The 72089-nt window shown below is 39.8% G+C and overlaps 2 protein-coding genes across 3 annotated transcripts; both read right to left on the bottom strand.

The window, feature by feature from the left end:
• Positions 1 to 26087: 26087 nt before the first annotated feature.
• On the bottom strand, positions 26088 to 35223 carry bsdc1 (BSD domain containing 1). Of its 2 annotated transcripts, none has more exons than XM_041972148.1 (11): positions 35041 to 35223; positions 34466 to 34520; positions 33654 to 33770; positions 33380 to 33547; positions 32194 to 32248; positions 31838 to 31953; positions 31663 to 31731; positions 29586 to 29670; positions 29025 to 29513; positions 28792 to 28895; positions 26088 to 26724 (listed from the first exon to the last, which is right to left on the bottom strand). In XM_041972148.1, the coding sequence occupies exons 1-11, from the start codon at positions 35049 to 35051 to the stop codon at positions 26695 to 26697; spliced, it is 1299 nt and encodes a 432-aa protein (XP_041828082.1). In that variant the 5' UTR covers positions 35052 to 35223; the 3' UTR covers positions 26088 to 26694. The 2 variants fall into 2 exon arrangements, with proteins under 2 accessions (XP_041828082.1, XP_041828081.1); XM_041972147.1 differs by lacking the exon at positions 35041 to 35223 and adding an exon at positions 34616 to 34977.
• A 6241-nt stretch (positions 35224 to 41464) lies between these two features.
• Positions 41465 to 42238, bottom strand: olig4 (oligodendrocyte transcription factor 4). Its single transcript, XM_041972676.1, has one exon. It carries the CDS (start codon positions 42236 to 42238, stop codon positions 41465 to 41467), a length of 774 nt encoding a protein of 257 aa, XP_041828610.1.
• Positions 42239 to 72089: the final 29851 nt, after the last annotated feature.

Here is a 72089-nt window from a genome sequence, read left to right as displayed (position 1 = left end):
GATGATTCTGTTGCTAATAGCAACCACAGGAGAATGGTGCGATAGTTATGTTGTAGTGAAGCTCTGACGTGTTCTGCCTTCCCTGAAAGAAACGTGTCTATATTTATAATACTCTGGCAGGAGGACTCCTCAGTGCATTAGAGAGTGATGTTAGAATCAACAACCACTTAGCCAGTCGTCATAGTAACAACACTTTTTTAGACCCTTTTTTGATGCTAAGTAAAATCCAGAAGTGCCAGTCTAAAGGCTTTGACAGACATATTTTCTGCATAAGGACTACAGTTTACTGCTCACAGTGGAGCAGCGAAGACATCACAGTGTCACTGCCATTTCCCTCCAGCCCAGGGGGTCATGTGTCAAATGTCTGTTGACTACGTGAGAGTCATAGTGTATTAGACAGATGTAGAAATAGTCATAACAAGGCATCCCGGCAAAAGAACTTTTGTAATTCTGTGATGTATGAACAGTGACAAGTACAACAGATCAGACACGATGGACGTGGCAGCATTGATAAGTGTCAATCAGAGATGTCTCAGTGTGGCAGGAAAGCTGGCTGAGATATTCCTCAGAGACGTGCAGATTGTCACTCCAGCTTTTCAAGTTAATATTTTTTCAGTCATTCAGTGCTGCAGGGTTTTTAAACCAAGATGATCCAGAGTGTTGACTGGAGTCTTTGTGCTTTGCTTTACCTCTGGCTCCAAGCTGTGTCTTCCAGTGGCAAACTGTGACCAGCCGTGCCATATGGCTGTGCACTCCGGGCCAGGGAGTCAAGGAACACCAAATTAATTCCACGCACTGAAGGATTAAATTGCCCATCCTCTGTCAGTGTAAAGCCAGCACAAAGTCTGTCACTTTCTTACAGTTCCCAGGCTGAATCTCTGCACTATATTTACATGAACACTTCAAATGCACAAAAATATGTACTCATGACAAGGTTTTTTATAATAAATAATTCTTATTATTATGACCCATAATCCACTTTTTGTTCTTCTGTGTGGTATTAAAACAACATTATAATCTCACAAACTTACAGTCATGGTGCCTGCATATTTGACAGTTTTTGGTTAAAGGTCCTGAAGGAGATGAGACAAAAAACCTGTTTGTGCACTCAGGAGAGGACGTGACCCAACCAAGCCTTCAGTTTTATCCTGAGGCAGTGCACACACTGAGAGTAAAACCGAAGGTGTCAGTAAACAAAAAAGAGGGCTGCATGGACAAGAGGGACCAATAAGCTCCCCGACTGGAGACTCATCAATCACCTGTCTGAAGGCCTCAGAGGACACAATGTAGTGACTGGCTCCTGTCAGTCTCCAGGCAGTTTCTTTAAAAGATACAAATAAGTATTTTGTGTTTACTGTCAGTATGTTTTACAAATTTACAGGTAGAACATAAGCACACATAAAAGATATGTGATAATTCTGAATAATGTGTGTAGGAAGAGAGGAAACCCACGCAGGGTATTTAGCGTCATGGCAAGACTGATAAAAATAGATACAGTTAGTCAAGTTGCAGATGTGCAGTGGGATGTGAACTCTCTCAAATAGCAGAATAGACGTAATTTCATTATGACACCTTTATAAAATGATTACACACTCTTTAGGTTGTTTAGTATTTTGCCATATGTAGTGAAATGAATCGAGTGTACAGTTTGGAACATGACTGTATTTATGATCATTTGTCAAATCAAAAGCAAAATTAGTCCAAATTTACTTCTACCTGCCTAGGTTCAGACAAAGAAAATATGTCAAATCTGTGGTTGGGAAATAAAATCAACAACTTGGTAATGTTTTAGGAAAGCTCAAGAGCAAGATCAGGGTTTGGGTTAAAATAAAGCACTGTTGCCATGGTTGTACTTAAGCACTTAGTTTATGTTAATGCTCATTTTACAAAGGAAATTAATGCTGTGTGGATTCATCCATCCCTGAACTTCTCACTAGTACTATTAGTGGACACTGTCACAATGAAACCTACAGTGACTGGTCATGATTAGCATTAAATTTTTTAACAATAGATTTTTTTGTAGCTATGACAAGCTGTATTTATAATGTTTTCATTATACTGTTTTAAAAGCAGATTAATTTCTATTTTATTTGGGATTAATCAAAATTAATTTGCAACAGAAATAAGTCAGACCTTTGTACTGCTTGGTTTCCTCTCCCTTATAAATCATGTTACAGAAACAAATCAAAGATGCTAAAATAAATACCTCATATGGATTTATGTGTTTACCCTTTTACAAGGAGTAATTCCAATAATGCTTAGCAGAAACTTTAAATAGTTTATAGAAACGCAGCAGTGCTTGTTAAAGCTGTTGAAATTTTGCCATACTTACCTTTCATGTTACACCTTATGCCTTCTGTTGCAATAAAGAAAAATCTTTTTTGTAGGCTGGTGTCATGGTTGCTGCTCTGCTGGGCCTCCAGCTCCTCATCACGCTCATCTGCTCCACCTGTGGCAGTCCTGATTACTCACTCTTTTCACCTGCTCCCCTCCCTACTTAAGCTCACTTCAGTCCTTGCTTCTCTGCCAGATGGTCAGCATTGTTTTCCCTTGTTGATGTCCAGCGTTTACTCTTGTTTCCAGATTCCTGTGTTTGACCCAGTTACGGCCCTTGGACTTCTCTTGCCTCATTCCCTGTCGGACTGCTCCTGCCTTGTGCTCTCCTGGATTTTGACCTGTTTTGGAACGACCACGGATATTCGCCTGCCCCAGCTAAGTAGTCTGCCTCTTACCCCTGTTTATGACTCTTTGCTTCTTAATTCTCTGCTCATTTGGATTGTGGATCCTCCTGATTGTTTCTGGAGTCCTTTCAGGCTATTGTACCCTGCATTACCTGAGGAAGTCACCACCACTTCCTACTGGACCAAACCCTGCTCATCTCCTCCATTACCCGGTCTCAATAAATTACATTTTTGGAATCTATCACTGTGTGTGGCTGAATTTCCGGGTCCTCAGGGAGACATCATTACAGGCTGGTCCATCCCTGAAAGTCATCTATAGATATGTTGACATGTTGTATAAACTGCGCCCAGGAGACTGGTGGTTATAAACTTTTCCCGTCTTTATGTGACCAAGGAGCAGAAATCAATACTAAGAAAAAGTGACACCACCCTGGGTTGAACTGCGAAGCACTCTGACATGATTGTTGTCATGATTGCTATGTGCAAATGTTGAAGAAGAAGAAGCATAAAAATGTCATCACTGGACTTCAGGATTTATTTGGAACCTCGTAATAAAGGCCGCTCTGCTTCATGTATTCTGAACATTGGTGCTGGGTGTAAATCCAAAGAGATCATCCAGTATGGTTGCTCTCCCCTGGTGATGCGACACTACTTCATTTCTATTTTCAGCCTTCCACTAATGATACAAAGAACACCACATTTCAACAATCCAATCAGGTCCAAACAGCTGATTTTAATTAGTTTTCAACAAAATGATCAGTTTTTTTTTTTTTTTTTTTTTTTTTTTTTTTTTTTTTTTTTTTTTTTCTTTCTTTCTTAAACCTGTCTTGTCCAGCATCGTTGCAAACAGAATGATTGTCTGGCTGCCGTCTGGTGCTGGGCAATTTTACTCTATCAAGCAGGGATTTATACTACATGTATAAAGTCCCTCTTGATGACATGAAAAACTTTATTAAATCAGACTCTTAATGCTGGACTCGACCGGAGGGGACAGAGAGAGAGAGAGAAAAGAAAGTAGAAAGAAGAGGGAGGGGAGAGAGAGGGACAGAAAGGGTGTGGGGAGTGCGGGTGGGGACTTGAAACATCATACAGAAGACCATGTAATCCATACTACTTACAACATATATAGCTAAGATCATCCTAGCCAGTAGGTCATTACACAACTAGTTGATAATAGTAACAATAATAAGAGTAAGAGTAATAATAATAACAGAAATAATAAAAAGAAAAAAAAAAAAAATATGATAATAGATATAAGTGAAACTGCTGTATTCAAGAACACGCGCAGAGAAACCTGTGTGGATGTGTTGGAGAACTCGGCCACACGGCGACGCAAAGACTGTGTGGAGACGTTCAGGAAGGAGTGACCATGCAGAGTGATCATGCAGATGCCACCTCACTTGAACAGAGGCCAGAGTCAGGTCAGCGGTCCCGAGACCCAGGCCACCAGCCCCCCCGCAGGCAACAGATCCCGACCGGTCCACAGAGACGACCACTCGCCCGCCCAGGAAGGCAGCAGCAGGAGACCCCAGCAGGAGCCGCCCCGCGGACACAGGGCACCGGCCCCGGCGGGCCGAGGCCAGCAGTCCCCGACCCCCCCGGGCACCGGCCGCCCGGGACAGACGGGGCAGAGGGCCCGGGCCCAGGAGCGCAGGGACCCCCCCCCCCCCTCCCCACAGGCCGAGGGCCAGCACGCCACCCGGGGGGACCCGGCCCGCCCAGACGGCCACCACCAGAGGCCAGCCCCACACCCCAGCGCCCAGCCGCACACCCCGAGAACCAGTCCTGCCCCCCCCCAGACCAACACACACACACACAAACACACACACTCTCCTTCCACTCCTCCATTCATCCTCCCACGCATACACCATTCAACCCTCACATACTCTGTACTCCCACACACACACACCATCCTTCCACACACACACCATCCTTCCTCCCACACACTCACCATCCTTCCACCATACACTCTCCCACACCTACCCCATCCTCCCACACACACATCATCCCTCCACCACTCATCCTCCCACACATACACCATCCTCCCTCTCATACACCATTCATCCACCTTCACACCTCCCACACACACACACACACACCATCCTTCCACTACCCATCCTCCCACACATACATCATTCTCCTACACATACACCGTCCTCCCTCTCCTACACCAAACATCCACCTTCACGTACCCCATCCTCCCACACACACACACCACCCCTCCATCACCCACTCTCCCAAACATACACCACTCCCCCACACACACACCATCCTCCCTCCCATACACCATCCATCCTCCCGCACACACACCATCCTTCCACCATCCATCCTCCCACACACTCCCCCATCCCTGCACCATACATTCTCCCACACATACCCCATCCTCCCACACATACATCATCCCTCCACCATTCATCCTTCCACACCCACACCACCCCCCCTCCCACACACCACGCATCCACCTCCTCACACCCCACCCTCCCACACACCATCCCTCCACCACCCATCCCCCCACACCCACACCACCCTCCCACCCACACACCACCCCCCCAACACACACACACACAAACACCATCCCCCCACCACCATCCTCCCGCCACCCCACGCCGCGGGGGGACAGCCCCAGCCAGGAGGCGAGGAGACACAAGCCAGGCCCCCACCCCCCCACCCCGCCCCCCACTCCCCACCCCCAAAACAGCACATTCCCCCCAGGGCCAGCAGCCAAAACCCCCCGGGACAGCCCGCCTACGCCCCGGGCCAACGCGACATGCCACCCGGCCCGCCCCGCCCCCAGGCCATCCATGGAGACAGGGGCGCTTGAAGACCCCATCCCCCCTCCCTCCCCCACTAGTGATGGAATATATTATGTGCTGTTTGCAATTAAAAAAAAGAGGGTTAAAATTGGGGGGCAGTAACTGCATTGAGGAGGGGGCGGGGCCACCTGAGCAGTCCCACCCACCTGACCTCGCATGTTCCACCCCCCAAAACGTGTTTGTATGTTGCAAATGTTATTTGTGCTCAGTGACTAAGTGGAATTAAAAGCTGGGAGGCATGCTGCCGCTCAGCGAAGCAACGGGGCCATTATGATGACCCCCCTGCCCCGCCCAGCGCAACAAGCACACCTCCCACAGCCCTACCTGTGTATGTAGTGAAGAGTGGGGGAGGGGAGGGGTCAGGAGATGTAGGTCCAGAGGGGAGTAAGCCTCCCCCCTGGAAGACGACCCGCCAGTGGCTTAGGGCGCCCCCGTCCCCCGCCGGCCCCGAAGGGCGTCACAGGCCCGGAGCAGGCACCCCAACCCAGGCACGCCACGAACCCCCCCAGGGGCCAGCCACCAGCCCAAGGGGCCACTTTCCTCTTTCTGAGTGGGAGGGGGGCGAGGCAAAGGAAGGGAACCCCAGGCCCACGCCCCCAACACCCGGCCAGGGCGCCCCCCAGAGGACACGTCCTAACCCCCTGCAAACGCACACACACAAAATGACATGACTCTGACATGATTGTTGTCATGATTGCTATGTGCAAATGTTGAAGAAGAAGCATAAAAATGTCATCACTGGACTTCAGGATTTATTTGGAACCTCGTAATAAAGGCCGCTCTGCTTCATGTATTCTGAACATTGGTGCTGGGTGTAAATCCAAAGAGATCATCCAGTATGGTTGCTCTCCCCTGGTGATGCGACACTACTTCATTTCTATTTTCAGCCTTCCACTAATGATACAAAGAACACCACATTTCAACAATCCAATCAGGTCCAAACAGCTGATTTTAATTAGTTTTCAACAAAATGATCAGTTTTGATTATCTCTTGCAGCTGCTTGGGGTTTTAAAAATTTAGCAAATCCTCCATGAATCCATCATTTCATGCTTGGAATTAGATTTAAAGTTTTTGCCCAACATCACAGCTCGTAAGGGGGACTCTGCAAAAGGTGCAGATGGTATTTTCTCTCCACAGATCAGACCAAAACTATCATAATAAATCCTCAAAGTTGTTACTGCAGTACAGGATGTACCAATAAATATAAGCCAATCTAGTGGATGGTTATAACCAACTTTCATTTGTTTTTATTGCGTCACATTACACACGACACTTGCGACACTTACTCCCCTCCTCTCGAAAACAGTAGCTTTAGTAGGTAAGTGAGACATCTGTTTATACAGCATAAGATCTAACATTTGATGGCATTTGTCAGAGGCAAGTTTGAGTCAAGGCAAAGATATGAGGAAGAATGTTAGAAGGTTTGATTATAAGGTTCTCAAATTCACAGCAGTTTCCATTTTCTGAAATGGAAAACCAATAAGTTAATTCCTGTATCTGAAGGTGGTGGAGGGTCTTGTTGCTTCCCACAGTTTCAAAGAGTATGAGGGGGGAAACCAGGTAATGAGCATCCCCAAATAATACCATCTCTGTAGTCAGACATGGTGATGGTAGTGTCATTATGTGGGGATGCTCAGGAGGTGATACATTAGATACATTAGATATTAGAGACAAACTGACCAATATAAAAATTTAATTATTAAATCATTTAAAGAACACAGAATGGGTTTAGGTAAAACATGTAGAAAATTTGTGGACAGACTCAGTTAGTTTGGAACCCGAACCCAGTGTTTCAGCTTCCTGAAAATGGCCATGTGCTGCCATTTTCCATCCAAACTAGTTGGGCTTCAGTGTTTTTGTTAAGGAGGGGGGAAATTTGACCAAAGGTAAAAACTGTGCCAACCAAGGACCAACCAAGTGCTAAAAATAAGGCCCAAACAGAAACTACAAATTTTAACCTTTTAGGTTTTTGAAAATATATATTTTAGAAAAACTTCAGTACTGAGTGCAGACTGCTTGTTAAAGAAATTAATTGATTCCTTTAAGATGAAATTTAAAATGCGCCAACTTAAAAAGGGTCTCAAAACTTTCCATATGTAGTGTGGATGGGTGTGACAGCTGCTCCAGATGTGTGTCTCACTGCTGATATCAAATCTTCTGTCAGTGTTTAGAGACGGGGGCTGAGGGAGCTGTGTGGAAGGATGAACGATGGAGGAATTGGAGGTGGTGTTGATCTGCCGCAAGGGAGTCTTCCTGTGTACAGACATGAGGATTCATTACATTAGGTTTAAAAAGCCATCCAAGTCACCTTCTGCAATCCCTATGGTCCATCCCACCCACTCATCTCAGCCACTATCAACATCCCACAAGTCAAGGAAGGGCCAGGGTGTGGAGAGCCTTTTCAGAATGTAATAACAATATGAGACAGTTTGGCTCGAGTTTCCATGACATATTATTTTTCTTTCTGTCTCATTAAAACGGCCTCCAGTAAAATCCTGTTAAACAAATGTACTTTGTCTAATATGAGAGGACGAAAGAGGTCAATGTAGAGTGAATTTGCATATTGTTAGTCTTGTAGTATGATTGACTAAGTCATATTTTCTCAGGTTTTATAGGCAATTATGCACAGTCAGTCAGTAATATTAGCTTACAGTTAGACAGATATCATAATTTATCCAAAATATGACTTAGGCAATTATCCTATCAGAAAAACGATATCCAGAGTGGCTCAGAGCCTTGACTATAAGTGGAGGATTTCATGAACTCTATCCAGCACTGCAAACTAGCACTGATAAACAAGCTAAAGGTCATCAAAACTAAGCAGCTGCATCATTACAGTCATCCCCGTTCACTAGGAGATCATGGAGATTCCCAGGATAAAAAGTTTATGCACAGTAATAGCTGAAATGGGGAGGTTTACATGTTTTCTCTGCAGGAGAGATAGCACAGGTCCAACAAGAAACATGTGGACAGCTGGCTAGTGTAACACACTTGATGTTGACAGGAAGCCTGGACTCTTCGCTTCAACCAGCTTGAGGATTTCATTCTTGCTCGAGGGAATCCAGATAGCTGAGATAATTCCAGGGTTGCTCCACACACATCACATAAAACTGAGTGGAGACAACTCATTTGATTCAGATACAAGGAACAGGACAGGAGATAAGCACCCTTTGTTTAATCTGTTATTTCTGCTAAATGGTGTGGGGGTGAATGATAGACAGATAAATAATGAGGAGGAATAGAAAGGGGTTATTGCAGAAATTACACAAACAAGACTAAATGCTGGAATATTTTTCAAGTTTGTCATTGCTGGTCATGCATTAGTACATACCAGGTGACAAGCAATGTATGTGGAAACAGGGGAGGACAGAAATTAAGTAGGGGTTGTAATGCAGAACACATGCAAGTCAGAGATGTGTTCATAGGAGACTTTTGCCTTCATGCCATCATTTTTGGTGTGGGTGTGAAAAAAGCTTTGCTTCTTTTTTTTTCACAAACCCACATTCGATCATATGGCCTCAAGTGGCTTCAACCCCTAAACAGCTTTTGTTTCATCCAATGTAAACCCTTCCATATGTGAGCAAAGCATGTTAGCGTGTGCTTCATAAAACAACCACAATTCTCTACTGCGTGGACATCCAACAAAACATCTGTGATGATTCATTGTCCAAGTCTTCATTATGCATGCAGCACTGTACACAGGGGGATGGATAGTTTGCAAGTGAGGAGATAGAGAAAGAGAGGGGTGTAGTAAGGGAGGGGGGGTGCTGGAATGAAAAGTGTCTTGTCGACAAAAGTGAAATATCTGAGGCTTGGCCAGGGACCAGAGTTTGGGGTGGGGAGGTTTATTTTGATGTTCTGCTTTGGAGCTGCAGGCTTCCCTCTTTATTCTGGAGCGTCAAGTGTTTTGGATGTGAGGGGCTGCAGGGTCGAAGCTTTCTCAGAGAGGACTGATTTTACTTTGAGTGCTTTGGTTGCAGTGTAAAACCTGGAATGTGCTGTGATAGTAAGCACTGCTGCTTTGGTGTTTTGTGCTGCATAATTTGACTGTGGATTGAGACAATTCTGAGAACATGAAGCTGCGGGTTGCAGATTGATGTGGTGAGGGATGTTCAGGAAGAAACTGGCTGTCAAATGCTTAAAATCCTGGGCACCCCCATAGCATCTCACTCAGATTGTGTCCATATAGTTTAAATCATTTGAGCTCAGAAAGAAAAATGACCAAATATGAGCAAAGTTTTACTCCCAACATATTACACCATGAGCAACCTTCATTTTTTAAACTGGAGGGTTCTTATCTCTTGGGATGGTTTGCAATAGGATTTACTTTTAGAAAAAGACAGCTTGACATATTTACATAAAATATGCCTCTTGCAAACTGCCTCTGTTTAATGAACTCATAAAGCTGGTCACATGACATTAAAAATCATTCTGAGGGTTTAAGGGTAGCAGTTGTGCCTCAGCAGGGGTAGAAGGCACTATCTATGATCTGTTAATGACCCGGTCCAAGTAGTTTTGGTGCTTAATCAAACAATTATACAAAACTAAAGAAAATGAGAAAATCTGTGATCTTGGTCTTGAGTCAAAGTTCAGCCCTGAGCACTAAAATCTAACTTACACCTTCGACAGCCTCTACAAATTCCTTATGTGGACATATCTTGCCTTTCAAACAGAAAATGCTCCTGCATGTTGCCAGAGTTTGCTCTGGGGCTCTGGATATTTTCCCAGACTTTGTGACAGAGGTGGCAAAGGATGTCTTGTGTGTACATTAAATGCTCCAGGAATGTAGATGGTGGAAATATATTTTAGTATAACTCATGATTACTTAACAGAATATATTCATTTTTTTTCTCTCACAGTGTAGCTCAGTAGTATAAAACTTTATCAAACAATATCACTACTATAAATTATCTTTAAGTTAGTTGATTGGTGGTTTTGTCAGATGATGGTATGACTATAAAAATCAGGGTTTCATTAGATCAAAACTACAAGCTTTCAATGACAATGAGTTGACACATTTTATTACTGTGCTGCTTTCTAGTCATAGTCTGATGTGTTCAGTCATCTCACAAAAGAAAGCGAAAGACAGGAGTTGTTCAAACCTCGAACTACATTCGAACTTCAGTTTTGCAGATTTCATTCAGACTAACATTTTAAACACATTGTGAATGCCTATTTTTTGTTAAATCATAAACACATACTGTGTTTTTTGCACATTAACACTGTATGTTTGACTTTTTCTATTATGTATAAAGTTTTAATGTCTGATTTAGAAAAAAAAAACATTGATCACAGCTCAATTTTTGTTGCAACCATTTCAGAAATGAACTGCAGGAATCTTGCAATTGACATGACAATGTGAGGTAACAAGTGACTTAAAAGATCCTTCCCCATTGCAGTGTTTCTGCATCTGATTAGGCTTCAACAATATAGATCCACAGCTCAAACAAACCTTGCTGAATTGTATTTCTTTGCCTCATAAGAAAACACCAATACAGCGGCTTGAATTAGCTGTTGAATTTGAAAACATTTTGAATTAATTAAAACATGTTGTACAGTCCACAAGATCTTCACAAACAAATCATAAATGATGGAAAGGGCCCAGAATGTATTTATTTATAATCTAAGCTTTTATAATTTCATGATGCTTTGTGGAGCTTCAATCATTTACAAATAAATAAAAGAAAAGTTTTAGATGTGTGCTTGTCACTTGCTGCCATATTTGTAAGTTATTAGAGCCAGACAATAATCAGAGGGGGAGTCAGCAGTCATTAGATGATTTGCTTCTTTAAGCACTTTCAGCTGGCTCTTATATTATGTTTTGGTTTTCACACGTTTACCAATGATTGAACTCACTTGTGAGTCCACGATGCAAACTGAAAGAGCATTTTAGGGTTAAAGATTGATGGCTTGGCTTTTTTCTTCTCCCCTGTTTTTGTGAACATGTGTTTGTGTTTGAATGTCTTTTGTTGAAGGACTGTGTGTGTCATGGTTTGGTATGTGGGGGATTTTTTTTTATGTAGGGTGGAGAATTTGCACACCCCCGTCTTCCTTCAGTCTTCGTTTTGCTACCTAGTTTTATATGACCTCTGTGTAATTTCACTGCTTTGAGGAGAACATGGAGAGGTTCAGCTTTGTTGGCACAAGAAACAATATGAGTTGATAATGGAGTACAAGAGTAGAATCTAACATACAGCATTGTAGTCAGTCATTTTGAACAGCTGGTGATTCATTGTAAGATTTATGCATGTGAGAGTGGCTTCAAGGGATGGTCAAGGGATGGGTGATGGAGGCAGATATGCAGGCAGGATAAAATCTTAAGGGGTGTTTAGTAACTAAATCTCATAGCAAAATGTAGGAATGTCTTTTAACTAACGTAAAATAAGTCTTTAACCAATATGTGACACATTTTTCTATAACAGTCTTCAAGTGATGCTTAAAAACTACTCTGTGCATCCTTTCTCTGATTTCCTTAACTTCAGGATGTCTCAGTAATTCCTTAAGAATTTTCCAGCTGATCAAAACTGGTGCAGCAAGAGTTCGGACATGAACTAGAAAATAAGGTTGTGTTTTTATCATTTTAGCTTCTCTCATAGTCTGCCTGTGAAATCCCTCTCCAAACATGTAAAACCTATAATTAACCAGCTTTATTGATTCATAAAGACTACACAATGCCATATTATCCAAACGGAAATCTTCCTTCTGAATGCAAAGCTAAGTCTTCAGTTATCAGACTGCTCTCTTGTGGAGCCAAATCCCACTGTTCTCTATTTAATACATTAAGATCCTGACCTTACTTTGTCTCTCTTTGTTGTGTTTTTTTAGTAAAAAGGGGAAAGATGCAAAATCTTTAATGAGCTTATAATGGCAATAAGTGGCTAGTTTATAAAATTTTGAAGACTTTTCAAACTGTAAATAATCTAAATCTGTTACCTCCTCTAACCCGTGACCTAGAACGCTGATGATTATGAAAATATCATCAGGAGAAAGTAATTAAAAAAATGATAGCATAATAGATGGGGAGTTTTACTGGCAGCAAAGAGTAAAAGTATTTTTTTGAGAACAAAAGGACAAAAAGGATTAACTCTTAATCATGGCTGTTAAAAGTCATGCCATGTTCTAACATTTCTTGACCTGTACATCTAACATTTGGTGGTCCTATACATTGCTTTTTCCATTGTATCTGAGCGGGATAACCAATAGGCTGGCCAGCTGATGCTATTTAAATGGTATGCAGACTCCACTGACTCAATGCTTGCACAGAGACCCCTCTTGAGTTTGAGGCTGATGCTGACAGAAATATTGCAGTTTTTGTGAAGGATCTGAAGCAAAACCTGAGAAAAGAAAACACAGAAAGAAGCCAGTAACACAATTTATAATAAGGGCCATACTACTTGAATAGTTTTTTTTTGTTTGTTTTGTTTTTTTTTGTGTGTGTGTTTTCTTTTTTTTTTTTTTGCTAATTGCTACAACTACAAATTAAATTAAACTATACTGACATTTCAAATCCTTTCCTTCAGTTGTGCCCATATCAGGTAAATATTTAGAGTATATTCACAACGGATCTTAGTGAATCTTTTTCACTTCTTGGTCAACCACGTCCACAAAGTGAAACCAAATCAGACATGCAGGGGGACTGGAAGAGGGGGGGAAGAAGAGAGTGACAGAAAAATACAAAAAGAAAGGTCACATTTCACGCCATCATTCATCATTTTTACAGTTGAGGTAGCAGACTTTGGGTTTTGTACATTTCAGCAGTGTGGAACTGGTGGTAAAAGGGTGGGAGATGTGCCAGGCACATATATTTGTGTGTGTATGTGTGTGACAGTACACCAGGGGAGGGAATGTGCACATTTAAGATAAACTTGTCTGATGAAAGAGGAGCCCACAGCCTTGAAGTGGCCCCCATCATCCATCTGGTGATGTCAACTGAATAGAAATTCAGTCTACTGAGTGACCCCCAGAGAAAGGCCTTTTGGGAATAAGGAGGGGGCATACGGGTTGTCAGGTGGAAGGATGAAGCCTCTCAGCTTTTCCTCAGCTCCAGAAGCATTCGTGTGAGTGTGTGTAGGCTATGTAAGTATAGCACAAAGCACTTATCCAAGAGAGGCTCCACCCATGTTCAGCGGGAATTTGAAACCTCTCAGAACATGGCAGCAGGGGAGGCAAGGAAAAGAAGAAAAATAGTGAAGGAGACATTCAGGGGCCCAAAGTGCCAGAGGTATCATTACCTTTCCATTTCACTTGATGAAACCCATTTGGCTGAATTAGTTTCACACTCTCAATAGACCCCGAGGTGAAGGGAGCTTCCAATCAGGATTAGTGGGCTGCAGTAAGCTGAAGACAGCTGGATGATGAAGAGAAAGAAAAACCTCTGTGTACTGGCTCCGCCTCTCCTCACAAAGGGACACTGCTTGCTTCTGCACACTAAGAGAGGCGTGGCGAGGTGAGGCGTGGAGTTGGCAAGTAACAGATGTGTGTTTGTAATGTGAGAAAGTATATCTGCACTGAGAGTTTGCCAAGTTGCCAGTCTGAATGAGAAGGAAGGACAATAGTAGGACTTGCCAAATTTGGGGGGGATATTAAATCTAGGAAGCAAAACCACATGGTAATGAGTTTTTGTAGCAGTGTGTTTGTATGAATGAGTGTATGCATGCGTGTTTGTGTTTACACCTTTGGGTTCTGTCATCTTTGCTCCTAATTATCTGTAGCATAAATCAACAGAGGGTGTGTTGCCAAGGCAGCCCACAGCAGACCGGCTGCTGGTGGTGGTGGGAGAGAGCTCGAGCTGTTTCATTAACCTTTAAAGGACTTGGTATTTATTTCAATAGCAGTGCTATGAATATAAATTTGCCATGCTGAAAAGGGAAATGACCAGGTAATACCTAGCTGATGTATCCCCCCCCCCCCCCCCCCCCCCCCCCCCCCCCCCCCCCCCCACACACACACACACAAATCATCTCTCTTTCCTTTTCATTTGCATTGCCTATTTAATTTTCTTCCAGCTCTTGGCTGCGTGGAAAAATGATTTTTTGACCGTTTTCCGTCCACCACTTTGTTCCAGACTAAACTAAATTCGATCAGCTGTTATGTGGAAAAATGTGGAAATTCTGTTTAAACATTCAGAGCAGCCAAAGTTTGAACTGTCTAAACTTTTTGTTGTGGGATTAGATTTTTTTACCTGGTTTTGTAGAATCTTTAATACCTTCCATACAGATTTGCTCTTTTTGCATATATTATTTGTTACCATGACATGAGACTAGGCACAAAAGTTCATGTTCCCTTATGAATTAATATGTACTGGCACATTTTTTCTTTAAATAGATGATTTACTTAAAAGAGCAAAGCTGGAAATTCTTTATGGAAGTCACTGACGCTGCATCATCTTGGATTCATTCAAACTTGTTAAAAGCTCACAGTTCAAAAGCTTTGCTTTCATGATGGCATAAATAATTTGCTCATCTTTAAAGATGTCATTAATGCTAAATACTGTATTTCCTCAAATATAGGATAAGGTTTTTTATTAGCTTCAGTTGCTAAATAGTAGTAGTTTTTTTTAACAATGTCATATTTAATGCCTCTAAATGACATATGGAAAGGTGACCACAAGAACTTTTGAACTAGAAATCCATTCATTCCTGAAGGAGTTCCCATCATTGCCAAAATATCATTAAAACTATTGTTTGTTTTCTATTCAAATTTATCTAAAATATGCTGAAATGTTTCATTTTTGTAGTGGGTTGGTAAGAGAGAAACTGCATTGTGCATCTGGACGTTGAATAATGTAGCAAACAGGCTTTTTTTGTTGTTGATCCATAGTATTAAAAATCTTTTTAAATTCTCTAATTTTTTTTCATTTCAGCCTCCTTGTCTCACTTTGCCTTCATCCTGTGGTTTGTGAGCTGAAAAAATAATTCATCCCAAAATATTTTAGATGACTTCTCAAGTCCTAAAAGGCTTGTCAAAAGAGCTTCAAGTGACGTATCTTTTGCAGAAGTCTTGTGTGAAAGGGGTGAGCCATGTTACTCTTTAAATTTCATTAAAAGTAAATTTATACTTTACACTGGAACTGAGCTGCAGTTTTGTCACGTCTATTTGATGTTAAAATATTAAGTGCTCTTAAAGATAACATTGGTCCACATCATTACCAAACACTTGTAAGAGCACTCTTTCTAGACTTTTAATCAGGTTTCAATACAAAGTGGCATTTTATTATACACAATTATTTAGATGTGACTACCCATCATCTTGAACAGGGTCCAAAGAGTTATGATTAACAAAGGTTTGTCATCTGCTGTCATAACATGACTGCAACAACTTGGACTGAATGGACTTGTTAAATGATGCGACAAAACTTCTCTAAGCAGACCAGACGGCAGATGTAGCATAGCATATTTCTCATTACAACTAAAAGTAACTTGCAACTCGAGTTATAAGACTTGAAACTTAACTTGGACTTGCAAAAAAAAAAAAAAAAAATCTGAACATCTCTGGCCTCTGACCCAGGTTTTTTTTTTATAGTAAATAAGAACTGGATCTCAATTAACTTAACTGGTTAAATAATGGTTAAATACCACATGGTACAAAGGTTTGTCCATAGCAGACAAACCTAAACTGCACCAACAAATAAAAAAGACTAAGACAACCATACACATACTCTATGAGACACATACTTATAAAAATATGCCCAAGACTAGTCAGGAATTATGTATTGAACAAAGAATACGAGCTCTTACCATCTGGCTGGAAATACAGGGTTCCAAAGTTCAATTCAGTTCTTAAACTGAACATGATGATGATGATTTTCGACCTATGTTTTAGTGTAATTATAATAAATATGTTTTTAAATGACTTGTTGTTGTTTTATTGTTTAGCACTTTGGTCAACATTTTTGTAAATGCTCTATTATTAAATTGGATTGGCTCGGATTGGATGGGAATTTAAGAAACTTTTATCATCTGCTTGTCTAATATTGTGTGTGTATTGTAGGTCATATGTTTGCATACTGTGTTTACGCCTACTATATTGTGTTGTCTGCAGCAATGTGTGAGGTTTTTGGTGGCAATACTATAAATGTGTGCAACTTTCTTGTGTGTATTGTTTGTGCAAACATTACTGACATGATGTAAAACAAATTTCAGACATATTTGTGACAATAAAGTTGCATTTTATCGAGAAACATAGAGGAAAGGATAAAGTTAACTTGACCTTCTTTGGAGGGCAGGGGTTGCCATTGGGGGAGCAAGTGCCCCCCTAATATAATGATACGGGAAACACTGGTTTCACATCATGTTATATTGCATCGTATCACATCGTATTGTATCCTTAAAAACTTTCTGTCTGAGATGTAAGTAATAGCTATAATCTTCTGAATAATAATAACACATCATTTATTCCCTGAGGATGATGCAGATACTCTTTTAAATGTGTATAACAATGTTATATACAGGACTCAGAGGTGCATATAAAATCTTTAAGGTGGATTACTTTACGGAAGAAACATGTGTAGCTGTGGATGCAGGCCAGCCAGAAATCACTACACCTTGTACTGCTAAGAGGGGAAGTTAGAGGGGGGAACAGCATCTTCTTAAAACGCACCTGGGATTCATAACTGAGTGAGGAAAAGTTAGAATACATTAAAACATTATAGCAGATTTGGCATATTTTCTGGGCTGTCTTTGTATGCATTAAAATCTCCTGTGTGTGAAGAATGTTTTATGGACAAAAAGCCAGTATTTGCAGAAATGCCTCAGGAGTAACAAGGGCAATGGAGAAGGGTCTCTTTGTGTGCTGGGATCTTGGATGTTTTAGCTGCAATTGGTTGGTTAAAAAGAACATTCTCCAGATGCCTCAGCAATAAGTGAAGTCTCTGTAACCCTTGGTAATTTAATTGTGCCACATGATCTTATAGTGAGTAATCTGCAAATGGGCACTCAGTGAAAACAGCTTGGCATCCAAGCTAGATGAGCCTGAGGTGATGGGGTTGGGGAGGGAGAATGTGGAGCAAAGAGGGAGTGAAACAAGACCAACAGGAAAAATAGACAAAGTACACTAAGTACACAATGTTGTAAAAAAAAAAAAACAAAAAGAGAAAAAAACAGCAAATGATCCATATAACTGTAGAAGGAATCATGCCAGAAATCATCTCACAAAACTAATAGAGTGCTTGCATGATAAGTTTTGTGAGTGTAATGCAATAAACTGGTTCTGGAAATCAGAGCAAAAGAGACACACTCAGTCTCCAGGCTAAGACATTAACTGATGAAAAGTCACTTACACACAATCGTTGCTTTAACCACAGACATGTGCAGAGTTGTGGAGCCCTCACTGTGAGGGTTATGGTTATGTGGATCTGGAGTGTTTCAAGCAAAGAAAGCCCTTTCTGAGGCAGCCAAGGGATGCCACCGCCCCGTCCTTTCAGAGCCTGACGAGTACTTTCATTCATTTAACAAGCAAGAGAAACACAAAACTGGGTGGTAGGGAAAAAAATTGGGTTGCTGTTCTTTGGTATTCTTCAAATTGACCTCAGTGCCACAGCACCAATGCATAAACAAGATTTTTCTCCCATCAGTATAAAAAGAAATGTGCTAAAAGAAAGATAAACCAGCAGGTTTGCAGACTCCAAGAGAGGTGTGCGCTGCTAATTTGATCTCATTGTTAGACAAAAATGTGGAACTCCAAATCGACCAGAGGAAAGAAAAGCACAGTTTCTATAGTAACCACTTTCAGACTAAGTGATTGTTTTTGCTCATTCTCAGTTTTCTATAATTCACTTTCTTTTTCTCAGTTTCTCTTCCAGCTTCCAATTTTTTGGTTAAATAACCACCAACGAGTGAAGTAGAAAAAGATGAAATGCATTAATTACAGCTGAAAACCAGAGGAGGTTCAAGTACGCCACACTTGAGGATTCAAACAAATAATTACAAGACATGGCAGACTGAAATATGCTAAATAACTAATGAATGTCAGACAAACAAAGGCTATTTCAGACATCTACAACAAACAAACAAAAAAAAAGTTTAGATGAACAAACATGGAAGAGACAACTGCATGGTAACATTCCTGCCCTATATTTCATATTTAATCTGGTGTGCTGGAGGATTTCTTGGCCCAGTGTACTATGTAATCTTGTCGAGGGGCAGATGGCACTGCCACAGTGTCAATCAGATCCCCTGGATTGGGATGGCAGAGGAAGAGAATTTTCTGGAGGCTGCTGGCCTCAGCGCCTGGATCAGCAGGTTTGGCGGGCCAGCAGCAGCATCAGCAGCACTAAAGCAAACAGTCCTGTCACACACCCCCCCCCCCCCCCCCCCCCCCCCCCCCCCCCTCCATAGCAAAGCCCAGACGTAGAAGACTTTCAGGGCTTTGGGCACAGCAGCCGACCAGGATTAGAATTAGTCTGTCTTGTTTCTTCGTACTTATACAAAAACACACGCACTCCTTAGATTTTTGTCTTCCATTTACACATTTTTATGGAAGGATGAGGTATTACATCACCCTTTGCTCTTTGAGGTGTTTAGGAGGAAATTTGTGCCTATAGGACACATCAATCACGTATGTATATGTATACGAACACACATTTGCTCTGTTTTTATCTTTATCTGCATACCCACCTGTAGAGCTTCTGCATGTCGATCTAATTTCTTATCTTTTTGAAAAGGATTCTGGTTTTACTTTTAGCTTGCAGCCATTGCATTGCCTCAGGTTTGTCTATTCATGAAGGTCAGACTATTTTCCTCAAACAGTGAGGAATAGCAAGTGGATCTCCAACTTTGTGCTTGTTTATTAGCAAGCTATGGCCAGTATCGCACTTCACGAAAAATTCACCTGGTTACATCTCCATTCCCTGCTTTGACATATAAACCCTGCAGGTTAGCAGGGTTGGAAGGAAATGCAAACAGTAGAGGATGACATTAAAAACCAAACAAAAGATGAAAGTTTGGCTGGAAAAGAATCACATCACTTGTTTTGTCCATATTAAGGCTTGGTTTGTATTAGACTTTTGAACTAGTAGCCAAACAAACATCCTCATTAGACTGTGCTTGTCTCTTTGGGACATTTGGCAGCAATTTCTCTTGAATGCTGCAGTGTCTAAGGCAGGTTAGCTTATATTGGCTTTGTTCGTAGAATTATGGAAACTATAGTGAGGTTTTATCATCTGTATTGGTGCAAATGCAGCTTGGCTTCCACTCTAGTTCACCACCAAAACAATCTCACATTCAGTTATTAGACATCAGATGAGATGAGGGAGTGTGTGGCCGTCTCATTGGAAAGGGGAGAGGGAGAAATGAATGAGGCTGTGGGTGTCCCAAAGCAGTGAAGAATACTGAGAATAAATGAATGAATAAATGGATGAATGGGACAGTAATGAAAAGAGGAGGTGGAGTGGAGGATGGAAAGGAACAGAACATTCGGACTAGCTGGTCTGGTTGTTGAAAGAAGTGGAAGATAAAATGAGCACAGCAGAGGATGGGGCCTGGGTGCTATTGTGTCTGCCGGGATCATCAGGGGAACAGAAGGGGTTTAAAGACTTTTTAAAACTTCCTAAAAAAAGTTTTAAGTAAACCCCTGACATGTCATACAATAACCAGGAATCTGCTGTGCAAGTAGAAATGTAATTGTAACCCCAATGAGTTTAAGGAAATACATGTGAAAGCTGCAAAACATACTTTTATGAGTTGAGCAGATGTATGAACTGTAGATGAAAAACCAGTTTAAATTCAAACCATTATAGTCACATGCTGAATAAAAGGTCACACCAACAATTTTATGGATCAGTTTACTTGGTGTAGGGAGTTTTAATGTGACAAAAACTACAAATTTCTAGTGGCAAATTTTATTAAAAGTATGAAACACACACAAAAAAATGTGGTTATGAATAAAATGGAGCAGTAGAGTTTACTATCACGATGTCTAACTGTCTAACTGGGACTACAAGTCAGGGTGTTTGAACGTGCTTTTCTATTTTTACCTTTTGTCTGATTAAAATCAGAAAGTGTTCTTGCTTGGATTAATGTCATGCATATCCTGTAAATATGTGAGATATTAAGTTTAAGAGCTAGTTCCTATAGCTCATTAGAAAACCAAGATTCTGTGAAGAGCAACAGACCTTCCAACACCGCCAAAGAAATCACTCATCATGCCATGTTGCATTCATATTAGACTCTACAGCCATTGGTTATTTCCTAACGACTGTGTCTCATCAAACAATAGTTAATACATTATTTTTATCAAACTAATTTCCTCCAACTGCTTCTGGTTCCACTACATTTCAGCTTCTGCCTTTAAAAAGCTCCATTTACAGATTCTGCTTTGATTTGTTAACTTATTGAGCAGAAAGGCATCTCAAAGAAGTCAATTTTTATGTTAATGTCTTATACACTTATGCAGGAAAGTAAATGACTTTAGATTTTTTTGTTCAGCAGATCTTTTGTGCATACATAACACAGTGTAAGAAAAGGAAAAGGGGCCAGAAAGCTTAATATGGCTTCTCTGAATAGAGGACCGTTTCTTCAGTCACATTTTAAATGGTCACTTCCTCATAATGTCAGACATCAGACAACCATGCTGATAATATTCAGTTGCAGAAATGCACATGGAAAACTTTCACCCCCTGAGAGAAACCTACTTGCTTCTGCATAAAGCATGTTTTCCACTAGATGGGCATCTACAGAGAGAGGTATGCATTGAATCAATGAATTGCTGTCCTCAGAAAGCCATGCATATTTACATCACATACACGTACCAGAGTCTTGTGAACTTGTGGATGTACAAAGTATAACCTCACATTTTTTTCTTTTTGTGTATGTGTGTGTGGAGCAAACTATTGTGTGTTTATTTGAATTTAGAAAAGTTATAAATGGATTCCAGGTCTCTTCAAAGGCTGACATATGCTTCTGTTTTTTTTAGTGTTTTTTTGTTTTTTTTTCTATTGCGATATATTCAGACATTAAATGAATCCAGTGACTGAAGTGGCATCAACTTCTTAATAGGACTACTTTCTTAGTGACAGCTAAAGAAATAAGTAACAGGCTTTTACATTTGGGTGGGATGAATATTCTAGAGAGATCTCCAAGGAGACAAAGCTGATGTTGGGACTCTGCAGCTCAGGATGCTGGAGAGTGTCTCAGTAACAGTGATCCATAGTGAGTGAACTGGTCGTGTTCAGTGTACAGATATCTGAATCACCCAGTCCCATTTTAAACATTTCGCTTTGAGTGATCTGAGTTCAGCTGTGAGCTGGTGCTGGTGGTCATGGAGAAGATGTTTTACAGATTTGTTCCCAAAGATTGGGGTTGGGAGAAAGATCCAAGTGGTTTTTCCATTTGGTTGTGGGGAGTGTTATTTTAGCTAGAGATGAGAAGATATAATTTGGAAATTATTTTTTCATAGTCATTGATTTAAATAATTCTTTCAGTTAATGGAGATGATTCTAATGCATTCGAGGGATTTTTTTCTTTTATTATTAATTTCAGTTCTTGATTTTGAAGAAATTGGTTTCTGCCAACATCGTATTTCTGTACTAGTGTGTGAAATGATATAAATTGTCTGAAAATAAGCAGCAGAAGTGTGCAATTCCTTTCTGTTCCCAGGTGGAGAAGTAAATGGGTTTATTTTGTGACATGAAGGTGAGATTGTGCCATAGTGGGGTGTACTTATGTGGACCTAGTGATGATTTAGTGATTTGGTTAGCTTTCCACCAGGCTGTCAGAGCTGGTGAGATAGTGATGAGGTTACAGATGTTTAATTTTTAGGATGATTGTGGAAGGAATGGCAGGTCTGTTACTGAGATATTTTGGCATTGATTTTGTTCCAGTTCCAACCAGGAATGATTATGCTGATTTGATTGAATACTGTAACTGGTTAGCAAAGAAATAATGAAGAATGTTTGGTGCCTCAAGTCCAAGTTGTGATTTCTTATTTTGTAATGTTGAAAATTAAATTCTAGGTTTTTATTTTTCCAATAAAATTGTATTGTTAATGAGTTTAGTGTTTTGAACCAGTAAAGGGAGAAAAGATAGTGAAGAGTGTGTTAAGAGTGTGAGTTTGGTCCAGCGTTTATAATCGCCTTCTACTGTCTCCCAGTTTTTGAAATAAGACAATCACCTACCGCTTCAAATTCAACACACAGACATGAACATATTGTATTTTTGCATCATCAGCTTTCTACAGGAATCCTAAAGAGCATTTTTCCCAGATGTCAAACTACAATGGAGGTTTTACAAAAAGGGAAATTAGCTCTTTAAAAGGCAAAACTTTTAAAACCTGAACTCTCACATTACAAGATTCATAAACCTCAGTTTCATCATGACTGACTCTTCTAATGAACTTTTAAACTGGTCACCGCATACCACAATAACTCCTGTTCACACAAAGTGCAGATTAAAATATGAACTGAGAGTGTGTGTTAAAAGCTTTACGGGAGGACCGCTGCTAACTTTCCCATACGGTGGAAGACAGGGACACACAGAAGAGAAAGAAGGAGCAGGATGTAAAGAATAGCCAGGGGTTGTTCGACTAAACATTTGCTTTGGCTGGCCCGGAATAGAGGGGCGGCGCTCTGCTAGTCCCCTGACATGCATCCAGAGGAGCCCCCTCTGTCTTCACCATAAATCTGAATGGAGTGGGAGTTATCATCCCTCCCCCCCCACACCATTCCCTCCCTGGGTTAAACCCCACATTCCTCCCAGACACCGCTTCATCCAAACAAAGTGGCCAGTTCCCACCACTCAGCATTGGGAAAAGCGGTAGTTTGTCATGGAAAAATCCTGAGGCATCTCAAGAGTCCTTTGGAAGGGTTTTTTTTTTTTTTTTTATTCTCCCCACAAAGCTCAGCAATGCATCAACACTTAGCCTAGTGGCAGCATTTTCTTTCTTTGTGGCAGGAATGAAACTATGTTGAACTTGTAGTTCACACACAGATGCCAGTTGTATAATTTGGGCCTCAAACCGCACACACATTAATGCACACAGATGCAAGGATACACTCGCATACACACAAATGAGTGTGAATTCGGAGGGCAGTCGGCATAGAAAACCCTGGTAACACATTCCATAGCGCCCTCCTCCCTCAAAGGGAGTCTTTTGTGCTAAGTGAAAGGCAGAGGGGTTACAGGGTTTCTCCCTTTAGGGTGTCGAGAATAATACTCGCTCTCAAGACAATGACCTCATCCCGATCCTTTCTGTGTGCATGCATTTTTGTGCGTTTTTGTTCGAGGGAGGCTAAAGGTGTGCGTGTGTGACTCAGTTTGCATCTATGTGGACCAGGACAGACAAAGTCAAAGAGGCAGAAAGCAGGAAGATATCCGTCAAGGATGGATTATGAGGGGGAAGCGGGAGGCGCTGCAGAGACCCTCAGGAGAGAGGTATTGCTCTCCACAGTCTGATTGGCCTCCCCCCTTCTCTTTATTGTCTGTTCATGTTGAAATGTTCTATACATGACATTGGTGAGAGCCGATCCTAATGTAAAGCACACGCACAAGCAACAGCAGGCACAGGGAGCGGTGGGCTACAACAGGAAATTCCTTTACAGCCTTTCTGCTGACTAAGGCCTCAGAGTGGGAACAGGGTAAGAAAGAATGTAATGTATACGGTGTCGGTGTTATTTGGGGTCCAGTTAGGGCAGCATGTGTGCAATCCATCACCACTGGGGTGTGAGGATGTATGAGTATTATTTTTGAACAAATTACCAGGTTTCTGTGAAAAACATCAACCATTAGACAGAAACATCTCAAGAGACAACATACTGATGGCCTTAACGGTTAAAACTATTAAATTTATTTGGATAACAAAAATGTTAAAAGATCTGTTTATTGAAAGGAGATTTGCACCCTTATTTTATATAAATCTCAATGTTGGTGCAAGAAGACAGTGATAATGCATCTCCTTCATCAGCAGCCCCCTCCACTCAAAAACCACGCCCACCATACACGTCCTATTGTGTGAGTAAGAGAAAACCAGGCCAGACACACTCAGACAGTAGCCATCTTTACGAGCAGCATCCATGTTGCAGTGGCAGCACGCTGCACAGGTGTCCTACCACCATGACCTACATTTGCCCATCTGATGCCACCACATACACCTCCTTACACTCTGTGCCAACTCCTCCCTCAAGACAACCAGTAAGGGTGGAAATTTAAGTGAGATTATTTGTATGGGGGAAATGGCAGAAACTCAAATTGCAATGCAATTACAACGCAACGTGTGAAAGAAACGTGGCTAATCCATGTCTGCGAGATGGATGCTGCAGTTGAAAGAAAAGGAGTGGCAGGTGGGGACTGGGGATGTCTGAATGGAGCAACAGTGCTATCTGGTGGTGAGATTGGTCATTACAAAAGAAGGTTTGGAGTATTTCAGTTATTGGACAAAACAATCTGCAATAAGAAGCTGATGCAAATACTTTATATCCTTAAGGATTCTTCTAAACATCAGCACTGTTTCTATAATCTGTAAGCACATGCATTACCACAAAACTACACAAACATATATGCTCATCTCCAACAGATAGCAATAAACTTTCAACAAATAACTCAAGGGTTAAAGCTTTATTTTCTTCTCCATGACTCAGATCTTTCATCTAACACTGTTTATTTTATAATGTATAATCTGTTAATTGTGTTTAGTGGTGTAGTCATGTCTAAACAGACCTGTGCATTTTGTGTCTTTGGTGGGTAAACAGCATCATGCTATAATGCAAGACACAAACCCATTTATCATTTAATCTTTTAATGACCATTATCATTTGAAAAATATAGTAAAATACTCAACTTGAAAGAAAAAGAACCCAACAGCTCTGAAAACAAATGTGTGTAGAACAGCTCCGATTAGTTCAATGCCTGAATCTGAAGGGAATACACAGCCGAGAATTACAGACATGCAGCACATCGTCTGAACACAAAAGCCTGAGGAACAGCCAAAAAACATACAACGCAACGGTAACCATCTGCAAAATGATTTGCATAATGTTATTGTACAGACATGCAATCAAAAGTACATTATTACAATAATTAAGCATTTATTTTAGTATAAATATTACACCTCTAGGCTTACTTTTCTCAATTACATTACAGATGATGGAAAAGGAAATCTGAAATGCATGGAGCGTGCTCACGCTGCTCCTTGGTCTACTTGGCACACTGTCTGCTGAGCTTACACAGAGTCATTAATTTCTCCAAAAACAAGAGATGCTACCTTTGAATTTGAACTAAATCTGGTTTTGTTGACATTACAACCAGTTTTAACTCTTTTAAAGTCCAGTGACCTCCAACTCAATGAGCAGTTGTATTAACAAGTTCCCTCAACCCAGATAAGACATCCTAACTCAGAGAAGTGACATTAAAAATGTGACAGAAGCCAACACGCAGCCCGCAAAAAGCTCATGTATTCAATCATATGACAAATAGATGAGGGAGAAAGTTCTAACATAACAGACATGTTAGCTGGCTGTGTTTCACATGATGTATCAAAAACATTTGGATATCATCATCACACGACTGTGTGTTTTACAAGGCCATTTGTCTAGCGCTAGGAGTGAATCCAAAATGAAAGGTGCTAAAGAAGGCCAAAATTGTTTTTTTCTTTTGTTTTTTTTCCCCATTTAGAGGATTCACTTGCATAATAAAGATGAAGAAGGGGGGAGGGTGGAGAGAAAAAAAAAGACAAGGACAGGTAGAGTTCATTCAAAAATCACTTTCAAAGTATTTCATCTTAGAAAGGTGACAAGCAGCATTACAGTTTATGGCTATTTTGCAGCCCACATTTAAGTCATCATGAAACACATTCACAACACAAATGATGTACTTAATGGCATAAAGAAAAAAAAAGGAAAAATCAGCTCCTCACCTGCTGCAGCTGCAGTGAAACTGCAACATTCGGACTTATGACTGCATGTCGCAGCTTTAAGGTCATGTACTAGTGTCATATGCTCTCTAAGCGAGAAGTTACTCTGAGTCCTTACCCTCTCTAGAGGCGTATCTGCACTAATCTGACAGCTGACGAAGCGGTCTAATTCTTATTGCCTTGGTCTTCCTGTTGCTCTGTTCAACAGGTTTACCAATATGGTCCAAACCCATCAGAAAATTCCCCTACTCACAATCATGACATGGTGACAGTGTGGACAAAGAGTTAAAACACGATAAGCATGGTTCGTCTGCCGAGAACTAGCTTTAATAGCAGGACACAGTTCGTGTTGCGGAGGCTCTCAGTCCCAGTTCTCCCAGTCTTCATCCAGCTGGTGGAAGACAGGGAGGGATACAGTTAGTAATGGGACAAGGAACGTCACAATTATTTGATTTCACAATTTATTACTGTGTATCACAGAATATCACCAGCTTTGTACGACAAAGTAAAGGTAAATGTTCAGTAACTGGATTAATATCTTGTTTCTTTTTCTATATTTGCTGGTTTAGTATTTTTGGCTTTCAAACAGCAGCTGTTCTGCTAAAGAACAGCTGGAAGTCAAAAGCTAGCTTGATTTTTTTCTCTCTGTATATTAAAATTTCTATTGAGGTTCAAAAAAATTGTTCAAAAACATCTTTGTAATTCAATTTACAGAAAGAAGCCTCCCAAGCCCAGGTGGAGGTCCTGCAGCTTTTTCCATCCGTTTCCTCTGAGAGAAATCCAAATTTAATATGTAGTGTTTTTAATTTTTTACACAGAGGGCATTTAGCTGGAACGGGACTTTTTGGTTACTTTACAATGTTGCTGTAATATTTTGTAATGCATTAAATTTAGTGCTGGGTACGTTAATGCGTAAATCGCGCGTTTAGGTTTTTTTTTTTAGAATGAAGAGACGTTTTCTGTCTGGAACTTAAGAAAGAAGAAGAAGAACAGACGTTTCTCTTGGTCAAAAACCCATGCAGATGGCAGAACATTGTGATTTTTGGACAGGAAACTGCTCCCAAAAGACAATGAGAAACTTTTAATTTATTATTTTTTTAATAAATGCGGTTTTAATTTATGCAAGACAGCAAAGGTAAGACATGTTTTCTGACTTTTACAAGCGTACAGCATAAGTTGGGCCTTCTTCTGCCTCTAGTTCGGTGAATCTTGGTCATAGCGAGATGAAACTTCCAGCTGTGGAATCTGTGAGATGTGAGTTTTCAGTAGAGGAGTTGTTTGTTCGTGTTTATGCCGTCGGGTGGACACATCATCTGTGTTTACATATTTTTCAAACTTTATGTAGCTGCTCTTTGAATTATTTGTTGTCTTAACTGTGTTTGTTGGTGATAGAAATGGTTTTACTGAGCTGTTAGCTGTGTTTCTGGACTTTCTGTGGATACCACACGTTTAGTTGCACATCTGACGCTACACTCTGATGTTAACCCCTTAACTCCCGGTAGCGGAGGCCGCAGGTGCAGTCAAGCTAAAAATTAAAGTTTAGAGAAATTATAGGCCAGAAAGCTGGATAATGAAACACTGAAGGTGCATGGATGGAAGTTATTGTGCATATTGTCACCAGCTGTGAGATTCTCATCCTGCTTTCTGTCTGTTCACCTGATGCTGATATTCATCACATATTGTTCATTCTGTGTTTAGAAGGAAGCAGCTTCACAGCTTTAAATTCATCCTGCTGACTTTTTACCTGTTAGTTAGTAAATCCTGAACATTTCATCCTTCTTTCTCATAAATATTTGATTTTATAAATATATATGAAGAAATATTTTAACTGTTGCTGTTTAAAGAGAAAACTGCTGCTAAACCTGTTTATGTGTTTAGTGCAGGGGTCTGCAGCCTTTTTAATCCAAGGAGCCATTTTTCCCTCAGCCAGCTAAATAAAACTCCTTTAGAGACGAAAATGTTACCAGACTTTTCAAAAAGGCAGCTTAATATATATTTTAAGGTTTAAGGTTTTAAAATAAAGAAAAACATGAAACCTTTAAAAAAGAGGATAAACAGACTTTCTTCTAAGGGATATAGATATTTGTGGAAAATGATGTAAAAGAAAAAAAAAAAAATAACGTCCCTGTTTTCCAACCTAATGACAAGAAAGATAGATATAAAAAAATACTTTAGCCACGTATTTAGAGGCATTGTGGAAGGTCCAGAGAGAAACTAGCGACTCCAGAGTTGCAGGTTAGAGACCTGCAATCGTTGCCCAGCACTAATTAAAATATAGAAATAAAATAAAAGTAAAGACCTATAAGGAATGTTGGCGCCACTTTATTGTGTATATTTATAGTGTTGTTAAATTAACACATAATAAATGTGATATTTGTAATATTGAGATACTTATTCTGAATATAATCATACCAAGAAAAACTATATAGACATCCCTACATCACTTGTACACACTAACCTCTCCAGAACCCTCTATTTTAGAGAGAGCCATCTGGACCTCTTCTTCTGTCATGTCCAGGTCAAAGTCTTTCTCCCAGTCCTCGCTCACATCAGTGCTGGACCCTGGAGGAGAGAGGTGGCATAATCTGGAACTTTCTGTGCCCTTCTAACAACAACATTTAACTTTACTCTGTTTCAAGACTTTCTGGAATACAAAGAGTCTATAAACTATCAAACTAGATGATATCATACCTTTCTTGCCGTTGTTAGAAGGCGTCGACTTCCCGCTGTCAGAGTTCAGCTCGAACACTCTCAGGTCTTGTGGACCCTCCTCCTTTGTGTTCTCTGGTTGTTTAGAGGCAGGTGCTCGAACTGGTGCCTCATCAGCAACGACCTCTGGCTGCGTTACAGTTTCCACTGGAGCTCCATGAGCTAAGTCACTCTTTCCAGACCGCTGCTCGTCTTCTGTCTTGTCAACAACACCCTTCACAGTAACTTCTGCCAGTTTCTCTCGCAGCTCTGTGTCAACGTGCGCTGACTGAACTTCCACCTGCGTCGGCAGGCTGACGCTGTCGCTGCTGACTGAGAGTGTGGTGTCCCGCTCTTCGTTTGGAGACTGGATGGGGCTCAGCAGAGTTACCCCCGCGGGAACAGTCAAGTTGCTGGGTGGCTGGGTTGAGCTGCTGTCCAGTTGAGGTGTGAAGGTGAGTTGAGATGATGATGAGGCCCCGAGGAAGTCATCTGAAAATAAAGGCAGAGATGTCAGAAGAAGAACAGGAAACACTGACTGATTAAAAACTGTTGCTAACATACCCTCCTCTTCCTCCTCCCAGCCCAGGGTCTCTGTGTGTGCACTCTGCTCTGCCCTCTGCTTCAGTGCCACTCTTCTCGCCTCCTCCTAGACACAACAGGGGCTTTATTTGTAACATGTGCAGATCTTCATACAAATTCACATATATGACAAGCAAATTTAGAACTCTTCCAAGCCAAATTAAAAAGGAATGAAAAACAAATGACTGTTTCCAAACAGCAGTTTGAAAAGAAATTCCAAAACAGAAATATAAGTTGGGTAATTAACCACAGAAAATAGCTTTTTAACTCTTTTTTTAAACCAGATTATTGATCTAGTAATGTCTAGAATGAATAAATAACAGGAAAACAGTTTCTAGTTGCAGCATAAATGGGATTCTGTATATATAAACTTAGAACAAAAAGTAGGGGAATTTGCATTTGGTTGATTTTTCTCCCCTTAAATATTACCAAATGGTGTTGTATTAGTTATCACTGGAAAGCCTGATTTGTCAGCTTTACAACGAGGTATAACTCGTAAGAATCATGTTTCCGTGGAATGAGCAACACAGTGTGAGTGACGGTCAAATAATGAGCCTGCAACATTCTCCTGTTGGTGCCAGATGTATGAACGGTACCCGGCTACTACCTAACTGATAGACAGACATATCGGAATGAGATTCTGGAGCCAGTGTTGATCCCATATCTCTAGAATCGATGAGGTGGCTGTAGCTCACATGGGAGAGCAGTTATCTACCAAGCAGAAGGTCAGTTGATCGATTTCCTGGCTTCCTCAGACTAAATGCCAAAGTGTCTGAACCCCATGTTCAACTATTACACGTATGAATGTGTGAGAGTTGAAAGGACTTAGTATATAGTATAACATAGGTGCTGTATGAGTATATGATTGGGTGGTGTAAAAGCATTTCGAACTATACAAGTACAATCCATTTACTACTAGAAAATAGCTCCTGACTCCAGCGCTAACCCCAACAGAGCCAGGATCATCACACAGTAGCCCCAGAATTTTGTGGACAGGATGAAACAGCCTGCCATGAGTCAAGAACTCAATCCAATTGAACACTTCTGCGTTACCATAGTTACCAATACAACCAAGCTGGTTGGTCTTAAACAACTCCAGGTTGAGGAATGGGATGCCATCCACCACCAAAATGTGACCATCATGAGGAGGAGGTTCCAAGCTGTTGTAGCTGCGTATGGCTTACCCACATGCTACTGAGGTCCCTGACTGTAATATTTAAAATAGGGCCAATATGTACTGTTTCTTCCTTATTACTGTGAAAGGGTGCATCATCCATCCCACCAACTACATTTTTTTGGGGCACGACCCTCACATTTAGCGGTTTTGCTCATTCCACAGAAGCACCATTCTTACAAGTTATACCTTATTAAAAGGTGACTAATGTGTCTTTCCAACAATGCATAATACAACTATTAAAATTATTAAAAGGGAGAAATAATTTAACAAACACAAATTTCCTTTTCCTTTCTTACAAAAATTTCCTTATAGGTTGTGTTATAAGTGTGTTATATACCAGCATAAAACATTTTAAAAATCCGACATCAAAAACTGCACAATCAGTATGAGATTGCGCAGTTATTGTGTAGTATTAATATAGTCTCATAAAAACAGTATGAGACTATATTAATAATTCTAGTATAAAAAAAAACATTAGGTCAAACATCATATCAAGCTTGTTTTAAAAAAAGGTAGCACAAACCAGCATCCCAAGCATAATGAAACATCTGACATACTTAAAAAAAAACAGTCCAGCAGATGGCACCCAGGACAACATACTGAACTGACAAACAGCCAATAAGGCTCTACACCAGGATCACCAAATCCGGACCTCTTGAGCCAGTGTCCCGCAGGTTTTCAATGTGTCCCTGCTTCAACACACCTGACTCAAATGAATGACTCATTGAGCAGAACTTCATAGGTTGTTGGATCCCTTTAATGAGTCAGGTGTGTTGGAGCAGATAAACATTAAAAACCTGCAGGACACTGGCTCAATGGGTCTGAATTTGGTGAGATTTGGGGGGAAAAAAAACAAAAAAAAAAAAAAAAAAACAAATGTACCTGATCCAGCTGGAAGACTTTGTAAAAATACCTCTGCCAGAACTCTGAGTGTGCTACAGCAGCTGGCACCTGCACAAGGGAAAAAGATAAATTTGTGTTTTCTTACTCATAGATTCCAAAAGAAGCTAAGCTGGGCTCCTGCAGATCAAGTTTTGGCAAAGAAAACATGAGGTACCATTTTGGTGTAGAGCGCTCGTATAGAGGGACTGTTGACAAGGAGTTCTGAGATTTCTCCTTTCTTTTCTTCCAGACTGAAACTGGACAGCCAGTGATCAAACTGCTCTGGAGGACCTTCAAAACATAAAGAAAATTAAAAAGCACTTCTTAAACCCAACTGTCCATTTCTAAACTTATGTCACTGCGTCCCATTATTGTAGTTTTTTTCTTTTTTGCTTAAAAACCTAAAATACAGATGCATATAAAGATAAATAAATAAATAAAAGTGCATCTGCTAACTAATTAACCAAACCTTCCACTTTTAAACAATTTTCAGGTATTTACAGAAAACGACTTGATTGTGTTCTTCCTTACCATCAGGCTCGTTGCAGTATGTAGCAGGATCAGCTTGCAAACTATAGAGACGTGCCTGCAGGAAAAATAAACATCCTCTTAGCAGTGTCTGTTTCACATGCGCACAACACACACTTTCAGTCTTGCATCATGAGAATATCAAAAACAAAACAAGCATGCTGTTTAATATCAGCAGAAAATGGCTAATTCACTTGCTAAGTTCAGCAAGTTGACTCAACTGAAATCCTGCACAAGGATTTGTGCAAAACTAGTTTGTTCTTTGCATGCTACACGACTGTGATTGGCCAAATCTATTACCTTATAATAAGGTGTTTAGGTGTGTCCAAAACATCTGCTGTTAAATTAATGGCTGATCTTACAGGAGTACCTACTGGAGCAGCACTTTTCAGTACCAGCACAGTATCTCTTGAACAAAATTGTTAAAGCTTTTCTGTTAGAAAAACTATAGTTTTGTGCATCCATGTCTACAGAGAATAAACCACCAAAAGAAGAATTATATAAATTATACTCTGACAGATAACCACTGGGGATAACAGATCTTAAATTCTGAAAATAAAAGTGGATCACACATTATGCAAGTTAGTGCACATTCAGCCCATCAGTGAAAAACTGTGTCATTACAGAGGTGGTTCAAATCTGGTGCAGCAGCATGCGCAGAACCTGACCTCTTCTGGCCTCATCCACCTGACTTCCTTTGAGTTTTAATGCCATATAACATAGTGACGTTCACTGATAGCGTCAGTGGAAATATGACAAGATTTTCAACCACAGCTGAAACTGTCTCATGACTGAGTCGGAGTCTGCGTAGAGACAAATCATGTGTTGTTAGTGCACGTCCAACTGCCTGGAGCCTAAAAGTCGCAAGACTTCCTCTATTTATTTTGTTATTACTTTACTTTGGCTCTGATTTTATCTCATTTGACAATTCTGCACTTGCAGATCTAACACCAAGAAACAGAGTCCAGTGCTATTATTTTGTTATCTTCTTTAGCATAGGATACACTGGACCATCTTTCTTACCTATTGAGATTCATTGCAGGTAACCATAAAGACTGTTTTCACAGATAAATTGTAAAGGGGGAGCTCTGTGTTTTACTATTCAACTGACTCATCATTTGGTGATTTTATTGACTGGCTATATTAAAGAGTTTCTCTAAAGTTCATACCTCAATTATTTAGTACCCACCTTAGAGCTGTCGTAGACCTCTGTGGTTCCTGCTGGCGTTGCCACCAATGTGATTACATCACAATCAATGGTTTTATCAGGGGGTGGAGCAAGTGTGTCTGTTATCACTCCTAAGAAACTAGACAGGCTCTTTTTTACTTTTTCTGTTGTTTCCGAAGACCCTTCCACCTGGAAAACAAAATAAATAAATAAGTGAATGAATTCAATCAGAATCTGAACTGGAATGTGGGAGATGTTCATAAAAGCAATGACTTGGCCAGATACTAACACTTACAGCAAGTTTGTTTTTAACTGCAGTGGCCGTAGCCACGATTGAGCAGGCGGTGTCATGCTGTACCACAGTAGAGAATTCTGTCAGGTCTCGTTTTAGGAACTCTATGGCCTCAGATGACTGCAAGGTAGAGAGTCAGAAGAACATGATCAAAATCTAAAAAATGGGCTTCTCATCTCAATAAGAAAATTCTCATTTTACATTGTGGACATAACAAGAACCAGTACAAACACGGTTCTCTCCTTTCTTCTTCATGGTACTAAAATGCCATGTAATGTAGAAATGGGAGAGATTTAATAATAACAACATATGTGATGGTATTGGCAAGTAACTGTGAAAAATGAAATAATGAAAACACCATAGCTGAGCATTTCAAATTAAAAGAGGAAACACTTCAAACTTAACTAAGCAGTTCAGATAAATTTATGTGGCTTTATAAAACAGACCTAAAGTGTTTCAGCTCATAAGGTCAAGTCACATCCCAAATGCTACCATTACTGTTATTGCAAAAGATTGATCTGTTGTGGAATTGCTCCATACACAAAAAAATCCTAATGTAAAAACTGACTAATTGTATAAAAGTTTGGCACTGAGAATTGTGGGGTATGTTTAGTTTGTCAATTATCCAAACAATGCCGAGCAACTACCTTTGATAAAATGTGGGTAATCAAACTACAGTATGACACCAGAGAAAGACAAAGAAACACCCGCGATGTAAAGAGATAATCAACCAGACATCCTGCAGTCTCGACTTCTTATGATAAAGACAAGACGAACAATTCTTATATTAATGATTGCCCTTGTGTCTGGATTACCTTGTCTTTTACGGCCTGGAAGCTTTGCTGAAGCCAGCCTCCCCACCAGTTTTCTCTGCAGACAACACATTATTAACAGTTAGCTTCTTTCCATAACAACGCAGCATAGATTAGCACAAACATCACAACTGAAGATTCAGCGAAACCTACTGGTTCTCAGCTGTTGTCATTCTGGCCATAGTTATCTCGCCAGCCGATCGAGATAACGAGCTAGCTAACGTCAGCTACCAGAGCAAAACAATTATTCAAGAGACTAATCAAACATGCAACGTGTAAGGCTATGACTTGTAATGATTACAAATGTACACAACTTGATAGCTGTCACGTCGGGGTTTAAACGTTTCTATACAAAAGCTAGCCAGGCTAAGCTAACGCTAGCAATGCTATGTTTTGGTAAACACATACACTTCCTGAACTGATTCCGCAGGAAGCAGAACTAAGTAATTGCATTTTTGTAATCACACAAACCGTCATTATACACACAACACAACAATTTACAAAGTTTATAAAAATAATTAAATCCCTTTGTAATATTAAGCTGATAAAGAAAAACTATTTTGCGACTTCACGCTCACCCTTCAGCCATCTTCAGACGATGACATCATCAGTATTTACTGAACTCTAACCCCGTTGCGTGGCTATGGGGAGGGGAAAAGTCACGTGCTGTAGTTTCAGTTATCTTCTTTAAAATACCCACAACTATTAAACTTAAAAATTAAACTTACAACACCCCTTCACCACATAAACAGAACTGTTTTTCCTTGCGCCGTCTACGGTGGCTGCAGAGACCCAAACAAGTACGCAACGCGAGACATTCAGCGGAGTGAAGGTTGACATTGTCGGTATGTAACGGGATTTTAAAATTAATATGATTATAAAGGGTATATCACTAGTATTGGAACTTAATTAAAATTTCACATCATCACAAAAATGAACGAGGTTCATTTTTTTTAAAATAATCAATGTAAAACGTTCCCAGCCTATACTCTAATTCCGTTTTTAAAAATTCTGACTTGACATGGGCTATTTAACAATCAAACTCACCAGAACCATGAAAAAAAAAATGAATAAAAATAAAAATCTTTCTGAAATTTTGTTAACATGATGAGTTTTTGAAGTGATGACATTAAATTTATATTTTCATAACTATAAAATATATAAGATGCTGTTAGCCAAACTAAATCCTTTTTGGTCATGTTTCTATGAATGAGATATTCCATTAATCAGGGTGTAAACAAATCCCTTTGTAAACAAAAGTGAATGTTCATAAAACCAGAGTTTGCTATGTACATACTGTAGGTGCTAATAAAAGCATAACTTTGAGAAAACAACCTTTAAAGGAGATGGGTTGGAAAAAAATTAAGTAATTTTGTAGAAAGCCATCATTTACATATACAAAATGTAGTGCATCTTATTTTTAATCACAAACCAAATTTGCATATATGTTCAAGAGCCACAATGTGGCCCTCCAGGGCTTTTTCTTTTTAGTAGTTTGAAAGAGAACATTTCGTAAAAGCAAAATGACTCAAAAATAAAAGAAAACTAGAACAACAACAAAAAAATCTTGTTGCATTTACCTCAAAATATGACTATTTTAACCTTCTTTTCTTTACAACAAGAAACCAATCAAGGAACAACAGTAACAAAAGCTATCACCATTAATTTTATGAATTTTTAAGTATTTGATTCTGAAACTACTAAAAAATATTAGATTCTACCAGGGCCGGTTCTAGGAATGCATACATGAGGGGGCAGGCATAAATTTGAAGGGGGCATTATGAGTACATACTTCAGCATTTTCTTGTTGTTGCTTTTTAAGTGTTTCTTTAACGGAACTGTGCTGTTAGTGGAGTCCAACTTCAAAGAAATGGATTGCACTTTGTCAGGCCTCTACTCTAAGACCTGTCCAGCTTGGGTGTCCCACCTGAAACCAAAGCTCCTGCTGGTATAGCTCTTAGAGTCACTGAGGCACGCAAACCCCCTGACCACAATAAGGAGGCAATCCCTCAGGGGGGGAACAGAAAATATCAATAACAAAATGAAGTAAGAAAAAAGAAAAGAATGATCCATTATCAAAGCTTTAACAACCAACAAAATAACAATTGCCCTATTGGACAGCCATTAGATGTCTAAGCATTTTGAATAAATTTGAAACTAATAACAATAAACTCAACTATCTGTGTGTTTGTTTCTGTCTGTATATAGACCATAATGATTAAAGAATCATAACTATCAAGCACAACAATAACAGAGCAAAAAATTAAACCCCCTACCAAAATAAGGCAGTGAACCTTCAGGGGGAAATAATGATAATAATAAATGAAAATGAGTAAAAACTAAATGATCCTTCATCAAAATTTTAAGAACCAACAAGGCATACATGAAGCTCTGAGCTGAACTGCTGAAAGCAGCGGGAATGTAGAGTGAAACTTTCTGTTATTTTTTTCTTCAAACTACCATGCTGAACTAAAGGCTGGGCGGAGCTTGAGGGGTCTCATATGCGCAGCTCGTTTTCCCTCAGTCTAGTACCGAGGAGGCAGTCACATCTATGGCCCGTGCGTGATTGATCACTGCTCCTACTAACAGGCGTAGACACGTTTAAATAGAACAGAAACAAACCCCAGTTGACAGAATAGATGCAATAAATACGTCTGTTATTATAAGTATTTATTCAGTATCGCTACAACACATTTAACAGAGCTTTACTCTATAAGTTTTACCGCTGGAGCTCAGCAGCCGCTCTCTCTACGAGGGGGAGAAATATGACACCGCAAGATCAGGCTGTATGTCAACTCATTTGCATACTAAACACTGATTGGTTGTTTTCTGTGGTGGTGGGAAGGACTTGTTGAAGACAGTACAATGGATCCTGTGAAGCTCCGACACACAGAGTTCAGTACAGAGGGGAGAGAGCGTTTGGAGAGATTTGCCCATTTCGGTGCATTTGATTGAGGGGGCAGAATGTTTGTTTGAGGGGGCACTGCCCCCTCTTGCCCCTGCGTAAAGCCGGCCTTGGATTCTACATTCATCGACTCATGTTCTTTCCATGGAATTTGTTGTAGTACAACACTTCAAAGCTTTGCACCTCGAGTCTAATACTTAAATATCACTAAACTAAATTTAATATGACATAATTTTCCAAGCCTTTGTTTAAATCGGATTATTATTACAACATACTGGCTGATTTTCATGTTTGCAAATTAATCTATAAGTTTAAATCTACAGTTGACGAAGTAAATGCATCAGAGCAGCTTCAGAGTGATACAGGTCCATAAAAGAAAAGATGTAAATCTTGAAACTTAAGCTACCATGACAGTCCTGAAGTCCATGAAAGTTTAAATATATGCAAATTGTTTTCTTTTAAATAAAACCAATTTAACAAATAAGCTGTGCACAAAACCAAACAAACGTATCGAGAGGAAAGCTTCCCTTCTTGAGCCATTATGTTGACTAATCAGCGTTTAGCAATTCCAGCCTGAATCCCTCATCAGTTCCCTCCTCTCTGTGCATCTGTGGACATGCATGTGAGCGTATGTGCACACCGTATTGCATATGCGTGTTGACCCATAGCAGCTGTGCTTTCCCCTCATCAGTATTCTGGGTGGAAAAAGACGGGGTGTGAGGGCTCAAGGCTTTACAAAGCTTAAAATGAAAAAGAACAGGCAACCAGCCTCTGGAAGTGTGTTCTCTCTTAATTGAAGTTCCCCTCTCTCCAGACGCTGCACAATGTGTGTGTATGTCCTCCAATATGTCTCCTCCATCTTGCCCCTCAATCCTTTTAATTGGGTCTTTCAGCCCCCTAATTAACTCTGTCAGTGCAGGCCAGGCTGAGCCAAGTTGGGACAAGCAGGCTTTTATTGATCAGTATCTAGAGCAGTTAACTTATCCATCTGTCTATATGGGCTTGGGCATTAATTTAACCAAAGAGTAATGTGTAATAATATCCCTGTATCTTTTGTGTTGCTAAAGCCATGTTTTCCTCTTCAGCTTCTTCTTTTAATTGTAGGATCCTTGCACATCAGCTCAGCAGATAAGCAAATTCATTTGTAAACTGGTTTACTACATTTGAGGTATGAAGTAAATATAATGCAATATATTTTTGATAGATTTCAGCGAGTTGATTGCATTGTTATTCATCATGATTAAATTGGATAACTCAAATCCAGCTAATAACAAAGGGCATTTTCCAGGGTACAGTTTTTGCTTTTTGTACCTTACTGCTTTCATCCGACAGATGTAGCTGGTATTTTTAAAGGTTTAAAGGCAGAGGCAAATCAAGATATATGAACACTAAGATGATTTCATTTACAAAAAAATCTTCAATATTCTTGTTATGGTGCATATTAGAGCTTCAAATGCTCAAATTTTGATAGAGCTTTTTTAAGGATTATTTTTGTAGTTTTTTTAGGCATAATTTGATCAAAACCCCCACTTACTACTACTTAACTTAAGCATTATGATTTTTTCTTGTCCCTAACCCTAGCGGTATTCTTATTAAATTTGAAATCGTACCATGTATTTTTTAAGTTTAATCCCCAACTACTTTACCTACTTATTTGTTAGGTTTTCCAAAAATGTTGTAGTCAAAATGTGTAACATTTAAACTCATTGTAAGCATAATACAATCTCCAAATATAAGTTGGCCTAAAATATTTTGGAGCCTTGCTAACGTTCAAATTCAGCAAGGCTTTGTTTGAGCTTGTGTGGCACAGTCAAATAATGCAAAACACTGGCAGACTACAACTTTTGAGTAATCATGTAAAAGTACCAGAAAGTGTAGTAATTGTTATAATTTTTGGGATTGTACTGTAAAACTGCTGCATTTTGTGCTACGGACTATCAGTGTATTCTGCTGTATACTGCCATCCATTCAACATGATAAAATGATTCCACCCAAAAAAGTACATTTTCTTAAATGAGATTGTGAATACAAAAAGTATCTTAATACATGCTCTATTTTCCCATTTTCAGAGTTAATTGTGGACATTATGACTTAAACTGAAGCTGCCACTGCTGGTTAGCATATGCTAAAGACTGCTGTGATGACAGCAGTGGCTGACCATAATGGTACACAGAGGACATGCCCATATTGTATGATTTAAGATGCATATCCATTACACAGTGCAGTCATCACACCCACACACACATGCACACACTTTCCAGACCAGTGATGCCACATTGTGGGTTAACACCATCTGGTGCAGATCAGGAAACACCAGCTTTGCACAAGTCAGTGTCTCTAATTATCTACCTAGAGCAAAGGGAGGCCGATCCCCACTAATCTCCACAATGTGTTCTCCTTCCCATTCCCACCTGTGCCCCAATAAAGGTTGGGGGGGGTGGGGGTTGTGTTGGGGACTGGGATCTCTGTGTCCAGGGACCAGGTGACGCAGCAGCGCTGGTCCCCACGACAGAAGCTCCACTGCTTGGTTTGGCTAGCAGCTGCCTCCCCCCACTGAGACATCCCACAGCTGACAATCCCCCAGCACTGACAGGAGCTCTTTACAGTGTCAATAGCCTCATATATTAGAGCTAACCGCCTTTGTGGCAGGCGAGGGCGTCAGGCCTTTTGGCCCGACAGCGCTTGTTACCATGATGAAATGTAGATTGAATGGAGGGGGTCTGTGTCCCAGGCACGAGAGTGTGGACTCCCCCTGCTTTTGTGTCCCACGCATGGCTATTGTTTGAACCTTTTCAGTGGTCTCAGGAGGAGGAGGAGGTGGGATGAGAGGGAGGTGGGTGAGAATGAGTTACATCTCTTCATTTTTCCCCTGATCTCCAACTCATCTGTCAGCCGTGGGAGGATAAGCATGTATTTTACACGCTTGATTTGTTGCTAAGTGAAGGCCAGCCATTGCTCAGTTGTTTGACTGAATCATGTCCACTCAGTATGTATTGCATACATATAACTTGTGCTGGTTTTATCTGAGCAGTCATTTTATGACTCAGCTGAAATCAAAATTTCATCACTAAATCAACCAACCCTGATTCCAAAGTTAAGGTAATACGGAGTGGAAATATTCATGCAAAATAAAAATGTGACCCTGTTTGGATCATATTAACATTTGTTTCTTTTATTCTTTAGAATGACCGCTTTTTGTCCTCTGCTTTAATTTTGCCCTTTGTGTGTCCATATCCATGATCTTATGAGACAGTGACAAATGGCTGGCCTGTAGCTGAGGACATGGCTGTGTCCCTCGCCTGCGTCAGACAAAAGTGACGCGCCTTGCTGGCGCCTGTGTCGCCTGTGTCGCCCTTTCATCTCCTACACCCTGTTGAGGTGAAGATGGATGGTCCCCTGGCTCAAGAACACCACATTCAGCTTCTGTGCTGCTGTATTGTTTCGCCCTCCTGTCCCTCTTTAGCTCTTAAAAGGTTGGTCTGTCCCAAGCTGGTTAGCAACAAATGACACCCTTTCCTAAATATCCATTTTTGTGATGCTCCTTCAGCTTGTCAAAGCACAAATAAAAACTATTATATTTAAAGATCTTACATTATTGTTCTTATATTGCCATGCATTTGTGATAGATCTCCCAATTTGCAGAAAAATCTTTAACTTTTTTTTTACTTTGATTTTTCTTTTTTTTTAATCTGGCTTGTGCATATTTTGTTTAACTGTAAGGTAAAAAACGGAATATTCACATTCAGGGGAAGAAAACAAACAGGCATTATTTTTAAAACTGAATTTTAATTTAAGAAAATAGAAATCCTGCACAATCATATATGTCTAAATCGATTTTCCACAATGTTTCATCACCACAGAAATCAGATAAATTACAGGCTTTGCTACTCTGATAAAAAAAAAAATTCCCAGTGCATTTACTATATTGCTGTGTCAACAAAGCAAATGAGGCAACTGTTAACAAATAGCAGCAGTTTTTATATACAGCATGTACAAGTTTTGGCACTGGCCGGCATGTTATCAGTTCTTTCATCTGTAAGCTGTTTGGTTCATTGCACCAATCCAAGCAGTAGCTGTTAGTTTTAAGAACGTCCCGCTCACTTGTTCATAGTCAGGCTGTGTAATGTGGACGTTGTAGTGGGTAGAGGCTGGCAGAGTGTACATGGACATGGCATGCCAGGAAAGTGCCTGTAGGAGCTGTTCAGATGGAGAGGGTCCTTCAGAAGGCTCTGCACTGGAGTATGAAACCCCAGGAAGCTGGCTGATGGAGGAGAGTGTGGAGCTGGAGCCGAAGAAGCAGAAGACGAGTGATGTTGCAGTGCTGAGGGTGTGTTACCCACCAGAGAATGAAGGGACTGCGCCAAAGGATGCAGAGGGAGGTGAGCAGATGCAGCTGCAGGTGCAATTGAGGGGTGGGGAGCAGAGCGGCTCTGGGCAGCAGCACTGCCACCATAAACATCCCCAACCAGCTTCTTCATCTCCTCCAAAGAGCTGGACAGCATGAGGATGTAATTGCGAGCTAACAGCAAGGTTGAGATTTTTGACAGCTTGCGAACTGAAGGTCCATGAGCGTATGGCATGACCTCCCTCAGGCCGTCCATTGCCTGATTCAGGTCGTGCATCCTTTTCCTCTCTCGACTGTTGACTTTCAGCCTCAGATCTTGCATCTCCTCCTTGCTAAGTTCAGACCTGCTTTTGGTTTTCCCACCTTCGCTGCAGTGCTCCATCCTGCCTTGACCAGCATCACTGTCCATTCTGTCTTGGCAATATTTCTGGAACATCTTGTTAGAGAAGAAGTTCCTCGCAGAGTCATCAACAACCAGGTCTGGGGATGAAGAGCGGCTGCATGTGGAAGCAGCATCAGAATCCATTTTACAAGTCCCAAAACAAAACCCCTAAAAATGAGCGCTTAAATGCTGAAGACTTTCTGTAATTTTTGGAGCTTTCTACAGAGCCAGAGAGTCTGTGCTGTTCAGGCTGATGATCAGTCTGTCCACAGGAGTGAGAGTGTTTAAACTGTCACCCCATGCGCTCACTGGGGTGTATTTATATTGCTGACACAACAAAGGAACAATAACCTGCATAATGAGACACTTAGGGCCTCAGCCAATTGCAGAAGGGACACACTTTCACCCCCTCTCACACCTCCTTCCTACAGCCCCCACTTTACCTTCCTACACCCCCTTTAACTCCCCCTATACTGATGAGACTCCTAAACATTAACCAAAACAGGACTCTGTTCACAAGTGCAAAGCTGTACACGAGTGAGTGAAAACTTCTGTCAGACTGTCAATGTGTTAAAAGATCAAACTAAATCAAAACTATCACTTTCTTGTACAAAAAATGATGTAAAACTATTTTTCTTGTAAAATAAGCTGAAAGTGAAAGTGTTAACCACTAAGTTCAATAGGCCGCTGTTTTATTGCCTTCTTTAATGACACCAGATAGATGATGCCTTCAAGGCCTTATTTACATACAGTATCCATGAGACAGTTTGGAGAAAGGTATGAGGCACCATATGAGGTGCTTAAACATGTAAAGAGCAGTGTTAATGGCAGACTAGGTACAATTCAACCAAGAGCTTAAGACAAAAGAAGTCAGATAAATTTGACTTGGCTTCCAAAACTGTCCGTGAAATTACATCACTATTACTGGAGGGGGTCCCTTATTTGGAGAGGAGGCAGTTAAAAAGATACTAAACAAGTGGGGACAGCATTGTCCTCCCCTAATTCAATAAAGCTAAAAGATAGACTTCAGAAAAAGTATTGTGTAGCATCTTCATTCTTTAATACGGGGGGGGGGGGGGCTTTCAGGTTTTATATCCAGAACTTATTTGCTGATCTAATCTTTTGGCACATATTTCTTGCTGTGGTGGTTGGAGGCTGGATTTCACTACCGAGCTGGAATTCTGGAGCTCTTTGGGAATCCTTGAGTTTAGCAGGACCAGAGTACAGGAGGAATCACACTGTCCAGGACAGCTAAAAGAAATTCCAATGAGATCAGTTTTCACTTTGTTCAAATGAAAGAAACACTTTATGTACTATTGGCTGGAAATGTTTTGAGTTTAAGCGAAAACACATCTAAGAAACTGTCTGATTTTCATCATGATGAACACAGGACACCCTGCTTTATATTCACCCCAACACGAATGGATGCACTTCTCCAGCCGAGTGTCTCTATGTAGCTACATGATTGTTCCAGAAACATTTTGTCTTCTACCATTTTCATGTTAACCTCTAATATGGCAGAATATCCCTTTAAGATTAGGTAACAAATTCTCTTCCTGTTCAAATGCATTTTTCAAAATACCGTGAATGCATCCATCCACTGTAGCTGTTTAATGCAAAACACAACAAAACAGAGCAAAACGGTTCTGTTTCCTTAAAAGTCCAAATTTCAAAGCATCCTTGAAGTGAACTTCTTGAACTAAAATGCTGCTCTGCTCATCAAGCTTATTTATATTAAAGCACAGAGTGACAGAGCAGGCCCATCAGGTTAAACACAGAGAAGTTTGCCAGATGAAAACCATATACGGCAAAAAGAAGTTATGAATATTCTCTCATGTCAGTGAATATTGACCATATTTATTCTACAGAAAGAAATTGTTCTTATGGAAAACGTAAGCTATGTCCGACCTGGTTCAGAAAAGTTGTTTTCATCTCCCATTTATGTATGTTGATTAATTTTCATAAAAGATAAAAATAAAATGTGCCAAGTGAGTGTAAAAACATTAGCAAAATTAAAAGAATCTTTTGTCATTTAGCTCTTTATTGAACATTTCTTATTCGTAAAAACAATCCTCCTTAAGATCGCCTTACAAATCTCTTCTATCATTTAACTAGTATGAATATCGAAACTAAACCAAAATCATTAAAAAATAAAACCTTAACTGCAAAATATTGTGATGTGAATTTAGAGTAGAAGAAGTTATTATTTAATGTTATCTTACTTTTAGGCTAATTTCTTGTTTTCTCCAGGGAAATGTTAAAACTGAAACATCATATCACTTTTCTTAATTTTCAATTAAAACACACACTTTCATGTTCTGAACACTGACTAATCTCATACTGGTCATAGTGGTCACTCAAACAAGGAGTCCTTCTCAATCTACTTATAAAAAAGAAAAGTTTGGAGTGAAAATCAAAAGGCCGCTCAGGACACTCCAACCACCACAGCTCTATCTGGGGGCCCTGCAGGGTGTGTTGGCTCGGCCAATATTCAAGGATATTATAATTGGGGAAAACCTGAGAGCCAACATGAGCCGTTTATTTGGAGCATATGGATTTTCCCATCATTGGGCTCTGAGCCAACATGGCTGCAGGACTCTTCTCTGCTAATTGGGTCAGGTCCTAATTAACAATGTTGGACACAATGAACAGGATTTTATTCTTTTCCAGTCTTTTATTTTAATGGTGTTTTCTCTGTCATAGGCTTCATACGCTAAATGAAATAGAAAGAAAATCCAAACGTTTCTTTAAAGATAGAAGGCTGCTGATTAACTTAGTTAAATTGTCAATCATATCAAATGAGTGAATATATAACATCAAAAAGGGCCCAGCTAAGGAGAGTTGTTTGCTAGTGAAAGTAAATTTATTGTGAACATATACAGGGATTGTTTTAGACTAACTGAATTTGGATTGTAATCAGTCCTCTTCTTACTCTATTATTATATGCATGAGCCACATAAATTCTATTCTGTGTCTTTCTTATTCATGTGTTTACAGAGGTGATAGGCCACACAGAGAGGCCCAGAGAGGATGTCTGAGCTTTGCATTTTACAAATGAAAGCTTAGCCACCCTTCATGTTTCCACATAATCCTTCAATTTTTAACCCTGCATTAGTGTTTGACTTTCTTCTCTAGATATCACCTTTCAGGATCATTCATCCAGTTCTGAGCTCCAAGACAGATTTTTTTTAGGGTTTAGAGACCCACTTTCAGGCGCCTCATTGGGTGCTCTCCAATGAAAGTGTTCAGATGACCAGAAAATGAGAGCATTATCACAGGCATATGCTTGTAGTGAGAGAGGATCAGGCAAGATTAGGGCCTATCATGGCTCAATAAAGTGCTAAGCTGAAGAGCAAACCTGTGGTTGGTACCATAAGGCCTCCTTCATTCTCTGCTGGTCATTGTTTAACGGGATCAGTTATTAGATCTTCTGTACACACACACACACACATACACTGAGTTTAAATCTGGGCATGGGACCGAGAAAGAGCCTGCAGAGGACAAACAACAGCTTCTCGGTTCCACCCCTATTCTCAATATCGCCTGCATATCTGCACTCTTAAATCAAAGCAAAAGCTGGGATGTAGAATCTATATGTGCTGATGTCTGGGGAAAGAGCGATATAAAACTGTTTCACAAAGTGAACTGGCTGACAAATGTTTCTGAGAACAGGGAGTGCTTCCTTTTGTTATCGCTGCTTGGACAAACTGCTTGGAGATTTATTCATTTACACTGCTTGAAACAATTGCATTATCTTGGCCATAACAAAAAGATACAAAGGCTGTATGAAAATCCCCCAGGATGTTTATGAGTCACTAAAGACTCCAATAACTTTCCCCTTCATCTTTAAGAGGCCGCAGAGAATTTCATGCTGTGGAGGGCTGCAGGGCGAGGAGAGTCAGGAGGAGGTGTCCAGGCCCAGGCAGAGATGCTGATTATGGGTGGGATGAAAGGAGTCCAGGCCCTCTCTTCTGGAGCTGAATGGGGCTCAGTCAGCAGGCTGTCCCATACACTGGCCAGCTCCATGCTGTTAGAACTTCATAAATTACCTCACAATTACCCCGGGGGGAAACACTGAGGGAGGACAGACAGGCCAGAGGGGGAGAGAGTGAAAGGGGACAGAGCAGAACCGGTTGCCGAGCAGACCATCATCAGGAGGTGAAGGGACCAGGTCCAGATGTTGGCCTTCAGGTGGCTGGGACCCAAATGAAAGTAGCCTCCATAAGACTTTTAGGAGAAATATTCACATCTTTAAAACAATTATTTTAAAAAAATAAATTCTTGAATTTGCAGGTAATTTCACGGGTACTATAACAGGTTATTTCTTACATCAGCTCATTAATGCAGACGTCACACTATGCACTTATTCTTTCTCTTCTATCTGTTCTATATGTTTTGTTTGTTTGTTTTATCTTCAGGTTCTTTTTTTCTTTTAAATTACACTCATTGTGGTATTTTATGTAGCTGCTTGACCTAAAATAGATTTTTGCATTTTGCATCACAAATATTGTTAGCCCCTGAAATTTAAGCTACATTTATGCTGACATTGCTGTATCATTTGTACCTTTTTTCCCTACAACAGAGTCTAGTATTGTGATATTGAAGGAAGGTGTTATATCCCACAATCACTCGCAATGAACAAAAGCTACATAGTCTCACTGTAAGAGTGGTTCTGATGTAAAAAAAAGTCCAAAATCACTTCCTTGGCTACTCATTCCTTGCTGTCAATGTTATGGACACTCAGTAATTTACTAATTAGTTAGCTGTTAACTGAGAGTGAGGACTCTTTAATACCAAAGTGCAACACCTATAATGCTCGGGGTTGAAAAAGTAGATACTTTAACAAGAACAATGTGAGACATCACATTATTCACATGCTTCCTAAGTTGGTTGGTGTCTGTAAGCAGTTGTTTGTCTCTCTGTTGACCCTGCAATGGACTGGCAACGTGTCATGGTGTACCCTGCCTCTGGCCTAGTAGCTGCTAGGTTCCAGCACCCTACATTTAATAGTGCTGAAGTGCACAATAATAAACATTAGTGTATCAGAGTTAGTCTAAATAACAGAGTCAGTCTGGAAGCTATTTTTTTAACAATTCCTCCAACTGAAACAATCACATCGGTCATTTGTTAATATTTTTTTTAAAACAACTCATAATGCTGTCCTGTAAAATACAGAAGCTACATTCCCACAGGCAGCATGAGGGAAATGGGTCTCACACAAGTCTTTCCATACTAGAGGTGAGATTATTCTCAGGTCTATCATTTAACAAACCACTAATCCCCTTGGTTTGTCTGTATCTAGCTGAGTAGATTTTAATAACAAAGGGTAAGTAAGTAGTTTTTCATACCTAAAACCTGCCTATATGTGAGTGAATGTGAATGCAAACATTTAGGGAAAATAACAGTTAAGTACAAAAAAAAAAAAAAAAAAGTGGAAAAATTATCAGTCTGAATGAAAGAGACCCAGATTCTCATGGATAACAGTCCTTCAGTCTCTTAATGGCTTTTTGAAACTGCAAATACTCAATTCTGTAAGTTTTTGCATCTGTTTACAGACACACGCACAAGCACACAAAGCATCAATAATACACAAACAGTGCAGACATCATGTAATGCATCGACTTGCTCATTTAATTAAAAGACACATTCACCAAAATAATATTGGCCATTTGAAATGGTAATCAACAAAAATGTGAAATGGATTGATCACAATATATAGTTACATACAAATGTCTGAGGATGAGTCAGAGCTGAATAAATTCCAATCAATCAATCAGAAAACACAAACGACTACAAGCCCATACAGATGCACACTTAAACACTAAGTGTATCTGTTTGGCATTGTGTCAGTCACACTTTTGAACAGTTGGCTGCTCACTGGTGCATGGGGGTGGCTTTGTGTCAGCGATCTGTAGACTTCTGCTGCTCTGCCCTCCCACCCCTCCCCATCTCTTCCATTCCCCCTGTGCTATCCTGTCTGATAGAACAGGGGAACTTCTTGCCCAATAATCCTCCTCCCCGAAGCCCAGGCACGACTCCTGCCTTTCATCAGCACTATTGTTTCAGTCCGTTACCTCCGCTTGTGCTCCTTCACCACGGCAACAGCCCCCCCCTTGCTTGTCCCATCTGTGGGTAGGCCTGCCATGTGTCCATTCATAAGGGTGCCGGCGGCAATGCAACTGTATGTAGAAAGTACATGATGCAGTCCTTTTGTGTGGGGCTCAGTCCTCAGCTACTTACCGATGACCTCGGGGTCATCGCGCACAATAACCCAAGTGTTGGTGGCCACTGGCTATCCTCATTGGCCAGTGATTGACGAGCTAATCAATGGTTTGTGAGTGTGTCTGCACCTACATGTGTTTGGTGGGTATACAGCCTCGGCAGATCTGTTGACCCAAGCATGTCTGTTTTGTTAGTATTTGCCTTTGAAGCCATCAGACTAGTTAGTGACACACAATTGCCTTTTTTCTTCTTGAAAACTGCAGAAGTGAGCCAAATGGAGTTGCTCTGCCAGGTGTCTTTTCTCTTTATGTATCTTTAAATGTCTGTTCAAATGTTCAGATCATTTATTTAACACTGATTTTTGTTTTCAGATCATCATTTTTATTTCATTTCTTTTTTCTCTTTTGCTCTCTTTGCCCCTGTTTTTATCCTCACACTCACACACACACACACACACACACAGAAACACACACATATCCCCATTCACAAGCCACCCAAATGGGCTCAGGTGGGTGATTAGGGGCACATATTAAACTTTAATTCATGTATGGCTGGATGTGAATACTGATGAGGAGATCTGCTCCTGTAGCGCACTGTCATCCAGTGTCTTCCTGCTGCAGGAATGGAGGTGTATCTATCTTCTAGGAATAAAAAACATGCACACAAAAATATGAAAATATGTACAAACACATCTGTGAATCAAGTGTTCCAGCATGGGACCATTAATCTGCTTCATTGAAAAGCTATCTACATAATTACATGTACAGTTAAGTTGAGCTACAGTAAAAATCCATCCTGACCATTTAACTGGACAATTATCCTTGTCCCAGTTTACATGCATGGGAGAGGATCTGGGTTGTTGACTGAAGTATGCCCAACCCTGCAACCATGTAGACTGTATGAAAACAAATGTTAGCGCCACCAATGCAGCTGCTTCTAACATTCTCCATGGCAGGTCACGGTACATGTACGTATGGCTAAATTTACTGCACAGATGTCTTTAAGTTGCTTGAATGTTTTTTTCAGAGGATGCAAGGGTAATAAAATCAGAGGTCATGATTTGGGTATAGGGATAGATTTGGGCAGTGATCTGGATCACTGTGTAAAAAAAAAAAAAAGGTCTGGCAAAGGTCTGTGCTCCTAATGCTTCTAGTTAGGAAATGTTTTAGCTGATCAGATGACACACATTTTCATTATGTGCTGCTTTTTAGTCACAGTTTCGAAGATGCTTTGTTGTTTGATAACGTGAAAAGGGCTGCACGGTGGTGTGGTGGTCAGTACCGCAGCCCCACAGCAAGAAGGTTGCCGGTTTGAGCCTCAGCTGGGGGGAGGTTTGAACCTGAGGGGTGGTGGCCTTTCTGTGTGGAATTTGCATGTTCTCCCCGTGTATGCGTGGGTTCTCTCCAGGTTCTTCCTCCCACCGTGCATTAATTGGTTATTCTAAATTCTCCCTAGGAGAGAGTGTGCGTGTGAATGGCTATTTGTCTATCTGTGTTGGCCCTGTGACAGACTGGTGACCTGTCCAGGGTGTACCCTGCCTCTCACCTGTTAAAATGCTGGGATAGGCTCCAGCTCACCCGCGACCCATAATGGAATAAGCGGTCAAGATAATGAATGAATTTAACAGTTGAGCATTAAAATATCAGAATTAATTTGAGACCTTTTCAAATCACTCATGCATGCATTTTTTCTTTTTTTTTCATTTAGAAGAAACTTGTTTTATTACTTTATCTTCTCTGTGAAAGAGAAAGTACACTAAGATTTCTCCCCTCACAACTTCAGCAACTGTGTGTTTCTCAGCTACCGTAACAGATTGTTCTCATATGGCTTTGTGCCTCCTCGGAGATATCAGCACCAACTGTAGGTTTATGGTGCTTTTGTGATTAATATCATTCTTTGAGCCCTTTTTTCTGTCTCAGTGACGAACGGGCATCTGTGTTTGACCAGAAAGACCCTGCCCTGCTGAGTGCAGCATTAAATATCAATACGTGTTTACGAGTACCCATAAAAACCTGATACAGGGGAGAAGCAATTAAAGAGTTTTTCCCATGTGTATGAAGGCAAAAAGTAGGAAGGAGGAGGAAAAGAAAAAGAATTGGAAATGAGACATAAATCTAAAAGAATATGAAAAGAGCACTGCAGGGAATCAGATTGCTGACCACCTGCTGCAGCTGTTGTTGTTTGAGTCTGATTTTTCCAGCTTATATAAAGAGTTCTTCGGTGTAGCTCTCATTTTTTGCAGCATTAATAAATAAATAAATAAATAAAAAGGGATTTTATTTATGTTTACCCAGCAAAAGCACTTCATTCTGCTTCATTTTCTGTGTGATCTATTATTCACGATGTGTTCATTCCTAAGAAGATTTAAGCATCATCGACTTATCAAGTGTTGTTAAGGCAGCACAAACCTAACAAAAGGTCTCATAAAAGAAGAACTCTAGTAACTGTGTGGCAGTATATTTAGGGGGCAGTGGGCAGGAAGGGTTTGCTCCCCAGTTCTGGCCTTTAAAAGATTAACTCAAAGTCCACAAAGGCACAGGGGGCTACATGGCCGAGCAGGGGTGTGAGTAGGTTGCGCACTAGTTAAATATTGGCAGTCTTGGATCTCCCATCATTGTCTAGTTAGGAACTCCACCCAGGCCACAGTTCGCAGTGGAGACACATATCTTGGCAGCCGGAGTGAGCCGATACAAAGGCCGTTGAAGCCCAAAAGGCAGATATGGAGATGTATAGGTTCAGGGTGAGGGACTCGCCACGTGGGGCCTGTAGTCGTGAAGCCCAAAGCAGGACAGATTGGACAGCGTTGCCCCCCTCCCTCTGCTTTCTGTGGGTTTCTGCAATGTGACAGTGATAAACGGGACAAACAGCCATCCAGAACAATAAACAGACACTGCCTCATTTCCCCAATGTGGGCAAGGGCAGGCATAAAGGAGGTGCCATCCCATTAGAGACTGGATTCAATGCTGCTGGAGTGGGGGTGGAGGGGAGCAGGGCATTTTAAATGTGCAGCAGACCACTCAAACAGGATCCCCCCAACCAAGAGGGAACAGCTCTGCTGTTTTGTTTTCTCAAAAAAGTGTCATAAAAAACTCTCCTTAATTGGTGCTCCATAAAATTAGCATCTGCAAGCTGATTAGATTTCCTCTTCTCTCACTTACTATAGTGCCTCTCAGTGACCCCATTCCTACAATTCACTTTTAGTCCTTTCACAAATTTATTGGACACCAAAGAAAGGGGAAACTCATGTAAGATTGTGCCCTTTGCCCTCCAACTCTCCTCTTCTCTGTAGTTAACCAAATCCCCTTTAAAACCACTGTTACTTGTTTAAGAGGCCAAAGTTTCTTTCAGCATGCGTGAACAGTTGGACAAAAAAAAAAAAAAAACATGTCTGCAAGCCACAAGTTTCTATCATAGCTCATAAATTTAGCATTTGAGTACACGAGTGGGATACAATAAGTAATTGAAAATGTCTAAACAGATTAACCACACTTCTTGAACGTGATGCCTTTGTGTCCTGGAAAATCTTTGCTCAAAAGAAAAAAAAAGTTTCCCCTTCAGCAAAAACCGTGTTTATAGACATGTCAGAGCAATACAGACTGAAATATAATCCCATTAACTCTGAATGGCAAGTCTGTTACTGTGTTGCATAATGTGCTTCGCTCTGCATGGATAATCACCATCTCAGTGGAAATGGCAGAGAGATAAAGGGATTGGGGATGCTTTGACATCTTTATGGATGGAGTAATAGGGTTGGTGAAACTATCAGCTCTCTCAGAAAAGTTTGGACTGTCTACTTCCTCTGATTTAAAATGTCATCTGGGGTGAGTGATTGCTTACAATATAACTTAATTATGAGCCATGAAATTCTTATGTCATTTAATTGAATAGATATGTGAAGTTTGTTTTCACATAAGGGAAAAAGGAAATTCTAAATGACTGATCAGCCGGGTTGGCCTCTCTCATTAAAGAATTAACAGGACACGTAATGTTTCATTTTTAGATTAAAGCAAGAGAGCACTGAGGAAAGTGGAGTGAGTGTGTGTTTCCTCACAGTGGGTAGATTTCTAACATGATATTAACAGAAATTAAAAGCTTTTATTTAGTTTCCTGGCTTTCATCTAGAGCAACATTTCCCCTTCAAGATCATATTTACAAGCCAAAATATTACTAGAATCAGTATGATCTGTGTCTCAAACATTAGCAGGAAGGACTCAAGAGGTTGTTAGGATTGAGGTGTTACAGTGACATGTGCATATTGTAGGGAAAGTGAGGTTTAAAGAGTGGAAACATATCTAAACATTGTAATGCAAAGGGCATGGGAGGGTGAAACCAGGTTATACTCAGCCCCCTGACCTAAGGTCCCTTTGATGCTGCAGCCTTAGGGACGTAAGCCCCCTGAGGGGACTTAGTGTGGTGCGGCCTTGGGACAGGATCACAGCCACAGACACAGTGGGATTCTGAGAGGCGCTTTTGTGGTCAAAGAAAGTCTACATGGCTTTGGGTGGTACTGAAGGATGGGGTCGTATCTAGGGTGTGTGAGGAGGAGGGAAGGGCACGATCAAAACAGACTGATCAGATTCTCAGAAATTCATGGTCATTATCTTAACACAACAGTTGACTTAGTGTTTAAAAATCCCCATGTGACTCTGAAATACATTTACGTCCACAGGCAGCAGCAGAAGTTCTAAAGCTGGATAACGTTCCCCGGATAATTTCCTCAATTTTTACCCCGAAGTCCTACAGGCTGAAAGCAAACAGTAGGGCAGAGATCAAGTTTCTGATCTGATGTAGCAAGAATAGATACTGTATTATGATCATATAATCTCCCTCTTATTATTGTCATTATTAACTTTGTAACACTGTAGGAAGTTGAGACTATTTTCTAAAGCATGAAAAAACATTATAAAAATTTATTGGGCTAATATGATACAACTGCAGTGCTGCAAGATCTTAATACCTCCTCCAGTACAGTACAGTTCAGAAGTTGCAGTTGGTAAATATAACGCTCAAAGTGAATGAAAGCTTCTCTCTTCATTCTGACAGCTGCAAAGCTGCTACAGAAAAACCAAGCATAAAACTGACAGTTTGTACTTCTGAGGCCAGAATTTAGCTGTTTTAGAGTCACCAGTAAGACACTGCTCCCCTTCACACTACTAATCTATAACATCAACTGTTGTGTCTAAGCCTTATTTAACGAGAATTTATTCAGATTTTTCACTTCAATACAATTTATTATTATTATTTTTTATTTATTTATTTCAAAGGGACAATGCATATTCATGAACATATAAATGTAAATATGCCAGAATTTGCCCAAAGGCTACTTTACATCTGTAGTCCCATCAAATGACATTACAACTTCACACAATATACATATTAAAATCAAATTATCAATGACAATTTATAAGACATGGGAAAAACAACACAATAAAACATAATCATGACATACAACAGTAACATTTACATAAGAGCACAACATCAATGATCACAAATCTGGTTCCCCTTGAGCCATTGTTTCAAATAAATTTTAAAAGTATTGAAAGTGGTAGAGACTCTTATTGCAGCTGGGATATTATTCCAGATTTCTGAACCCTTGACTGATAACACCTGCTGGCTGAAAGTAGTGCATCTATAGGGTATTACACAATCACCTCTGGTAGAGGCTCTTGTTATCCTACCACTAGTACTGGTTTTGACCATAATGAACTCATCCAAAGGTGGTGGAGTGAGTCCATTTAAAACCTTATAAACTGAGCAGGCTAGTTTAAAATTTCTAAAATTTGCTAAACTTAAAATACTATATTTCTGTAGTATGAAACAATGACGGACAGATAACGATTTTCTATCAAGTACTTTCAAAGCTTTTTTAAAAAGTGATTCAATTGTCTTTAAGGTTGTCGTACTTGTCAATGACCAGTTAGTAATGCAGTATTCAATGTGAGAAAAAATCATGCTGTCCAGAAACATTTTAGCTGCATTGTCTGGCAAAGATGGTCGAATTTGCCTAAAATTGTGAATATTAAAATGAACAATTTTTGATTTATGTTTTACATGTTTTTTAAAAGATAAAGTGGTATCCAAGATAACTCAAAGATAGTTAAATTCACGTACAAACTGGAGCTCCTCTCCTTTGAGCAACACATTTAAAGAACCCTTTGATGGTAGACATTTGGAAAATAGCATGCAGACAGTGTTTTTTGGAATTTAGTAAGAGACTTGATTTTGGGCTTTAAATGTAATTGCTCTTGGTTAGAACATATTAGAGTTAAAACACATTATGCATGATGAATAACAATGTGATGGCATTCAAAGGAAGGTTAAGTACACTGAGCTCCTTTGATTTTTAATATTGAGTACTTTGACTAGTAAAAAGGTGATATTTATTAAATTGTTTATGCTTCCTTTTATTATCAGGTTTTTTACTACAAGCAAAAGAATCTTTTTCAGATTAAGCAAAGAAAAGGAACGATTTTCCATTGAAAAGTGAGCAGGAACCACTTAGTCTGAATATAATAATGCTGAAATGAATTTTCCACTCATCAGTCAGACATGCCTGAAACGTACCTGCCAGGATCTGCAGCTCTACTCCACTGTAGATGTTTAAAAGTATGGTATAGTGCAGATAGACCAGGAAGATGTGCAATAACAAAGAAATGTGATAACAATGTACAAATCCAAAATAAAATAAAATAGCTAAATAATATAGACAGCATTAAAAAGCAGCAGAAAGAGCCCATTGTCCATCCAGGCTGACCCCGGTCTGCAAGAGGTGAATTGCTGAACAGAATGATGGCATGACAGAGGAGCTTTCTCAGTCTATTAGAGAAGGACCAGTGTGACCAGTGTGTTGTGGAAAGGGTGGTCGGGTATATATATAAATATATATATATTTAAATGCTTTGAGTAATTGTGTTAATAAATGCCTTTGTGTGGTTTATTTTGCATCCGTTTGGGTGGGAAAATATATTAAAGCAGTAACAGCAGATATCTTACAAGGGCAGACTGAGGAATTAATGCGCCCTCTAGTGGCTGCACTCAAACAAGTCATATCTTTTGGACCACAGTGAGCTTCAGGGCTTGAACCACCAATGCACCATGTTGCAGAACTGAACACATAATTTATCTGACATTAATTTACTGTCTGAATCAGATTAATCAAAAGCCATTAAATAAATATGTAACATCTTCCTGTTATTTTAGTTTTTTATGCTTCATTATATGTCTGACAGAAAATACATCATGCAGTCATTTTAATGTGTGTGACAGTTTCACTTTAAGAAACAGTTAAGTATTGTGCTCACATTACACCTTCCTGATGTGTCCAAACACACATAGGTAAGGCTCCAGCTAAAACCCCTCCGAGCTACACCAAAGACTAAAACACTCATTTAAAATAGATGGAGTGTATTCAAATCACTCATTTTCACTCTCTCCATGAATAATGCAGTGAAGACAGCTGATGAGGCACATTTAGTTGTCAAGTTGAGAGACATACACACAAATGTGCTCTGTGGATGAGGTTGTCTGAATGTCCTGCCGTTGAAGTAAACATCCCACCATCACCTTCCCCTCCTGCTGGGATTAATTACTATCCTCAGAGAGTTTGAACTCACCACCTTGGTTGGGCTTGGCTAAAAAGAGGATATTCAGGTATGATGAGAGAAAACAGCCATTTAAGTGTCCAAATGAAGCTTAAATATCACAGTGTTACGAGAAGGTTGGAGTATTTTGCTTTATCATCTTGGCATGTGTTTCTGCTTTTCATGCAGCTGATTACATCCTGTTTTGTTAGGTCTTTGTTTAACTAAAGCACAAAAATTTGAGAGCCACATATCAAGTTTTGCCTTCCTTTGATAACCTTATTTCAAATTTATGTTTTTATATTCACCTGCCTCTTCTTAAATGTATACAGTTGATATTTTTATATTTAATGGCATTAGAGTGTTTTGAGAAGTGGCCCAGACCGTGGCCAACACGTGCCTCCTCAATTATTAATGAGAGTTAATGCAGAGAGCGAGGGCAGGCAGCAAAAACCTGCTCTCCAGAGAGACCTGCGGGCAAAAGGAAATTACAAATCAGCAGCACTTATAAACCATGCTGCCAGCAGGGAAGAGCTGTGGACCTCGCCGACATACAGTCTGCTCGGCTGCTTCCTTGACTGTATGCTAGAGAAAATGCAGATAAGCTCTGGAAGACTGAGCCTCTATTTGTGCATCAACAGGCTCGCGGCAGACTTCTCAGGTGCTAATCACTTGCGTTTCTGATTAAAGAACGCCGTCGGGAAACGGCATAAACAACCTGACGTCCCTTGAGGTTGTTTTTCCTGCCCTGCAGCATGAACATTAGGCATTTAGAAAGTTTCTGTTGCTTCTTTAAGATAAACATGTGAAACTAAATTCCAAAAAGTCCTTCAGAAAGGACAAGGATGACATGTTCACTTAACTCTAGCTTATTCAACACCTTTATTTTTTCCCACCCAGTCTTAATATGTCCATTACTGAGAGCACATCCCTGAGAAAAATGTCTTATTCTTCTAGTTTAGAGTGGAAGCGGATTATGGAATCCCACAAGTATTTCATAGATAAATTGTCATATTATCACCTCCTGGTTTTTCCTAAATCTACCTCTATAAGCTCTTCAACTGTGGGATAAGGAGGGAGCGTTGATATCCTGGGGCAGAGGAAGCCTCTTCTTCTCCTTTCCCACTCTTCCTCCCCCCTTTCTCCCTGAAAAGTAATTTAGTGCTGCTGCCAGTTTATCCTGTGAATAAAAGAGATGAAAAGCAGGAAAGGAAAAGCTTGAGGGAGCTCACAGTTGTCAGCTTCTTTTTAAGTGTCTTTCCTGCTAATATTCCAATACTTGAAGCAAATGAGGCATTATGATTGCAACCAGCATTCCTCTTGACCTTAAACATCCAAATGTATCTCATCTAACTACCTTCTTAAAATGACACCAGACAAAGACAGAGACAGGCTTTAGACAAGGACAGTGATGGTAGAAAAGAGCCTTTTTAATGTCTTGTATCAGTCATCACACCCTAACCTCAGCCAGCATCCGTCTGGGGCGAGCCTGACAGAAAAAGTAAGTTCCTGATTAATGATGTTTCTGAACTGGGGTGGAATATTCATCTGTGTACAATCTCATGCCTCCATCTGCACTCTTGTCCCAGCTCAGCAATGTCATTGCGACTTTGCAGAACCTTTCCTCACTTCAGGACCATCTATTTTATGGTGCATTTAAAGGCAAAAGAACACTGTGCAGCATCTCAGCGACCTCACAGGCAGAGCTGGAGAGATGACAGTCAGAGAGGTGGGATGTGAAGTGTTGTGCTTTAGATAGTTTTACTGAATCTCACAAGAGAGGTTGTTGTGCAGGTTTGCATATCCTGTAAACCTATTCAAGGCCTTTGCAGTGTAATAAAACACAGTGTCACTTGGATTCCAGTCATGTATTGTGTCCAGTTACTGATAGGGGGAGCTGTGGATCTCCCAGCAGACCCAGTATGTTCACACAAAACAAACAAAAAAAAAAATTACACACCAACATCCACCATATGATGTCACATCCTTCACAGTTTATCGAAGATTCCTGCAACAATCAAAGATTTAATTGCAGCTTAGATCATTTAGATAATTTCTGTTCATGGTGTTAATTGATAGGGACAGAGAGGGGAAAAAATAGGAATGAGTGGGAGGAAAGGAAGAGGCAGAGCTTATATCAAGTATCTCTCTGTGAGGGGGGTTAAATCTCCTGAAACATCCAGCAGAGCAGGAAAGCTATGGGGCGTCCCCAGACACTATTTTACTTGCAGTGTGCAAGTGGCTGGGAGAGAGGAGAGTGTTGTTGTCAGTATACCCATGAGAGGCAAAGACGTGCCTTAGTATCAGTGTGGAAACTAGATATAAGGGTAAATAAACACACTTTATGAAGGATGGATGAACCCACCAGGCACGAGAATGTGAAGCCTCCTCATAGTGCCCATTTTAAGCTCATTTATAGGTGTATGCATTTAATTTTAGATCCACTAGAATATACATTATTATTAAACAAAAACACTTTTTTTTCTGATACTTCTGACATTTCTGTAGCACATATTGTCAACTTCAGGCTTTTTTCTTTAGACCCAAACAGTGATGAAGAAGGAAAAGGTAAGATCCTGATTAATTTTGTTAACATTCCTTGAAAGGTCTGATCTTCTGCGATTGGTCCGCAGTCCCAAATATCAGGCATTAGATAGTCATTATTTGTTTGAGGCATGGTTAAAAACAAGCAATACTAAGGCATTATACAAATGTGTTTCATGCTGATGTCATCAAGAAGAAAGGCCTGTATTACAAGTGATGCATTTCACTTAACCATCTTGGGGCTTTTTAACTTTAACGTGCTCAAAAAAGCTTTTGACAGTGAAGAAATGGGAGCTTACAAAAGATAATATAGAAATATACAGAGGTACTGCAAGAGTATGGCTCCAAAAGACCTGATCATGATTTGAGGGTGAAAATAGTGTTTAGCTTCCAGCTCTGACTGTTGTTTAGATAAAAAAAAAAAAAAAACAAAGATGAGTGTTATATGCTCATCACAGTCCAAGCACATATGACCAAATAAATGTTTCATCAGTAAGGCTGGAACAATATTAAAATAAGGAAAACAATAAAACCGAAAAGCCTTGACAGAGTCTTCAGAGGCAGCCTCCTTGATGGTGCTACAATAAAGTTTGTTTTTATGTTGCTTGGAAATACAAAGGACACATTCTTTCCCAATATTAAAAAGTAAAGTGTGTAATAACTGCTGATATCTAGTGGAAATTATGGGCATAGCAATGACTGTTAAAGCCAAACACAGTTGTGGATGGACAGTGGCCCTTAGGGGCCAAAATTCTTCTAGATATGTTTTCATCTGTGAGTGGATCCAGAGGCCTCAGGTGCAGCAATGCACTACAGGTAACTACTTCAAAACTGTACACAGTACAACTGTACTGCACCATTTAGTCAAAGTAAAGTCAAAGTTAACTGAGGTGCTTGTAGGCCCGATGTCCTTCAAAGAAAAGTCTTTAGAACAGGAAACTATCCTTCACACGCATTATCACATATGTTGTGACACAAAGTCACACAAAGTCTTCACAAAGTCACACATCTCTCATAAAAAGCCAGGCATGCTCTCTCCTCTGTAATGAGACAAGTACACCGTGGCGTTTCATTTATGAGCCCATTAAGCTGATGGCTTTTACTCCTTCAGTGTAAATGCACTACCTCATCGCCAAAAGACAGGAAGACAGAAAGACAGAGAGCACATTTGGAGGAAATTTAATCATCATTTCTCAGAAATATTGATCATTTCAGGGAGAAAGTTGTTGTGGAGGAACTGATGAACCCAAAAGTAGGTTTGTAGGTTCAGGAGCTGATGTCGGCTTGAGTTATGAGGTTGCCAAGAGCAGCTTGCAGTTGTCTGGTGCCAGCTGGGTAAAAAGAAGAAACATTTGGTTCTGGTCTCCTCTTCCAAGCTCCATATGTGACTAGATGAGTCTTAAACTATAAACCACAGATATTTACAGAGCAATTGTTAAAATCTTTTATGTCATTCTTACACGAAAACATTTTTCCTGGTAAATATTTGCAAGCTAAACAGCCGTGTGATCAGATCAGGAACCAGTAAATGGGCCCTGGGCTATGAATTAAATTCCAATATGCCTTCTCATAACAAAGCAATATAAGGGGCCCCTAGGTGTAGTGTCTGCCTCAGATTGCTGTGAGCTATACTGATAGTCCTGTGAGACGGACACATAACCAAATCCTACATATACACATAGATGGTACAGATTTCTGCTTCAGGGAGCAGAGGCTCATTGGAGAGCAGAGATTGAAAGCTCATTGTGTAAACTGCAAATGTTTACATCTTGATGGATTTTTACAGTGTCACACAATAACATAAAAACCCTAAAACACATTAGAATAAATCAAAGTGCAGTTTAAGAGTTAAAATATCACAAATAAACCAAGTAAATGGCCTGTGCAGAAACTGCTTCAATGAAAAAATACAGTACCAGCTGTATGAAAGTCAAATAAAATCATGTTGCGTCATGGAGGAATAGTTAAGCCCAAAATTATTGCCACATTTTTTATTTACAGTTAACAATTCATTCATTCATTTGGTTTTTTCTGTCTGGAAAATTATATAAACAAGAGATTTATTTGCTACAAAAGCAATCTAGTTCTTATAATAAGAAGATTTTGGAGTCATCTCAAAACCCAGTGGAAGCAAAACCTTGTTAGCAGTTTCAAGAATTGTTTGCTATCAAAGCAAATAGAGGTTTTAAAAAGCACACACACACACAGAAATGTTTTTATGTAAAATGAACATACTTAACATTATATTTGTCTGGCATTTAGTAATTGTTTATGTCGCTTAAAGCCAGGCCAAACCTACAAGTCAAATTAAATTCCACCAATGATTCATATTAAGTAGAGGTATACCTAATTGTGAGTTTAAGTGTACGTATAATGAATGTTATTCTGTATATGAACACTTACCAGCAACGATATTAGGTAAATTAGGCTTCTTGGTACCAGGTTGGACCCTCTTTTTCCTTCAGAACTGCCTAAATTCTAGGTGGCATAGATTCAACAAGGTGTTAAAACATTCTTCAGAGATTTTGCTCCATTGACATGATAGCATCACACATCTGCTGCAAATTTATCAGCTGCACATCCATGATGAGAATCTCCCATTCCACCACATCCCAAAAGACCTCTATTGGATTGAGACCTGGTGGCTGTGGTGGTGAGATCTGGTGACAGTGGACTCATTGTCATGTTCAAGAAACCATTTGGAGATGATTTCAGCTTTGTGACATGGTGCATTATCCTGTTGGAAGTAGCCATCAGAAGATGGGCACACTAAACAATACCTAATCTATGCTCATTTGGTACCGAGGGGCTCAAACTTGCCAAGAAATCCCAGGACAGGACTTTCTCAGCCATCAAACCGAACGCAGAGTTTTCAGTTCAGAAAGTTACATAATGTGTCTTTAAACTCGCCAGTCGTAAACATAGCAGCATCCCCCAACCGCTGACCGTCACATTACCCATTAAATGTGAAACGACAGACGGTTCATGACTATTTAACAAAACTCTCTGACACTGTGTTTTTTCATGGAGTTATTTTCAGAGTAGCATGAAAACACAACAAAAATTATTTCTGTAGATAAACTATTCTACATGAAGAAGACTAGGTTAAATTCATAGCTTTAAGAATTTAAATTTTATCTTCAATGAAAAAATTTATGAATGAAAAAAAAGATTAATTATAAAATGCATAAGAATTATATTGATTACTGTTCAGGGTCTGTTAATAAAGGGTGTTTCTGTATACACAAAGATTAAAGGCTGCAAACAAAAACCCCATAATAGGCGTCATAGGCACAATTACAAGCAAACCCATTGTATGAAAGCAGTAGTCAGACCACAGTAAAAGTTAGGTTAGGAAGGGCAGCAGGTCTCAAGGGAATCTGTACGTGTCAAGGTGTTGTTATTCAGTGCGAAATAGAGCTGAAATACTAAGATTTGCAGTACAGTGCTGACTTTGTGTGCCTTTTTTATAAACCAAAGGATGTTCTCATTTCGAGGTCCTGACGGAGCCTTAGAGATTAATTTATTCAAGGCAGCTAGCAGGCTTGAAAACCACCGCTTATGTTTACGTTACATATTTTTGTGGAATATATACCACAATGGTATCACTGTGGGTAAATTTATGAAGTTATAGACAAAGGAATTGAGTGGAGGGACCCTATACAAAGGAATCACACATAAATAAACAGAGGATCACAAATAAGATTGGGTTTATTGAAAAAATCCTCCAAGTAGCAGGAATAAACCTTGAATTTTTATTTCAGCTAAAGAGACAACAAATCCCAGCTCAGACGCAGAGAAAATGTCTGAACACACAATCCTCTATATTTCTATTTATTCTTTAATTCTATCACACAACTGGTTGCTGCAAATGTGACAAATACAAGCTGCCAATTTTGTTGGAAAACAAAAGTTTTAACATATGGAGAAGGGAGATATTAAATATGACTCTAACAAGAAGGTTTGTAAGAGTGCAAACTCATTAATCCACAGTGATATGAGGCGATAAGATGTTCACGTCAAAGATGCCGTGACTGAAAACACTGAGCTGGGGACTCATTCAAGTCAGTCAGTGCAGGAACTTATGAGGCATTTGAAGGAATGTGAACCAGCCATACGGCTCTGTTAGGGGCAGCTGATAACAGTGTGTTATTGCTGAAAATGTTCACTGGATCACTGCATGCTGGGAGCAAACTGCTTGCTGGGTCTCCACGGTGATGAGAGGAAGATTTGAGGTATCCATGGGAGACGGTAAGCGTGATGGGATCCCTGGGGAGTGCGGTGGAGGTGTAGGAGAGCTTAACGCATCCACTGCAAGGAAAAGAGAGATTCGAAGACCCAGGAGAGACGAAGGAGCAGGGAGAATAACAACACATAGATTTCAAATGACATAAGTCTCAAATTTTAATTTACATCTTTGAAACTCTTCTGTGGTTGAAAATAACCTAAAAAGCTATTAATTCAGTGACACATTAAACAAATAAATGATGTATGACTGAATCAGGTTGAGACATTTCTTCATGTCCTGAGGCAAAACTGATGCAGTTCTCCTAATGTAATGTAATGTAATGACCAAGCTGAAGTGTGAAACTCAGTGAAAACAAACTGATGAAATTGAGAAAGACCATTTGCCTTTAAAACAGAAAGATATCAGACTTTGACTCATCTTGTCTGTTAACCAAATGTTCAATTACTTAACTGTACAGTCATAAAAATACATCTCAGCAATGAAGCATGTGGAACAAATATCCTCATTACTAAGTTTGAAAGTGAAAGAGCTTTTGAATTTCTATCCTAAATCCAAGTTTGGGTACTTATACTGTATTTACTACTGAAAGATTTTTGCACTATGTGCCCCCTAACAACAGCTAATTTGGCATCATGCAACCTATCTCTTCTCTGAGCTCTGTTCAGCCAGTAAAAGTCTGTCTGATGTTGACTCTTGCTGTGTCATTTTCTATCATTTCCTCTCTTCCTCTAATAATGTCTTAGTTAAATCATCCATGGTGCACATCCAAATGTCCAGTGTGTTGCTGGTGTGTCATGCAAGGCCATACAGCAAAACACAGCAGTGACAGAATACCCTGGGTTGTAAGGTGCTGTGGATGTCAGTCTGCAGTCAAAACAAGTCAGAAGCACTGAGTTAAGTCTGGAAATGTATTGCAATGAGCAGACTACACCGAATAACATCGTTATGTGTTTGATCTTCTGGCTGTTTACGGTAAAGCATCCAGACCTAATGTGTCTTCTTAAGGCTGGTACACACATAAGGATTTTTTAAATATTTTTTATCTGTTAGAGACCTCACACATGAATATGAAAAATCAGGCTTTTAACAGTTTTGATCGTACTGTGTGTGGTGCTCCGAAAATCTCAGCACAGAACAACAACACATAACAATTCTGTCCCGCAGCTGATCTAGCCAGAAATCTTGCGAGATCAAACATGATCCAACAAAAAAGAAGAAGAAACATGGCGACAACTGGAAAACATCCAGCATGGCAGAGGTAATGATAATGATGGTGGTCTTGCGAACACTGTTAACAGAAAAATCCTGAACAGAAAAAATAACAGACTGGAGACAGCGTGAACACGGACTTTATCTCCTTCCTTGCTCCCCAGTTATCTCGCTCTCTGATTGGCTACATTTCATTCCACGTCACAATCCACAGAGTCACAACTCAGGAGTCGTCGGCTTTCCCCTCACATGGCAAGAATTACTTCCAATTGTTGGCCACGACCTGTTTTGGAGCCGACTGTCGGAAAAATTTAGCTCTTAACACACCTCCAACCAAATTGTAATCTTATAGGATAATCTTATAAGACTTAAAATAATTGGGCATTTCCTTGGTCGGGAAGGGCAAAAATCAGGACAAAAACAGCAAAGCTAATTACAAGCGTCAACAACTAGACATGCAAGTACAGAACATATTTGTTCTTTCTACTGCTACAGGATTCTGGCTCTTCATCTGATGACCTGGATAAAATCTTCTCCCTTCACGACAGGGTAAGAATGAAGAACAATTCGGAAAGTAAGACTGTTTAACATAAATCAAAATTAATCTGACACCAAATCAACTGAAGCTGTAATTTCACTTGATGCCGACAAGGCATTTCATAGGGTTGAGTCGGCCTACCTGTTCTTCGCACTCCATATATTTTGGTTTTGGTTTAAATTTTATTCACTTAGTTAAACTTATTTATACTAGTTTCCTTAGTACACACAAATGACATAACTCCTGGCTAAATTTCCTTTTCACAATGAACCAAACCCTGATGTCCACTGACTTTTGTTCTTGTTACAGAGCCACTCACCTTAGCTCTAAAACATAACTCAAAAGGTCCAATCCAAGGTATTACACATGGTGGCAAGACACATAGTCTCCCTCTACACAGAAGATTCACTTTAATATACTAGAAATCTTCATTCAACCTGAGGTTTAAAAAAAGAAGAAATAAAAGTTTTTAAAGAATTTGGAACAAAGATATCAGTAAATAAAGTATATTATAATAAAAGTGAATATTTTCCCATACACAATACTTCAGAGCAAACTTTCTTTAAAGTATTATGACTATGAGTTAAGGTTACTAAAACTCTTCACACCTTATTGTCTGGTAACTTCACTTCCCTTTTTACAAAGGTACAAAGAAGATCTTAAAGAGTGGCTGATGCTACCACTTTCACTCATTACAAGGGTAAATGCTGAAGCTGAATCCACACTCATTTTAAGCAGTATTATCAGATGGGATCTTCTTTTATTTGGATCGGTTTTCCACCATGTAAATATGGAGAGGCCAAAGAAATTATGTGGTCTCTCACTTCTTAATTTGCTCTTATATTATTGGGCAGCAAATTTTAATACTGTATTCCTGTGTTTCAAAAACTTGATAAATTAGGCTCCTGCATGGCTCCATATAAAATGCACCTGTTAGCCTTCTTCCTTACTTTGTGAACCCTTGCCATAGACAGTTAAGTGTTGATGGAAATGTTATTGTGACCCATCGTTACACATTCTAAGACCATTTTAAAAATGTCAAGGCATCCAGAATATCTTCTCCCACTTTTAATAACTAACCACCTCTTTCAGCAATCTCTTTTAGACGAGGAGTTCCAGTTTGGCATGAAAAGGGCATGCAAAGTATTAAAGATCTTTATATTGATAATCCATTTGCTAGTTTTGAGTAATCAGACAAAGATTTCCAGGATTTCCTCTAATATGATGGATGAGTATAATCCCTCCTTATCTTAGAACAGAGAACAGTGGGTGATTGATTTGGGGTTTTCACTCTCAGATGAGGAGGCACCTGGCGTCATGATCATGGTTTATGTTTTATGTTTTTGGTTTTTGTCACATTTAGTTCTCTTTCCTGTTTTTTGTTGCTATCCCTTATGTGTTCTGTGTTGCTTTCTGTTCCTGGCTCGTTAGTAAAAACCTGGTTTGATTGCTCATTCACTTCACCTGCTCCTGATTACGCCCTCTGTGTATTCATACCACATGGTTTTCAGACTGTTGGTCAGATTCTTCCGGTTTAGTCCCTGTAGTGTGTGGGTTTTCTGTTGTTTCAGAAGTTTGGAATTAAACCTCATTTACCTCGCCTGCCTGCGTTTTGGGTCCTGACCTCAGCCACACATGACACCCAGCTTCAACTTCTCTCTTCTATACATGCGAGACAGTTTAAAGTGCTACAGCGTCTTCACTTCTCTTAAGCCAAACTGACATGGCTGTTACTCAATATAAGTCCTATTTGTGATCGGTGTAACCGAATACCTGCAACCATTTATCATATGTTTTGCCTCTGTCCTATCTATCTCTATCTATAGAGATCAGTGCTTCAGAAAGATTCAAGTTGGATGTAAGGTTTTTATAAATATGCTATAAAATATATTTGAATATATCGAGTAAAACTCAAATAGACATTAAATACATGAACAGAATAGAACACAATTTAATTCTTTTTCTTAGGGGATGAATGTGTTTTTTCATATTATATTGAAGTCATTCCTGCTCCCAGTCCAAACTGATCTAGTTAAATACTTTTCTAAATACAGTTAACTGTTGATTGACTTTTTCCAAGTGGAGATAAAAATGTATCTTTCCAAACTTGCTGTCCCCTTTGAAAGTTGTTCCTAACAGTCTACACAAACACACAGAAAATCAACATTGGGATTATTTGTATGAGCCAACCAAATATACAACAATTATCTGGTCATTTAAACTTTCTCTGTTATTATAGCAATTCACACAGAGCTGCAAGCAGAATTATGTAATGTCTGTTTGCAGAGGATACATTTATACCTTTGAGTGACTATTTCATTACAGACAGGAGTTCATTTGGATCTGAGTGAACTGGAGCAGAATTAGAACTGATCACTGCCCATGTCCTGTATCACAGCATTACCATCACCCAAAGAAATCTTACACAACTGAGCTCTACTGTTTGATACTAAATGTGAAATATCTGCTTCCTTTCCCAAATACTGAGCAGCTGCAGTATCACACAGCTGCATAATGTTTCCACACTGAGAGGAGAGTAAACTCATTTATTATTTACATGTTCTGACATGCCATCATGATGTTATTTAATGTTCTCCTACAAGGAAACAGCTGAACTGTTGTACACAACTTTAGTTTCTGCGCTGTGAACAAAGCAGTCATTCCAGCATTAAATCCTAAAGTTTCATTTCATGGCTAAAATCCTATAAACAGGATCTTATCAAATCAGTAAATAAAAGGAACACGACAACATAATTAATACTTAAAGCAGTTTAATGTGCTGAGCTTGTCAGTTACTGTGGAGCAAATATAAAAAAAAGGGATGGCTCTTTTTAAGTCTGTAAAGAAAAAGTTCCAAACTTTCAGTTGACTGCAAACAATATAAACAGAACAAATTTAGAACTGAATCCAAATCTACAAAGCAATGTTTGCAATTAATTTTACTTTCCCAACTTCCCCAGTCTGCCGCATGGGTGTAGTGATTCTGACCAGTGAATATCTTGTAATAGTACCCCATCCTCAAAAATGCAGAGGAACCTATGCATCAGTTAGAGAGGTTAGAGATTACTAAATAAATCTGGGCAGATTCAGGCTCCATGCATGCTGATATCAAGGCTGTATCCTACAGAGAGCTCTGCAGGCAGGCATCTCACCTGCCCTGTCTTCTGGTAAAAAGTGGAATCACCAGGTGTCCCTCTTGCTGCAGGACAAGCAAAATAAAAAGCGTTCTCTGTTTTTTTATTTATTTATTTTTATGAGTGACGATGTAGTGGAAGGGCTGAATGCATGCAGTGATTGGACGACTGTGAAGAATAAAAAGCAGGATGACAAGAGAACAAGAAAGAAGAGAATTAAAGTAAAATTATGTGTCTTAGTTGTGATTTAAGTGGCTCACTTTGGGCTCACTTAAAGGTTTATTATATTGTAAAACTATCAGTTTTTGCACCGATTATGTAACTTTGATTCATTCATAAACAGGACAGCAGCCTCACAATATGTCACTTCATACCAGTTTGTGGTCTGAGGACACATTGCCAAGCTCTGTCACATTCCACAGGGTTGATATGGTTTGTTTGCTATGTTTTTCTGTGTTTTTCTGCTTTCAAAGAGGATGGGCAGTCATTTTTGTTCAGGGCTCATCTCAATCTGTTCATGGCTGTAAGCTATTTGGACTTGAAAATAGCAGCCATTGTCTTCATCCACATATGCTTCCTTCTTCTTGTCTTGCATCCTTATTTCATGTTTGGCACCAGAGAGGTAATTTATAGTAGACTGATTCTTCCTTTGTTAAAAATACCTGAATAAGAAATTGTATGTCTGTACTCTAAAACAGTAAATCTATAATGAACAAAGATTTAGTTTTATTTGCTCTCAACTGGCACAGTGTTTAGCCTCCATATCATAAAAGACCATCCTTCCCTACTGCATCCGAGCATCATGAGGACCCCTCACACCCTGACCACCACCGCTTTGAACTGTTGCCCTCTGGCAGATGCTACAGAACTGCCAGTGCACAGACGTCTCGGTTCAGAGGCAGATTTTATCCATTTGCCATTAGCCTGCTGAACAAAAATTAACCAACCCATGACCGCTTGTATTTTATTAGAGCACAGCAGTTACTTAAGCACTAGTTACTATCGTGTTGTTTTTTTATTTATCTATTTATTTGCTATTAATTTGAGTTGATTTTAATATATAATTTCCAATAAACTCTATGTCTGGACCATTGTCCTTGTGTGTTTTATGTAACCAGAGTGACCAGCAATATTGATGCACTACTATGTTTAATGACAAAGGATTGAACTGAATTGAATTGAACTGAATTGAATTGAATTGAATTGCACATAGACACATTCATCAGTAACTGTGTTCTGCTCTCCTTTGTAACCCTCCTTTATTTCTAGGTTGAGTATAATTGGCTACAGTTTTCTGGCTGCTAACACTCTGTAGCCCTGAGAGGTCAGCCAAGTCAGGGTTCATTAGAGCCGCAGTGGAGCCACCGACATATTCCCTAAAGCATCAGTACCTTCTTCCTCCATCCATAGCTTCCCTTGTCTTTGTCTGATCAAGCAGGCATTTATCTGGATAGAATTCATATTAAACTGCTACTGTCATTAATATTAAGCTACATGTTAGAAATCCAAATGTGTTGATTGTACCTAAAAATCTCTAATTGGATCCTGCAAGAATAGAAGGATTTAGAGGATTTACAGTGAGATGTTTGGACCTGAACTTTGACTCACCTCATTAGACTGCGTATGATTTCTTTAACGTTGCAGCCCCAACAGGAGCAAATCAGGGTCATTGTAATCTTCTTTCCTCCAAATAAAAGCAGCAACTGATGCCCTCTGTGATGATGCCCAGCCATGTCCTATTATTAGTTTTCTCATTTTCAGAGATGGGGATGCAATGAAGTCCCAGAGGCTCTACACTTTCCCCCACTGTCTTTCTGATGGGCTTCTAGTGATGGATGAGCTGAGGTCGATCCAAAGCAGAGAAAATGAAGCTTTCATTACACTGTGTAACCAAGCAGTTGCGAGCCATCTCCTGAGCCTCTCTACCAGCACTCAAGTACATTACCTGCGCCCAAAACGACAGATACAATCAATGTGTTGTTCTCTTGCAGCCACCCCTGCACTTTCACACACTAAACCTTAAGTCGATTTCGGGGGCTGTCTGATTAACGGAAGGAAGAACAGTTTAAGATTTGGTGGTTATTGCTGTGAGATGAGCATTAATGTTCTTTCAGAGCCTATTTCAGGTACTTCTAATGCAGAAGAGAAGAGGAGAAAGACTTTAAGGACATTTAGGACACCATTTGCATATAGGGCCAAGGACTGTTGTCTGTGAAGTAAATGGGAAAGTAATTAACCAGAGAGGAAGGATGGTAAATACATACAAAGAAAACAATGCTGTTTAAGTCTTTACTGCATGTGACTCGTTTTCTCTGTATTATTTATGCAACCATACTTTTACAGGTAAACTTAACCTCTTCCTCATGAGAGGGCAACACAAGATGCGAGCAGCACAAGCAATTTTTGCACACACTAGAATGCACCTATCCTAGCATGTAGCATATCAACATTACTACGAGAAATTCAGCTAAAAGACTATACCAACCATTGCCACCTAAACAAAATGCAGTGGGCATCGAACCTGGACATAACTGTGTTAAAACATCTGTAAAAGTGCTTTATTCTGATTTTCTGTAGTAATCTCACATGTCTCAGCTTGCATTTGAGGCCATGATTTTACATACAGCCCTTTTAGTTGTGAAGATATACTTAATTTATTTTGGGTATGTCATGTTGGACAGGAGGCAGAAAAAATAGGCCTTGTGAAGAAGAGATGAACCTTCATTTATATGGCACTTCTGTTACTAGGGAGCAATGTTCCTCTCCATTTGTACTCTGTCATGTTTAACTGCTGCAATTCATAGATAGGAGGAAAGATACATCTCTAAATATTCAGTTTCTCAGGAGGAAAGGAAGAAGAGATCAGATGACCCTATTTTTTCTGAGGAAGGAGATTGTAGCTGTTTAATTGGTGTGATGAAATATTCAGAGTATTATAAAAAGGCTGAAACCACAATTAGTGTCTCTTTGCTATTCTGCCTCACACTCTGTCTCCTCTCGGCCAGACAGCCGGGAAATTTTCTGTAATTTTCCTGTTTTACAAACACCCTTCATTGCTGTTCTTTTGCTTTTTCTCAAACTCCATCTGGAGCCTGACACATATAAAGATTGTTTAACGCATGTGAGAAGGAGATTCACCTGTAGGCAATGCTAATATTGGAAAGAAGAAAGGCAGTTTAATTCATATAGCACCTTTCCAGATAAAAACCACAAAGTGCTTTACAAAAAGACAAAGAAAAAAGACAATAAGAAAACACATAAGTACTCATACAAGTCATAAAACCTCTCGTATAACTAAAAAGCCTGCTTGAATAAAAATGTTTTTATCTGCTTTTTAAAAGGATTGACAGAATCCAGACATCTCAAAGGGAGAGGCAGCACTGCCTGAAAGGATCAATCCTCATTCTGGTCTTGAAGCGTGTACGTGGAGCTGCTAGTAATCTCTGATATGAAGAATGGCCTCATGAGTGTAGATGAATGAGGTAAGAGATGTAGGGAGAAGCCTGACCATGTAAAGCTTTTAAAGTAGGGACAAGAATTTTAAAATGAATTATAAAATGGATGGGTAACCAGTGAAGAATAGTGAAATGAGCAGTTTGTAACTAGATGTCATGATTTTCCAGGGAAATTGCTGAATCAAAGTTACCCCTAAATTCCTGAGGCTGGAGTTTGGGTTTAAAGGTCCAATATACAGTTTAATCTGTGAGATTTTATCGTCAGGTGTGTAAGAAAAATCATATATATTATCATTATGTTTTATTATTGCAATATGTGATTCATTATACTTTGTACCAATCATTATGTTTTAAGTATTAAGATTTAGAAAAAGTACTCAGCAGCATTCTTTGTGCATGTGTGTTCTGGTTAATGCTTGAGTCTGAAGAAGGAGAAAGTCAAGGCCATGGATAAGATGAAAGGACATGATTGTACCAGGAGGAGACCGGACTCTAACCTACCCATGCCTCTTATTTTCCATCTCTTATCTTTAATGGAAAAATACTGTAACCTGAGACTTGTGTAATTTTTAATTTCCTAACAAGGTGCAATGATCAAAGTTTCAGTTTTATCAGAATTCAGATTGTTCACAATCACCAGTTCACTTCCTTGTGCTCAGCAGATGTACCACAAGTGTGTGTGCGCATCTGCATGTGTGTGGGGTTATCTCTTAATTTATGGTGGTTGTTACGGAAGCAATGAGGCAGTGCGGCCCTGCTTGCCCCGCATGGGTCAAATCCATTTAATCAGCGAAGCATTCTCAAGCAAGGACTGTCTGTCAATCTCGGCTATCGTGGATAAGACAGACAGTCCGCATACAAACACGGCAATAACTCACACAAACATTGAGCACGCAGCTTCCCCAAAAAGCTGTAAACAACATCTAATAAACATCCATGATGCACACATGCTGTAATGATGAAAGATTTAGAACACACACCAATTTTGCTGCGAAACGAGGGACAATGCATGACTGGTGTTTGGTATGTGAGGCACTGCATTTAACCATTAGGAAATTGCAGTT

Source organism: Melanotaenia boesemani, chromosome 20 (genome assembly GCF_017639745.1).
Source record: "Melanotaenia boesemani isolate fMelBoe1 chromosome 20, fMelBoe1.pri, whole genome shotgun sequence".
NCBI classification, from domain to species: domain Eukaryota; kingdom Metazoa; phylum Chordata; class Actinopteri; order Atheriniformes; family Melanotaeniidae; genus Melanotaenia; species Melanotaenia boesemani.
The sequence above is the reverse complement of the archived record's forward strand: the minus strand, read 5'-3'. Positions and strand labels throughout refer to the sequence as shown.

Coding starts and splice junctions, on each gene's coding strand:
- bsdc1 (XM_041972147.1), bottom strand. CDS start 34,644: ATGGCCAGAATGACAACAGCTGAGAACCA. Junction 33,548..33,653: donor CAGTTAAAAACAAACTTGCT/GTAAGTGTTAGT, acceptor TTTGTTTTCCAG/GTGGAAGGGTCTTCGGAAAC. Junction 32,249..33,379: donor AGGTCTACGACAGCTCTAAG/GTGGGTACTAAA, acceptor TTTTTCCTGCAG/GCACGTCTCTATAGTTTGCA.
- olig4 (XM_041972676.1), bottom strand. CDS start 42,238: ATGGATTCTGATGCTGCTTCCACATGCAGCCGCTCTTCATCCCCAGAC.